This window comes from Gymnoscopelus braueri (genome assembly GCF_963280865.1).
Source record: "Gymnoscopelus braueri genome assembly, chromosome: 12".
NCBI classification, from domain to species: domain Eukaryota; kingdom Metazoa; phylum Chordata; class Actinopteri; order Myctophiformes; family Myctophidae; genus Gymnoscopelus; species Gymnoscopelus braueri.
Genome location: NC_137614.1, coordinates 52,948,343 through 53,020,431, shown reverse-complemented (window position 1 = coordinate 53,020,431; position 72,089 = coordinate 52,948,343). Strand labels below are relative to the sequence as shown.

Here is a 72,089-nt window from a genome sequence, read left to right as displayed (position 1 = left end):
CAAGAGGTGTGTTTTTTTTTTAATGGGGGGCAACGATGGCATTTGGGAACTTGTGATTTATTTGCTGCTTTTTGTCTACCCCAAGGCTTAAACGTGTGGTGGAAGAGGATGAGGACGCACGCCGTAGGGCCAGTCGTGTGCAGAGCCTCAAAGACCAGAGCAGTAATGCATTGCTTTAACTTTTTTTTTTGTCTGAAGACTATTTCAATCAGCTTGTTAAACACTTGACTTACTAATTACTTTATCTGTCTTTAGGAAATCTACCAGTACAAGCAGCAAGGACATTTTCCAGTCCTAGTGGTGGTAGGTAGTTTGTGACATTTTTTTTTTTTGTACATTTGTGCTTAACCATTATTGCAGTGTTTGAGATGTATATATTCATGAAAGGCCAATTCATTCTGTGTCTTAACATCCTTTTTGCGGGTATTCTGTGTTTTAGTAGCCCTGGAAAGCCCTGGAATGTCCCAGCCAACAAAACGCCAGCTATTGCTCAGCAGTAGCGATGGTTAGTATTTTTGTGACCGCTTCGATTCCCATTTTTGCTTTTCAATCATCAGTGATTTAATTGTATATTTTTAAATGTGTTATAGACTGTCCATCACCCCATCAAGCCCGGCGATGTCTCACCCCATTAAGCCCTGCGATGTCACAGCCTGGGTGGCACTCACAGCACGTACGGCCTCAGTCACAACGCACTCTCTTCGGCAGCCCCATTTCATCTTCTGCAGGCAGAGATGACAGTTCTGACATTGGTTAGTTCTGACCAGATTTGTATCTACCACACTGTGGGCGGAAGTGTGCAGTTTCTATTATATTGAAAAAGTCACTGAAACCTCATTTCCTTGCCACATGTAGGTGCCATCCTGAAGAAGGTACTGAGGCAGAATGAGCAGTTGTCCAGGCAGAATGAGCGCTTGTCTAAGCAGAACGATGACCTATTTCGGGAGGTGCAGAGGCTAACTAGGACTGTGGAGAGACTGGAGACTATGCAAGAGGAGGTGTGCAGGGACATTAAGACACTGGGCGGCCAATTGGCGATACCTGGTAAGTAAATCCCCTGAAAACTAGGAAGTTGCCTCGCCTAACCTTAAGTCCAGCTTCATAGTACATGCTCAAGATGTTTGTGTTTGTACCAAAACAACCCATGAAACTGTATTCATTTACCCCCCCTCTTTTTTTTGCTTCCCGTAGTTCAACACCTGACCTCCATCAAGGAGGACATCAAACATCTGAAGGCACATACTGTCTCTGCAGCCACCCATTTGGCCCCACCAGAGAACATCGGGCTCCCATTGTCCAGCCTGAGTGCGCTAATCCACCTAGAGAGCCAGCTAGCTGAAGACAGCAGCATTGGAGAGGGCATTGTAAGTTTTAATTTGCAAACTACCGCAATGTAAATCTTCTCATTGTATTTCCATGGTGTTGGCTGTTTGTCTTAAAGATCTTTACTTTCATTCTAGGCCTTGCATCTAGCCACAAAGGGTGGGAAGGATGTGAAGGATGCCTTGTACAGAATGATGCCCTTGCTGATGACCAACGCTGTGGCAAAACAACTCAACTGGACTGGGTTCAAGAAGACGGCATTCAGCTCATTGAAAATTAAGGACATTGTGCATAGTAAGTACTGAATGATGGGTGCGTGGCGCTGTTCCGACGCCTCGCAGCTCCGACAGCCCGCCAGTCCGACAGCCGTCCCTGGGAGGCCTCGACCCGGCCCAGGGAGCCTCAAAGCTGGGTACTCGCTCCAGTCCGGGGGACCCACGCCTCCGGGGGACACCCGGCTCTCCAGGCGGTCCCGTGGACCCACTCTTAAGCACCCCTCGGCGGGCGTTAAGTGAAGTGGCAGGCCGCGGCCAAAGCACCGCGTGGACCTGGTGGTACAAACGGCGACGAGCGCCCATGGGACTATTATGGACTTAGCGCGTTGGACCCGGCTCACCGGCCGGTCCCGCGGACCTACTCTTAAGCACCCCTCGATGGGCGATAAGTCGGGGGGTCCCGCGGCCTATGGACCGCAGGCACCTGGTGGTACAAGCGCTGCCGCAAGAGTTTTCATGCCCATTAGCAGGGTCTTATTTCCTCGCTGACGACTGTCTTCTTCACTCTACGGCTTGAGCCGATGTCATTTCTCTTGGCTAAAGGTTTCGCTTAGGTAGAGGACAGTGGGAATCTCGTTCGAATTAACCCGGGCGCAGCCACTGCCGAGATACGGGACAACCGGGCCGCAGGGCAGCACGACCAGCATAGATACGTAGCTGCTCGCAGGTTCATGTCAGGCTCCCCCACCGCCGACACCATCAAGGTAACTTGACTTGCGGGTCGGGGGCTCTGGTTTACTCGACTCCTGCGTGCCCCACACACTATGTGGTCTGCACCCATTCAAGGTACTGTCCCGGCGTGGACACTTGGCAGTGCCTGCACGCCCAACTCACACAAGTCTGCTGCGCCCTTTAAGACAAGCATATGCTACTGGCAGGATCAACCAGGTAGGCCTCCTGTTCCGCCGCGGACGTCGCGCCCAGCTGAGGCGCGCGCCGTGGGGTTGCCGGTCCGCGGAGACCGCCCAGGCCCCCCGTGAGGAGGGCGGCGGTGTGGTGTCTCCCGGAGGCGCGCACTGCGTCGGTCACCACTTCTTCCGTTGCCCCTCAGCCGGTCGAAAGCATGTTACAGGGGATTGGCGCCCGTGGCCCGTTACGCAGCTGTTTGGTCGGTCGCCGGAGTACGCGACGCAAGCAGGGTTTGAGAAACGGAGTCTCCGGAGCGCGCCTTTGCGCCCCCGCGGCGTGCGGATCTCCTCGCCGAGCCCCGTGACGGGGCTCGAGGCGAGGCCGGCAGCGGGGGCCCTCAGGCGGTCCGTGGCAAGGCAACTAGGGCAGACGGTGCGTCTCGGTCTCGCTCGGCCGGGGTCGGCGGCGGAGGAGTGCGGAGGACAGGCCACCGAGGCCTCTCCGCACGTGGTCCCTCCGCGCCTGGTCGGGCCCGCAGGCTGCAAGCAGCGTCCACCGAAGCACACGAGGTGACGGCGGGGCCCTTGCAAGAGGCGGGCTACGAGTGCCTATCGGTCAGGGAAAAGCAGCGGGTTCCACGGCCCTTGCGGGCGGCACGGTTCCCGTGAGTGGCCACCGTGGCCGACGGCGGGCCCTGCATTCGGGCAGGCCTGCCGTCCGTGGTCCCAGCGTCCGCACGCTGGTCCTTACATCCGGTCTGGGAAAAGTTGGCGATACTCCCGGGAGAGAATTTCAAAGGAGGGGGCCAGGGCAGAGCCCAGATACTCGTGGGCTCCGCCAGGACCTCCAGGGCGACCGTCCGCCCGGCCGTGCCCGAGCGGAGGCCTCTGTCTTCCCATAAGCCCGCTGGCAAGAGGCCTCCGATTTCATGGTTCTCTCCCCCCTCGCGGGGAGGGGGGAGAGGGACCCACGGCCACCACCACCCGGGCGCCCCGCTCGGGCACCCGGGCCGCCCCGAGACGGAGCCTCGCCCCGGGCTTCGGGACGGCCGAGCTCCATAGGTACGTTCTGGAACAAGTCGGCACTCTCCACCCATTCGAAATTTCCAGCAGGGGACAGGCCTGCAGCCCAGAGCTTGCTGGGAGCTCTGGACTCTGAAAAAAAACCATGGCTTTTTTCCGAAACCTCCAGGATTTGGGGGTTTTTCGGCCGCAGTTTCCCCGGGCGGCATCCATGGGTACCGGGGGGGGGCACCGACGCGTGCGCACCCCCGCCCCGGATCCAACGAGCCCCCGGGCGACCCAGGGACAGGGAGGTACCGGCCGTTTTGGCCCGAAAAGCCGAAAAAGAGCAGATCGACAAGCTCATAAAAAAGCCCGAAAAAAGTTGATATTTTCGGCCGGGGGTCCTCCAGGGGGTCCCTGGGGACCTCTGGAGCCCATGCAGGCACTTAGAAACATTTTCGATTTTTTTTTTGTTGGGAGAACCAGGATTTTGGGCGGTCCGTGTCGCCGTCTCGGCCCCAGGCAGGTGCCTCCGTGCTGGGCATAACTACCCGATGGCACGAGTCGGCCTTTCAGGCACCTCCAGGAAAATTCCTTGAGGCAGGAAGGCAGGGGCCCACCTCCTCCAGGGGATCCTGGACTTAGAAACATTTTCGAAATTTTTTTGAGAACCAGGATTTTGGGCGCTCCGTGGCCCATCGCTTCCCCCAGGAGGAGGCCTCTTCCCTACCTACGAGATGGCACCAGTCGGCCCTTCTCCCTGGCTCTCCCTTCCACACAGGCCAGGGGCCAGGGAGCCCAGTCCCTCACGGCACAGTGCCGGGTGCACACTCGCCCGCTCTACCCGCCCCGGGAGCCACCGTCCCTGGGTAGGAGGTGGTCCATGGACCCCCGATGGGGACCAGGGACCGGGGACGGCGCCGCCTTGTGGACGCCGGCGGTATTGCGCCCCAAGACAACAGCCTTTTACAGGCTTGTGGATCTGCTCTTTTTTCAGCCGTTTTGAGCCCAGATTCCGGCTGTCGGACCCGCGGGGCGTCGGAACAGCGCCACGCAGCCCTGAATGATGTGGACTAAAATATATAGTAAATGTACAGTAAGTAATTTGTTCAATTTCTGACTTTGTTCTTTGTTATTCCAGGGGCCATGAGGTGCATTGAGAGCTGTAAGGGGGTGACCGAGGCAGCGTTCCAGGAGCAGATGATACGGTACCTCAAAGGAGCTTCGGATCGCGATGGGGGAAGGACTAAAGAGCCAGCCTCCTCCTCCCTCCTTCCCCCGCCTTGATCAAGCTCTGCAAGTGGGTTTGTGTCCCATTGGTACAATCGTAATTAACCCTGTACGGATTCACGCTCTAGTAAGGCCTGCCACTAATTCTACAACCGGGGACCTGCTCCCCGGAGTTTCTTTTATTTCGCAGGTCCATGGACCCCCAGCTGCGGCTCAAAACTGTGACTGCGGACCGGGCCTCTCCATGGAGCACGACCGTGGATTTCTACTACACTACATACACTATACCACTACACTATACTGTATATTATCTTAACATTCTTTTATTATACCATTATATACTGCATACACACTATTGTTGTACTATATTATATTATCATATACTATCTTACACTATTATATTTGCTGCTATTGTTATTGTTACTACTTGCACTGTATCTCTTTCTGTCTCTCCTCTGTCTGTCTCTCCCTCTCTCTCTTCTTTCCCCCGACACGGTCGAGGCAGAAGGCCGCCACCCTAGAGCCTAGGGTCTGCCTGACGTTTCTTCCAGTTAAGAGGGAGTTTTTCGTTGCCACTGTCGCAAAATTGCTTGCTCAGGGTGGGATGTCGGGTCTCTTCTCTACATGTAAAGTGTCTTGAGACAACTTGTTGTGATTTGACACTTTAATAAAATTGAATTGAATTGAATTGAATTGGAATGAAATGAAAGAGTGATGATTGAGCACAGCTACATGATAGGAAAGTCACATTGGCACCCAGGAACCAGCTGGCCCTGTGGCAGAGCTATAACTAGACCTGACATCACTCCAGCACATCTCACTTACACTGAGCCTATGGATTCAGTTTTCACGGAATCGCACAGGATTTCACAGAATTAACACATCAATGGAATTTGCACTTCCAGTTTCACTGCTCTCCTTTCTTTGGCATATTAATTGTATAACCATTTTTCACACATCTGTTGAAGCACATCACTTAGTGTGGGAGAAATGTACAGCTTGTATATCTGCTACTTTTGAACATTTAAAAAATATGTATCTTGAAAGTAATGGAAAGCTTTTTTGACACAACTCTTCTCTTCTGGGGGTCCTTGCATGGCCGCGGGGTACCATACCCTGTCATTTCAAGGACCCCCGGCCCTCCCTCCCCAGCTTGATATGAGTTTTACCTCTGGGGACCCCAATCTACACTATAACATTGTCAGTGTTAATTTAGGGAGCATCCCCGGACCCCCAATTTCAGAACCGCTGAACTAAGGGTAACTCATGGCAGTAGAACTTGCAGTAACACTGTGTATAGAGCCAAGTCACTTTGCCAAGCTCCATTTTGGAGAGCCTAGACCAGGTCAAAGTTTTGACCCCCATAACTCTGTCTCATAGTCTCTGAGAGTGTGCAAATGGAACCAAATTGACCCATTTGTATGCTCTCGGAGTTGCAGACCTGTAATGGTCCATTTTGAATGCCTTGAGAACCACTATCCTGGACTACCGATATATAAAAACAGTGTTTTATGATGACATTAAATTCCACGATACGGAGTCCCTTTGGTAAACAACAACATAGCATTTGTGTATATATGAAAATATATTTTAAATTAATAAAGTTTGTTTCATTATGGATATGTATTGCTTAATTTGTGTACCTTTTCTAATAAAACGAAAACAACAAAGTTAACATCTGTGCTGCATTATTACATTGGGCTAGGGGTCTTCAGCAGGGATTTGGAGGGCTGTGTGCCAATCTTTGTTAGGTACTGTATTTATTATACATAACCACTTGAACCCTTGCCTCTCTATTGGGGGAATAGCAGATCTACACGCTCACAACGCCTTGCAGACATGTTGTGAGCTTGTAGATCAGCTATTTTTGGCAAAGAGGTTTGCTGGACAGGGATAAAGGAGCACCTTACAAAGTATGGGTTAAATGTCTGAACTATACACACTTAATATGAATACAATATCTAGGCTATATTAAAAAATAATCGCCCACCCAGGGGGGAGGGGGGTCATATACAACAGCGCCACGCTACTCGGCCGCTGGCGCGTCCGCCCGTCCCGCCAACGCTATGCTGGGTGGACGCTCGGCGTTGCGCACGGTAAACGCTGATCAAGGACGCCACGTGGAGACGTCGGGTCCCGACGAGCGGACGCTCCGGTCGGCGGGGCGTGGAGACGTCGTCACACTAGAAATCTGACATGATTTGCTACCTGGGGATGTCGATATAATCTATTGTCATGAAACCGCCTCCACACTCAAGCCTCTGGACTCTGTTTACCACTCAGCTCTGAGGTTTATTATTAGTGACAGCTACAACACTCATCACTGTGCCCTGTATGATAAGGTGGGCTGGTTTTCGCTGACTGAGAGGCGCAATAATCATTGGCACCTCTTTATTTATAGAGCCCTGGTAGGAACATTACCACCTTATATCTCATCCATGCTACGTCAGAAACCTAATCACATTCTAACTCGCTCCAGCTATTGGCTAGTCCTTCTGGTTCCTTTTGCCAGTTTAGAACTGGGAAAGACTGCTTTCAGCTTTGGTGCACCTGATTCTTGGAACCTCTTGCAACAAGAGCTTAAACTGAATACCCTATTATCTATTGGCCATTTTAGGAATTTATACAATAACCGTGCATTACCTGTATGCAACTGTTTTAACTGATTGCGGTCAACATGCAACTGTTTTAACTGTTTCTTGTCAACATTATCGTTTTTCTTTTGTTCTTATGTTATTTATATGTGTGTAATCTCTGCATCATTGTAAATGAGAGTCTCCCTTAATGATCTCTCAGATAATCTTAAATAAAGGTTAAATGAATGAGCTAAGCTAATAGCTTAACTACACTTGATGTATTGATTGAATACTTTATTGGCAGTTTGAAAATAAAAGCACAGGAAAGTACAGTTCTATACAAGGTCTGCTAAGAGGATTTTAAACCTAAGAAAGCCTATGGCTTGTTTCCATTGGGGTCCTTTGTAGCCTACTCAATTCATCGAAACATTTAATGAGACAAATATACCATACTATGCAAAACATCATATAAACAGAGTAGGGATTTACACTCCTTTACGACTGTTCGTAGGGCGTTCCACATTTGTGTGGCATAGTAGGAGAAACATGTAACCCCTTGTTTGAGCCAAATCTGGGTTGAATGTGATTAGTGGAGCTCCCTCTGGTGTTGTGATAGTGGACGTCATTGACGTTTGTGAAGTAGTTTGACAGGTACATGGGTGTCTTTGTGGTGTAGTGTATCTTGTAGACCAGGCCCATTGCAAGTTGCTGTACTCTGTCCTCTACCCTGAGCCATCCCACCCTAGCAAAATGAGCAGGGGTTAAATGAGTTGTAGATGTGAGGCCAAGAAGTAGTCTGACCAGTTTGTTTTAGGGTGTCTGGAGCCTTGTTTTTAAGGCCTTTTGTGGTGCTATGGTACCATGAGGTGCATGCATAGTTGAAGTGACTTTGGATGAGTGCTCCTGTTAGAGTCCTCAATGTATTCTTACTGACCAGTGAGGAGATCCTGTACAAAAGTCTTGTTCTTTGGTTAACTTTTTTGATTGCTTTAGTTGCCATTTTATCACTGGAAAGATTTGCCTCTAAAATGGAACCCAGGTAACCCACTTTGAGTTGTGGTGCTGATTCTACCTCTTCTGTCCTCCTTCTGTCTGTGTGTAAAGAGGTTTCATGTGGGGGCACGGTGGCACAGTCGGTAGTGCTGTCGCCTCACAGCTAGAAGGTCCTGGGTTCGATTCCCGCAGGGGACGCTGTGGGCGCTGGGGGTGTGTTCTCTCCTCCGCGTCATCAGTGCCCATACCCTAGGTGGGGTTGGCGAAAGGGCCTTTCTGTGTGGAGTTTGCATGTTCTCCCCGTGTCTCCTAGGGTAGGTACCCTCACAAAAACATGCAGTAATCCTGGTCACTATACTGCCTCCCCCTGGCCAGCCGGGGCGCCTGATGGAGGGGAAGGGAACTGGTTGGAATAACGTGTTCCTTCCACGCGCTACGTCCAACCAGGGAAACTCTCCCCTGTCAGGTGACAAGAAGGTCAGTTGGCTCTCATGCATTGAAGGAGGCATGAGCTCGGCCCTGGCCTCCCTAGGTTGGCAGAGGGAAGGTAGTGCCCAGGATTACATAGACAATTGGCACTGGGTGTAAAAAATAGGGTTACAAAATCGTGGGATAAACATTATAAGCGAGAAAAAAGAGGTTTCATGTGAACATGAGGAGAAGAGGAGCCCCAGTCTGGTCCAGGAGGAAACACTACCTCCACAGATTAAACAGGAACAGGAAGAGGCTGATGTGTCAACATGGACATTACTACATAGGAAGACCAGGTGCAACACTCTCTCAGGTATATTAAAAAACAAGCTTTATAAGTGCTAATCTAATAAGGCTAAAAGCTCTACGATCAGCCCTTAGAGGCTGCTAGATCAGATGGGTGTAGATTCAGAAACAAAGTAAAGTTTGAATTTCAAGATGGTTGGTGGCTAGTCTCAGGTCAGGTGGTGGCTAGTCTCACATAATGATCAGAGATCTCTGCTTACTAGGACTGAACAATTAATCAAAAATACATCAAAACCAACATGCTGTGTTCACACTGGCAGATACAAAGCTACAGTCCACCATTCATTTCAATAGAATCCAGTGACATGAAGTTACAAAGCTACACCTGATGTTTGTTGCTGCTACAAAAGGTTGTGTAACCATTTACACTCACCTTAGCTCACAAGTTGTACAATGGTGGTGTGCAAAAATAGTGAAAATAGTTGATCTACAAGCTTAGCTCATAGATCTGCTAATTTTCACTATACATGTTTTTGGCAATTATTCATCGTACTTCTTTAAGTTTTAAATATTCATGATATTGATTAGAAGTCATATGGCCCAGCCCTACTGCCTACCGATACATCTGGTGAAATCTAAATATATGTGTAAACACAACACATGTTTAACCTCTTGAACCCTAGCATCCCTATTCTTTTTCTTTTTTTGAGACCCCATGGAGGAATTCAGTTTCAGCTTTACCCAGCTGAGTGCTGCCCACAGAGGAGCGCGGAGGGGGGAGCAGTTAGGGGTTAAGTGTCTTGCTCAGGGACACTTCGACACATGGCTGAGGGCTGGAATCGAACTACGGTTCAGCTACGGTCAGGGAACGTTCCCAGAAATTAGCCAAAGTACAAGCTCAGACTGTGCCACTTGTTGTGAAGTTATTTAAAAAGCCATGCATTTATTAAACCTTGTACATACCTTGTACATAGCAGGGTGTTGAGTGAACATAAACGTGAGCTTGGGAGAATGTTTAGCTGAACTGTGGTGGGAATCATTTAACACACAAACAGACAAAACAAGTAAAACATTAATAAATGATGATTTTTGCAAAGATAGATACGTATGTCGATAGGTGGCCGTCAATCTCATGATTATGAAACATCGGCCCGGCCCTACTGATCATCTATTATGATAGACAGCTGTAGTGTACACATAGATTCAAACATTTGATTACGGTACAAAACTGTTCAATTTCCACCACAAAGTGTATTGGTGGAATGGAATGGTTGCAGCCGATATACAAATATCTTAGATAAATGAGGATAGATCTATGGTTTAGGAGCATTTATTTACAGCGGAAGTTACTCCAACTATCACACCTATGAAAAAGAGATAACACTTAATGAAAAAATAAAATAAAAAATGTGTTAAAAATATTTAATGTTTGCTTTGATTGTATCTTTTCCCCAGACGTCCTGCACCTCCCTGTGTGTAAAGAGGAGGTTTCCTCTGAAGAGGAGAGGAGCCCCAGTCTGATCCAGGAGGAACCAGAGCCTCCACACATTAAAGAGGAGCAGGAGGAGCTACTTCAAAGACCAGAAGAGGTTGATAGGCCGATGCTGACATTACTAGCAGTAAAAAGTGAAGGTGATGATGGTGAAAACAGAGACACAGAGCCTGTAGCCAGCACCTCAACTGAACACATGAAAACACAAGCTGATGTAGAGGACTGTGGAACATCACATCCAACTAGTGATGACCAGCTCCTCTCTTCACACTGTTCTGAATCTGACATCACTGAAGACAGTGATGAGTGGGAGCCCAGTGTAGATCAGTCACCTTTAAACACACTGAAGTCACACAAGACACAACATGTGGAAGGACAGAGATTGTCTTTGAGCAACAAGATGTCCCAGGACCTGAAATCATCGAAAGAAACTCACTCCATGCTGAGTCACACAGGGAAGAAAAGTTTTAGTTGTACAGTGTGTTGCAAAATATTTAATATTAAGGGACATCTAAAATCACACATGATGACTCATACAGGGGAAAAGCCATTTACTTGTATAGTTTGTGGCCAAGGCTGTATTCATAAGGGTAATCTAAACATGCACATGAGGACTCATACAGGAGAAAAGCCATTCACTTGTACAGTTTGTAACAAAGGCTTTTGTGACAACGGTAATCTAAAAAAACACGTGAGGACTCATACAGGGGAAAAACCATTTACTTGTAATTTTTGTAGCAAAGGATTTATACAATTGATTAATCTAAAAACACACATGAGGACTCATACAGCGGAAAAGCCATTTACTTGTACAGTTTGTAACAAAGGATTTTGTCAGAACAGTGATCTAAAAAGACACATGATGATCCATACAGGGGAAAAGCCATTCACTTGTACAGTTTGTAACAAAGGCTTTAGTCACAACAGTGATCTAAAAAGACACATGAGGACTCATACAGGGGGGGAAACCTTTAGCTGCTGTTTTTGATAAACACTTAGCTCCAAATGCACATAGATTCATACGCAGAGGAGCTGTTAGTTAAACGGAAACAAGGATCAATCTGAGTTGATAAATGACATCAGACAAACGTATGATCTATGGCTGGGTCTTATGACATCAAATCAATATCACCATTATTTAGTATTTGCCTCAATTATTTACGATTAATGAACAGTGATAATGCACTGCATAATTATTATAATGTATTACAACTATGAGAACTAGAAATATTGTTCCTGAAGAAACAATGTGGGCTCGCTTTAAAGCCAAAAAACTGTAGTTATAAAAAGTACAAATTCAGTTTCACTTGGTCTCTGTCTTTGTGTCGTGTGTGGGCGCAGACTTGCCTCCGGTTGATCAGATCGAGAGCACCGGTTATCATTCTCCTAATTGTCATCAGTTAAACACCTGCTTGAATAGCTGATGGTAGTAAGGGGATGGAGGGGTATAGGGGGCGGGAGTGATGGGTGCGGGGTGCTTCCCCCTGGCTCCAGCGAGCTTATACATTAGTTATTTACTATGGTTTAAAGTGTGTGTGTGTGTGTGTGTGTGTGTGTGTGTGTGTGTGTGTGTGTGTGTGTGTGTGTGTGTGTGTGTGTGTGTGTGTGTGTGTGTGTGTGTGTGTGTGTGTGTGTGTTTGACACAAACACGCCTTTTTTTTTACCGCATGAGAGAAATGTAGTGAGCAAATAAGAGAAAGTAAAGGAAAGTATTTCATATTTTTATTTAAATATGCTTATCTACAATATAACAGGTTGAAGTGCTATGGAAACGGTAGACTATCTAGCTTTTCTCCCAATGTTTGCCTCTTTCTTATTTGACAATTTGGCCAATTTGGTATTAAAAAGGACTTAAAACTCATTCAATTGTAACTTTAGAAATAAATGTTGGTTTGTTAACTGTTGAGTGAGAAAACAATGTTGCACATTAAGCAAATTATCCCGACCCCCAGTTTGGGAACCTCTGCAGTATGTGACTAGCATTACATGTTATGTAGGCTACATGCTAGTCACATACTGCAGAGGTTCACTCTGCAGGTATACTCACATACTTACAGCTTGGAAGGATCGGGCATTCGTGGAATGAGCAACACAGCTAAATGCAAAGAATTGCCAAAATCCCCCAATATGCTTCTGTTGATAATCGCTCTTGTTTTGAGCGACCTGCCAGCACACACATGCTGAGAGGTGTGTCACAGGTGTGTGACTGGCACACACCTGTGACTGGTACAATGGGCCTTGCATCTTTGTTGAGTTTGTGTTGATGCTCCAAGCAGCAACACTGCCCCCATGGAAAGATGTCACATTTGTCCCTTCAGGATAAGGCCTGTGCAACAGGGCAAGTGAAGCTGGTGTTCCGTTACGCAGATTACGCATTATTTGGTGTCAGCCCTGGTACCATATGCAGGCAGGTGTGTGACTGGCACCTGAGCATGGGTCCTTCAACTTTGACATCTGTCTTTGGTACCGTCCGTTGTGCAAATTTTGCCTTTAAATCTCTGGAAGAAAACCTACAGTATGGTTCCTCAGTGAAGCAAGGGTGAGGAACCGGTCTTCTTGAGTCGTTGTCTTCAATTGACTTCTTCAGTCTCACAGAACTTTGTCCTAAGTTAGTAAATGGTACCAGGGCTGACACTAAATAATGCTGCCACTCTGCATAACGGAACACCACTTGCCCTGTTTTATGGGCCTTATCCTGAAGGGACAAACGTGGCATCTCTCCATGGGGGGGCAGTGTTGCTGCTTGGAGCATCAACACAAACTCAACAAAGTTGCAGAACCCATGCTCAGGTGCCAGTCACTCACCTGTGACTGGCACACACCCTGCCAGCAGGTGTGTGCTGGCAGGTCGCTCAAAACAAGAGCGATTACCAACAGAAGCATAGCCTATTGGGGGATTTTGGCACATTTTTGGGGGGACTACCCATACGTTTAACTGTGTTGCTCATGCCACGAATGCCCAATCCTTACAAGCTGTAACTCGTAAAGGTGACTAATCAACGATAAAAATGATATAAACACAATACCAATTGGTATTATTAAAGGGGAGAAATTATCGACCGAATATACGTTTCCAAAGTTTTTGTGGGCAGTTTAGATAGATAGATAGTGTTGTTGTTGTTTTTCTTTTTTTCTGCATGTGACAACTTGCTACAAGGAGGAGTGCAAATTATAGGTAAATATACAGAAACAACACAATCATAAAGTGGAGTATAGCACTATCTGCTGGACCATGATTGTATTTCCCATGAGTCCTCAATGTTGGTTTTCATTGGTGTCATGTATTGGTTAGCCAGGTCACATGACCAGGAAACGGGTAACTGAAATGTATAGGACACACAATATGACGTAACCTGTTATGATTGGGACCGGTGTTTGAGGAGCGGTCATTAATAAACGAACTAAAAGACACAAAGCTTTCTTTGTATATCTATGATACAATTCAGGTTGCACTAACTATAAGGAGTAAGTTAGGCACACAACAATGGCGACGAGGATTATTGTGAATGTTTGAAGACTACGTTGAACGTTAAAAGGAGTTAAACGAGCAACATGGAGAAGTCGGGAATTCAACCGTTTGCATGCTACACGGATCCAGCAACACTCGGACCAAGATGGGCACGATGGCTCACTTCGTTTGAATTATTTGCAGATGGAAAAGGACTAATAATTGATGCTGATGCCACGGCTGTGGTGAAGCAGAGGAGAAGAGCTCTACTGTTACACCTGGCAGGACCAGACGTCCAGGATGTATTTTCAACTCTACCGGACACCGGGGAGGCGAAGGACTACGCAAAGGCAGTCACAGCGCTGAACAAGTACTTTGTGCCCCAAGTCAACGCAGCGTTTGCCCGCCAGACGTTTCACAAATTGTGCCAGGAACCAGGTGAGACTGTGCAACAGTTTGCTACACGCCTGAGACGGACTGCGAGGGACTGTGCTTTTCAAGCCGACAATGACAATCAGATAAGGGACGCTATCCTGAATAAGTGTACATCAATATATGTGCGCAGAAAATTACTGGAGGAAGGGCATACGTTGACACTTGCCCGCACATTGGAATTATCCTCACAATGTGAGAGAATTGAGGAACAGATGGCAGCCATGTCTCTGACTGAAAACAGGGGGGACACTGAGTCTGTGCATCGCGTCATGCAAAAAGGAGGGAAATACTCAGCATCGAGAGGGAAACCACCGGAAAGAGAAGAAGGCGCCACATCGGAGAGGAAATGTTTCAGGTGTGGATATGCTGAACACATGGCAAAGGATCCTAAATGCCCCGCACGAGGACAGACATGTCACAAATGCAATGGGAAGGATCACTACTCCAAGATGTGCCGCACGAGAGGATCAAATAAGCAAAATGTGAACACTGTGGAGGTAGAACATGATGACAGAGTTTGCATTTAATGTAAAAGAGGATGACATGTCAGACAAACTTACATTTTGTGTGGGGGGAGTAAATGTAGAAATGTTGGTTGACTCAGGTGCTAAGAGCAATGTGATGGGAGCAAATGTATGGGAAAAACTGAAAGCAGAAAAGATAAAATGTTATTCTTATGTGCCAAAAGAGCAGAGGAATTTGTACCCATACTCATCCAGTGAACCACTACCAATTAAGGGAATATTTGAATGTGAAATCACCATTGGTAACAGGTCTGAACAGGCATAATTCATTGTAATTAAGGGTAATGGTGAACCACTACTAGGGAAAAAGACAGCCACGAAATTAGGAGTGTTGAAAATAGGTGAAAATGTCTCTGTGATTACAGACATCAAAGACACACTCAGGCAGCAGTATCCAGATGTGTTCAAGGGTGTAGGAAAATTAAACACCAAACTGGTTAGCCTGTACATAGACCCACAGGTCAAGCCTGTGGCACAGCCACTTAGACGCATACCATATAACCTCAGGGAGGCTGTAGAGAATAAAATAAAGGAATTAATTGATCTAGACATAGTGGAAAGTGTCGAAAAAGTGGTGATAATTCCAAAACCTGACAAAGATATCAGGATGTGTCTAGATATGAGAAGGGCCAATGAAGCAATTGTAAGGGAACGGTACCCTATTCCTACAGTGGATGAAATTTTGCAAGGCATGAATGGCTCAGCTATATTTAGCAAGCTAGACCTTAAATGGGGCTACCATCAGTTGGAATTGACCCCAGAGTCAAGAGAAATAACCACTTTTGCAGTGCATAATGGAGTGTACAGGTACAAAAGGTTGATTTTTGGTGTCTCATCAGCCAGTGAGCAATACCAGCATGAGATAGCCAATGCATTAGCTGGCATTGAAGGTGTTGAGAACATCTCAGATGATGTGATAGTGCACGCACGAGACCAGGAGACACATGACAGGAGTTTACATGCTGTAATGAAGAGGCTCTCAGACTGTGGGTTAACACTAAACCCAGAAAAGTGTCAATTTAACATGGACAGGTTGATTTTCATGGGGATACTTTTGTCACAGAAAGGCATAGGACCAACAGAGGAGAGGGTTAGGGCTATAGTAGAGGCCAGAGAACCCGAGAATGCCTCAGAGGTCAGAAGTTTTTTGGGTCTCGTCGGATTCAGTTCCAGATTTATTTCAGGTTTTGCAACACTGTCAGAGCCGTTACGACACCTGACCAGAAAGGATGTGCCATTTGAGTTTGGGCCAGAACAGAAAAAAGCATTTCAAGTTTTAAAAGATGAGCTAGCCAAAACTGTTACACTAGCCTACTTTGACAAGGAAGCACCAACCAAGGTGATAGCAGATGCCAGTCCTGTAGGTGTAGGGGCAGTGCTAGTGCAAAAACAGCAGGGGGAGATGGTACCTGTGTGCTATGTGAGTCGCAGCTTGACAGACTGTGAGCGTAGGTACTCTCAGACAGAGCGTGAAGCTTTAGCTCTAGTATGGGCTTGTGAGAGACTGCATCCTTATGTGTATGGTAGGAGGTTTGATTTAGTCACTTACCATAAGCCATTAGAGGTCATATATGGTCCTCGTTCCAAACCATGTGCACGCATAGAGAGATGGGTTCTCAGATTACAGCCCTATGATTTCAGAGTTGTATATGTACCTGGGAAACGAAACATAGCAGACCCATTGTCACGGCTGCTGGGGAGCACAGCAAAAAGGGAGGTACACAAACATGACTCAGAAGAGTATGTTAATTTGTAGCAGTGAGTGCTACACCCAAAGCACTTACTACACGAGAGATAGAAGAAGCCTCTGCTACTGACCCAGAATTAATTGAGGTACGCAATGCAATAACAAGTGGATGTTTTGATAATTGTAAACCATATGCACCGATTGTTAATGAGTTGTGTGTAATAGGATACATAGTGCTACGAGGAACACGCATAGTGCTACCACAGAGGCTGCGAGCACGAGCACTCACACTAGCCCATGAAGGACATTTTGGAATAGTGGGAACCAAACAGCATCTCGGAACCAAGGTTTGGTGGCCTGGCATGGAGAAGGCAGCCGAAAAATACTGTAAGGCATGTCATGGATGTCAAATTGTAGCCAGACATGACCCACCAGAACCGTTGAGATCTACAAGCCTGCCAGATGGTCCCTGGCAAGATGTTGCCATAGATCTGCTAGGACCACTGCCAACTAATCACTCCATACTTGTGGTGGTAGATTACTACAGTCGCTACTATGAGTATGACGACATGACTTCCACAACTGCAGAGAAGGTCATTGACAGTCTGGAGTCTATTTTTAGCAGGCATGGGCTTCCGGTTTCCTGCAGATCGGACCAGGGACCCCAGTTTAAGTCTGAATTATTCAAGGAGTACTGTGAAACAAATGGAATCACACACGTGAAGACAACACCGAAATGGGCTCAAGCAAATGGAGAAGTTGAGCGTCAGAATTCATCACTGATGAAAAGAATAAGGATTGCTCAAGCAGAAGGACTGGACTGGAAACGTGAACTGAGAAAGTATGTGACTGTGTACCGGAGCATAGAACATGCTACTACTGGAAAGAGCCCTGCTGAGCTACTCTTTAACAGGAAGATGAGGGGAAAGTTGCCAGATCTCTGTGGATCATACACAGCATCACTGGAAGTACGTGATAGAGATGCAGAGCAAAAGGGAAAAGCAAAGCTATATGCTGATGAACGACGGGGAGCTCAGTACTCGAAGGTGGACATTGGAGACACCGTGCTCATACAGCAGGACAAGGTGGACAAGTTCACCACACCATTCAACGCAACACCACACAAAGTTGTGAGCAAGACAGGGAATCAGGTTGTGGTTGAATCACCAACAGGAGCAAGATACCAGAGAAACACCACACATGTGAAAAGATATGTGACCAACAGGCCTACGGGGGCACACGACACACCGGAGGAGACACAGTGGACTGAGGACAGTGCACTTGACGTAGACACACATGCACAGACTAATGTCACTCACACACCACAACACACTCAGATGTCAGAGGTGCCAAAGGCCAGTATTGGTTAGCCAGGTCACATGACCAGGAAACAGGTAACTGAAATGTATAGGACACACAATATGACGTAACCTGTTGTTATGATTGGGACCGGTGTTTGAGGAGCGGTCATTAATAAACGAACTAAAAGACACGAAGCTTTCTTTGTATATCTATGATTCAATTCAGGTTGCACTAACTATAAGGAGTAAGTTAGGCACACAACAATTGGTTCATTAATACTGAATCACACTGACCTGATGTGGTTTGGATGGATCTAATCTAATCTAATCTAATCTAATCTAATCTAATCTAATCTATTTATTCAGTAACAGTTACACACCTCCTCCACCAGGTGGCGAAAGCCAACAGTGCCTGGACTGCTCACGCTTTCAACAAGTTGACCCGGAAGTAAATGCATGTTTGTTTTCAGTAGCCGTGAGGCGTAATGGTGGAATTGTTGACCTTTGTGCCTTTTAGACATTATAAAAGTATATTACTGGAGGAACAGAGAGCTTTATACTTTATATAAATAAGTAGGAACTGAGAATGTCTCATAAAGATAAAGGAGGTAAAATGAGTCAAATGGAGTCTGTACGGCTGAAGATAAATGAACACATGACGTCGGTGGGAGAGGAGATATCGTGTGTTTTGGAAAAACAGCGTGGTGTTGATGTTTGTAGTGTGAAGCTTAATGTCAGAGTGTTTGTGTTGGAGCGCCTCAGTGCGGCTGCAGAGTTCATGTGCAACCTCTTCCAGAGAGAGATAGAGACACTAGAAACTCTGCTGGAGACACAAAACAAACTGCTGGACGTGATGCTACAGCCACACATCAAACTACACAGAGCAGGTTGGTCAACACTGATGATACGTCCCAGTTGCATCGTGTGATGTTTTTCTTTATTTATAAGAGCCCTACAATCAGCCCATAGAGGCTGCTAGGTCAGATGGGTGTAGATTCAGAAACAAAGTAAAGTTTGAATTTCAAGAAGTTTCTTGGATGCAAACGTGTGTGCCTGTGCCTATAACAGGGACCTAATTTAAGGAGATGTTAATGAATGTCTGTATGAACTCCTCTGAATCTTGCATTTAATGAAACTACTTGTTGACGCTTGAGTTGTGCTCATATTTTCTTATGTTGCCGAGCCAAGTTCAGCCACCTGGTGGCGCTCTGTTCATACAGTCAGACAGACAGGTGGTGGCTGGTCTCACATATGATCAGAGATCTCTGCCTACTAGGACTGAATAATTAATCAAAAATACATCAAAACCAACATGTATGCTCTGTTCACACTGGCAGATACAAAGCTACAGTCCACCATTCATTTCAATAGAATCCAGCGACATGAAGTTACAAAGCTACACCTGATGTTTGTTGCTGCTACAAAATCTACAAAGCTACAATCCAAGTTGAGCTGAGCTTCAACTGCAGATACAAAGCTATAAAACGACAACAGCTACATAAATGTTGTGTTGCCATGGCTCTCCACACCGTCCTCTCGCACATGGACAACAAGCTGCTGAAGGACAAATATGTACGTATGCTGTTCGTGGACTACAGCTCAGCATTCAACACCATTGTCCCAGCAATACTTGACAAAAAGCTCAGACACCTAGGGCTACACCCAAGCATGTGCGACTGGATACAGGACTTCTTGTCCAACCGACATCAGGTGGTGAGAATGGGCAGCATCACATCCGACCCCCTGACCCTCAACACCGGAGCACCCCAGGGATGCGTGCTGAGCCCTCTCCTCTACTCCCTGTACACGTATGACTGCATAGCCACACACGTCTCCAACACCATCATAAAGTACGCGGACGACACGACAGTGATAGGCCGAATCGTCAACAACGACGAGTCTGACTACAGAGAGGAGATCAAATCACTGGCACACTGGTGCCGTGAGAACAACCTCTCTCTTAACGTCGACAAGACCAAAGAACTGATCGTGGACTTCAGGAGGCCGCGGAGAGACCATGCGCCCATCCTCATCGACGGTGCTGCAGTGGAAAGGGTCAGCGAGTTCAAGTTCCTCGGAGTACACATCGAGGAGGACCTCAAATGGGAGACGCACTCCACACACGTGAGGAAAAAGGCTCAGCAGCGACTGTACTGGCTCCGCCGCCTGAAGAAGCTCGGAGTAGGACGTCGCATCCTCAGGCTGTACTACAACAGTTCTGTTGAAGGCATCCTAACAGGCTGTGTCACGGCCTGGTACGGGAACTGCACTGCCCGAGAAAAGGTCAGCCTACAACGAGTAGTGCGATCGGCAGAGCGGATAATGGGAATCGAGCTCCCAGCGCTCCAGGAACTGTACAAAAAGCGGTGCGTGGTCAAAGCCAAGCGCATCATCAAGGACAAGCACCACCCAAGTCACAGACTGTTCAACCCCCTACAACGACTGCGACCGGGCAAGGGGCTCTACCGCAGTATCAAGAGTTCCACCACCAGATTTTGGTGTAGTTTCAATCCAGCTGCTGTCAGAATGCTGAATGGGGCATAAGCCTGGATGAGTTCAGCAGCCTGACAGCAGGCGGCGCAGACTTTTCTGGCTCTTCCTGAACACACCTGTGGATTATACCAGGGACAATGACTTGGACTTTAGCCCCCCCTCGGACACACCTGTGGACTACACCAGGTACAAATGACTTTTTGTTGCACTCCCTCATGGAGCTACATGCGGATTATACTAGGGTCAGTCCACTCTAGGTGGACACGCACTGACCTTTTGCACCTTAATCCCTTGTATAACGCACTGACTTTTTTTGGGTCTTTTTATTGTGCTCCTTATCCTCTAAGCACCTTAACGTCCTTTGTCTATCATGCACAGTATAAGTATAACATGCACAGTATACAATACATTGCTGCTATGCTCAGGCACCTTAGTTTAGTTTTTTAGTTTTTTTTATTATCTCAGGTAATTTGTAAATATGTAGATAACTTGTCTGGCCTTCTGTTGCTCTCTTGTTTTTGATCTCCTTCCCACCTGCCCCCCACCCTCTTCTTCTCCCCCCCCCCCCCCTCTTCTTTCTATGGAAACTAACGTTGCGATGGGAACGATGTACAAAAAAGAATTTCACCCACTTTTTTACCTTGTAAACCTGTGATGTGACAATAAAACTGATTCTGATTCTGATTCTGATTCTAACCATTTCCACTCACCTTCGCTCACAGGTTGTACAATGGTGGTGTGCAAAACTAGTGAAAATAGCTGATCTACTAGCTCAGCTTATAGATCTGCTAATTTTCACTATAAATGTTTTGGGGGAATTATTCATCGTAATTGAGCGAGAACGTTTTAAATATTCATGATATTGATTAGAAGTCATATGGCCCAGCCCTACTGCCTACTGATACAACTGGTGAAATCTAAATATATGTGTAAACACAACACATGTTTAACCTCTTGAACCCTAGCATCCTTATTCTTTTTTTGAGACCTTTTTCATCCCATGGGGTAATTCCAAAACGTGAGCTTGGGAGAATGTTTAGGTGAACTGTGGTCGGAATCACTTATGGCCACCTATCGACATATCAAGATAGATATTAAGATAGGTGGCCGTCAATCGCATGGTTATGAAATATTGGCCCGGCCCTACTGATCATTATGATAGACAGCTGTAGTATACACAAAGATTACGGTACAAAACTGTTCAATTTCCACCACAAAGTGTATTGGTGGAATGGAATGGTTGCAGCCGATATACAAATATCTTAGATAAATGAGGATAGATTATGGTTTAGGAGCATTTATTTACAGCGGAAGTTACTCCAACTATCACACCTATGAAACAGAGGTAACACTTAACGAAAAAGGAAAAGAAAAAATGTGTTAAAAATATTTAATGTTCTCTTTCATTGTATATTTTCCCCAGAAGTCCTGCACCTCCCTGTGTGTAAAGAGGAGGTTTCCCCTGAAGAGGAGAGGAGCTCCAGTCTGGTCCAGGAGGAACCAGAGCCTCCACACATTAAAGAGGAGCAGGAGGAGCTACTTCAAAGACCAGAAGAGGTTGATGGGCCAATGCTGACATTACCAGCAGTGAAAAGTGAAGGTGACGATGGTGAAAACAGAGACACAGAGCCTGTAGCCAGCACCTCAACTGAACACATGAAAACACAAGCTGATGTAGAGGACTGTGGAACATCACAACCAACTAGTGATGACCAGCTCCTCTCTTCACACTGTTCTGAATCTGACATCACTGAAGACAGTGATGAGTGGGAGCCCAGTGTAGATCAGTCACCTTTAAACACACTGAAGTCACACAAGACACAACATGTGGAAGGACAGAGATTGTCTTTGAGGAACAAGATGTCCCAGGACCTGAAATCATCGAAAGAAACTCACTCCATGCTGAGTCACACAGGGAAGAAAATATTTAGTTGTAGAGTGTGTTGCAAAATGTTTAATCATAAGGGACATCTTAATACGCACATGATCACTCATACAGGGGAAAAGCCATTTACTTGTATAGTTTGTGGCCAAGGCTGTATTCATAAGGGTCATCTAAAAATACACATGAGGACTCATACAGGGGAAAAGCCATTTACTTGTTCAGTTTGTAACAAAGGCTTTCGTGACAACGGTAATCTAAAAGTACACATGAGAAGTCATACAGGGGAAAAGCCATTTACTTGCACAGTTTGTAACAAAGGCTTTAGTCGCAACGGTAATCTAAAAACACATATGAGGACTCATACAGGGGGGAAAACCTTTAGCTGCAGTTTGTGACAAACGGTAACACTTTCTAAGAAGGTCGCCTCTATAACGCTTTATAAGCTCATTTATAATGCATTATAATGCCCTCATAAGGCATTATAATGCTCGTTATAAATGTTTATAATCATGTATAACGACTTATAACCACGTTTATAACGTATTATAACTGCTGGTCATAATGCATTATTATGCTCAGTGGAACAGCACATTATAACTACCCTAACTTAGTCAGTTGTAAAGGCTCATAGAGAAGTGCTGTAATGTGTCATAACACATTATAACCAAATGTTTATTAAATGGAATAATGTATTATAAACATCAATAATATGCTAAAACATGACTTTGAGACCTTTAAGTAAAGTGGCCACATATTCATGTGTTATTAGACATTGTATCATACTATAATACCCTATAGCACGACACAGTGACCTTTAAGTAAAGTGGAAACATTCTTTAATGGTCATTAGCACTTGAATCATACTATAATACCCTATAGCATGACGTAGTGACCTTTAAGTAAAGTGACAACATTCTTTATAAGTCATTAGCATTTGTATCACATTATAATACTCTATAGCTTGATGTAGAGAGAAGGAATGAGTCCATATCAGTGTGTTTTGAGTTTGTTCATTTTACTGGACATTATGGAACTGCAACAAGACAGTTAAACACATAAACAATGAATTTAAGGCACGTTTCTTCATCACATTATCATAACAGGATGCATTGGCTTTCTTTTTGATTGATAGCCATACTGTAACTGGACATAAACAGAATAATACATAACAGAAATAACATCACATTTAAACAAAACAAATGTTTTACAAAAATATAACATAAATACATGACACCAAATAGTTCTGTTGTTTCCAAAATAGTATTACTATTACAGTGGGGTAGAATTCATTAATTAATCACAACACAGTCACACAGTAGCAGCTTGGGGCCTCTGCAGTCACTACTTCAGTGCAAGTTAGCTTTAGCTGCTAAGTTAAGATGCTAAGCTAAGATGCTAAGCTAAGCTGCTCAGCATGGAGGACAATTGTAGTTACAATCATTGTAGAGACAAATGGCCAACTTTCCCACCATCAAAATACTCCCTGGTCATATGCCACTTTATGTGTCTAAGTTTACCCACTTTATGATATCCCACCTGCAACAAGATAGTTAAACACATAATTAAACAATGAATTAAGGCACGTTTCTGTCCAGTCTTCATCACATTGCATAACAGGATGTTATGTTATTGTCCTCTTTGACTGACAGAATCCTGTAGCACTCACTGGAGTGTAATGCCCCCTTGTGGCGTGGTGGAGCTATTGCTCTGTATGTGTTGTTGCTATTCAAGTTCATAGTAGATGTCATGGTATTACAAGTTAAATAGTTTCAAAGAGAGAGTTCACGCATATGTGTATTTCTTTTCTGTCATATTGTTGTAATGTTAGTCTATTTACTTAATAGTGACTGTGTTCCATTCCTGCAAAAGACAACACATACAGAGCAATATCTCCACCGCGCCACAAGTATGTTTAGTATTGGTTCTTGCCCATGTTGTTTCAAACATACCAGTGTTTCTAAGTTCATATTGGGTGTTTTTGGTCTCGAACAGCCTCTGAAGACAGTCTGGAAGTAAGTTATTGTAAGCTTTGAACATAATTAACAGGGTTTGGAGAACAACCATATCCCAAAATTTTAACGTGTGTAAATTTATGAATAAGGCGTTGGTAGGCTCACGGTACTCAGTCCTCTTAATTATTCGTATAACTCTTTTCTGTAGAATAAAAATTGGTTTAACGTTGGTTTTGTAAGTATTTTGCCATACCTCCACACAGTATGTCATGTAGGGAACTATAAGGGAACAATACAGTAAGTATAATGAGTTTTGGTTTAACATTTCTTTTGATCTATATAATATAGCAATGGTTTTTGACATTTTCCTTTTGACATGATTTATATGAGATTTCCAACTTAATTTATGATCAATTAACACACCAATAAATGTATATTCATAAACTCTTTCTATAGTAATATCATTAATCCTCAATGCGATTTTTTTGTTTCCAAATATCATAAGTTTTGTTTTACTTACATTCAAGGATAACTTGTTTATATCAAACCAGGTTTTTAGTATGTTTAGTTCCCTTTCCATCGTCTTCAGAAGCTCTTCCAGATTTTTCCCCTGGCAGAATAAATTTGTGTCATCCGCGAACAGAACATAATTCAGAAGGTTAGACACATTACAAATATCATTAATAAATAAAATGAAGAGTTTGGGACCCAAAACGGATCCTTGTGGAACTCCGCATTTTACTTTCTGCATAATAGATTTATCATTATTGATTTGTACATATTGGTGTCTATCTACAAGGTAGCTTTTTAACGATGAATGTGCAACCCATCTAATACCATAATGTTCCAATTTCATAAGTAATAGTTCATGGTCAATTGTGTCAAAAGCTTTATTAAGGTCAATAAACACACCTGCTGTGAATTCCTTGTTGTCAATGGCAGTGGAAATCTGCTCTGTAAGATTCAACACTGCCATTGAGATGGACCGATTTTCTCTGAAGCCATACTGCTGTTCACACAAGAGGTTATGTTTCTCAATAAAATTATCTAGTCGGTGCACAAATAATTTTTCTACGATTTTTGAAAACTGCGGAAGCAGGGAAATTTTTAAAAATTGGAATAACTTTGGCTGTTTTCATGCTATCGGGGAATATACCTGTTTGGAAGGATTGATTACATATGAAAGTCAGTGGTTTCACAATACATTGTATGATATCTTTTACAAATGTCATGTCAATACCCATCCAATCTTTGGACTTTTTGTTTTTCCATTTTTTCACAATGTCAAGTATTTCTTTTTCCTCTACACTCCTGATGAAAATGGAGTGGAGATTGTTCTGCATGGTATCTCCAATACCATGCATATTATAGTATGATACAAGTGCTAATGACCATTAAAGGATCTACACCATGAATTTAAAAAAAATATTTGATATTTAATATCATATGGTGTAAGTCCCTCAAACCTTTTTCAAAAGGTTTGAGCCTAAATCATCACTCAGATATACTCATCCCAAGTCAATTGTCTCTGGCTTATACAGCACTTTCAGCTGCAATACCAAAAAAACATGCAAGTGATGTCACTTGCATTGCCATTCTGAAATGGCCTGTTCAGACACGGCCATTCTGAAAATCTCTGAAATGAGAATGAATGACTGAATGTTAAAAAAATATATTTTTTGGGGTACAAGAGACACTGGGGAGCCCAGAAAATACCCCCCCCCCCCAAAAAAAAATGAAATTCATGGTGTGGCCCCTTTAAATAATGTTTCCACTTTACTTAAAGGTCACTACGTCGTGCTATAGGGTATTATAGTATGATACAAGTGCTAATAACCATTAAAGAATGTTTCCACTTTACTTAAAGGTCACTGTGTCGTGCTATAGGGTATTATAGTATGATACAATGTCTAATAATGCATGAATATGTGACCACTTCACTTAAAGGTCTCAAAGTCATGTTATAGCATATTATTGATGTTTATAAGACATTATTCCATTTAATAAACATTTGGTTATAATGCGTTATGACACATTACAGCACTTCTCTATGAGCCTTTACAACTGACTAAGTTAGGGTAGTTATAATGTGCTGTTCCACTGAGCATAATAATGCATTATGACCAGCAGTTATAATACGTTATAAATGTTGTTATAAGTCGTTATACATGATTATAAACATTTATAACAAGCATTATAATGCCTTATGAGGGCATTATAATGCATTATAAATGAGCTTATAAAGCATTATAGAGGCGACCTTCATAGAAAGTGTTACCCAACATTTGAATTAAGAATATAATAACCACACTTTGCGTCTATATGTAAATTATATATTAATTTCATTTTTTTTATAACATTCATGTTATTCAAAAGAAAGTGGAAGGCAGTCCCTCCACCCATCTGTCCTTTACTCAGTTACATACCTCCTCCACCAGGTGGCGAAAGGCAACAGTGCCTGGATCCTTTGCTGCTCGTGCTTGTGAAACGTTGACCCGGAAGTAAATGCTTGTTGTTTATTTTCAGGAGCCCGGCTATTGTTATCGTTTCATTTGTTTGGGATCCTCAGCGTAGGAATAGACTTATAGAGAGCTTGGTGGAAATGTCTCATAAAGATAAAGGAGGTAAAATGAGTCAAATGGAGTCTGTACGGCTGAAGATAAATGAACACATGACGTCGGTGGGAGAGGAGATATCGTGTGTTTTGGAAAAACAGCGTGGTGTTGATGTTTGTAGTGTGAAGCTTAATGTCAGAGTGTTTGTGTTGGAGCGCCTCAGTGCGGCTGCAGAGTTCATGTGCAACCTCTTCCAGAGAGAGATAGAGACACTAGAAACTCTGCTGGAGACACAAAACAAACTGCTGGACGTTGACTTTGATATGGACATCCATCCTTACACTGCAGGTTGGTAAACACATTCTATTCAACACGAGCTGTGTGTGTGTGTGTGTGTGTGTGTGTGTGTGTGTGTGTGTGTGTGTGTGTGTGTGTGTGTGTGTGTGTGTGTGTGTGTGTGTGTGTGTGTGTGTGTGTGTGTGTGTGTGTGTGTGTGTCAGGCCCGGTGCCAGGAAATGACTAAGGGTGCGGTTGAAAATTAGGTTATTATCCTGTTATGCCATATTATGTTTGCAGGGTGCTCCGCCAGCCACTAGGGGGCTCCATTACATTGGGTTGACTGTTTGGCTGAGTTAGTAGGCAGCCATAGAGCACCGAAGTCCTGACGTCACTCGTTCATCCCCAGGTTTGCGGAAGTAATTTCTCTATGGAGAATAACATTGGGTCATCTTAGAATCGTCTCATATAAGAATTGTGGTCCAAAAATAAACACCGCGTGTCGGCGTTATTGTCAGGGAGGAGGTTCTGTATCGTTTATGATAGTCAGTCACTCATATTTGATACAGTCTGTTTCTGGCGAAAATGTAACTAATTCGGCGGAAGTAACATTATCGTTTTCTCACCGTCAGTTGATGCTTCATATCCATAAGAGTCAACACGCCGGGGTCATGTGTTTATTTTTGGAACACAGTTCTTATTTGACGCGATATTCAATACGTCTATGGGATTCAGAACGGGGGTGGAAAACTGCAAACCAGGTAGACAAACAAAGGATGTGTAAATGACGTCAGACTTCGGCGGTCTATTATTGTTTATGTTAGCGTCATGAAAAGACAGACATGTCATGTTACTGTGCTTGGAAGCTGTTCACTTTATTATTGTAAGTTTGCCTTCTCTATACTTACATATGAGGCTGTACACTGTATTATTGCAAGTTTGTCTTCCTTAGCTACATATGAAACTATTTCGTTTTTGTTACTTTATTTAGTTTGCCTTTTCTTTAGAAATAGCCTACTTACTTTTGCATTTGGTAATTAGCCTATGTCTTTATCTGCTTGTTTGTTACTGCAGGGCTTCTTCATCTCTGTCATTAAAAACTGATTATTGACATTGAGGAGTGTATTTCTTCATGAAGAAGCCCCAAGATCCTTGTGTGGAAGGGGATTCAGTTTTAGCCTGGAAATAGATGCAGCCCCCGATGATCTGCACAGAACCTGTTCCTTCAGACGGGGGGGTAATGTTTAGGTTTTTGACAGCAAAGACATGAAGCTTCTTCCGGAATGTGTTGTTTCATCAAAGTCTCGGGCCGGCCACGTGTGTGGGGTGTGTTTGTTTTCACTGCCAGGGGATTTCGGCGATGGAGCAGTGCGCCCGTGCCATCGTCTACTGGCCTGGGATGTCAGAGGCCATCCGGGCCACTAGGTACGGGTGTGCGGACTGTAACCGCAATGCACCATCACAGGCTGCCACGCCCCCTTTGCCGTCCTCGCCACCGTCCACCCCGTTTGAGGCTGTGTTTGCTGACTTCTTTGACTACGGGGGCCGCCATTATCTGGTTGTCGGGGATCGTCTTTCGGGCTGGGTGGAGGTCCTGTGCTCCACAGCGGGCAGTGATATGGGAGGCTCAGCTGGCCTGGTTTGCCACCTCCGTTCGTTCTTCGGCTCCTTTGGTGTACCGGAAGAGCTTTCTAGCGATGGTGGCCCGGAGTTCATGGCAGGCCAGACACAAGACTTCCTCCGCTTGTGGGACGTCAGGCATCGTGTGTCCTCTGTCGCTTTCCCGCAGTCAAACGGGAGAGCGGAGGTTGCCGTGAAGACTGCGAAGCGTCTCCTGATGTCCAACACTGGCCCGACTGGCAGTCTCGATCATGATCGCTTTCTGCGTGCAATGCTACAGTTGCGCAACACACCTGACCCTGACTGCAACCTCTCGCCAGCACAGATCATCTATGGTCGCCCGCTTCGAGGTTCGCTTTCCTTCGTCAACAAGCTTGAGAAGTTCTCGGACTCTCGTGTCCGTCCACTCTGGCGTCAGGCGTGGGCGGCGAAGGAGGATGCCCTCCGGACTCGGATGTCCCGTACCACCGACTCGCTGAGGACTCACTCGAGGCCACTCCGCCCGTTGGCACCTGGTGCGAGGGTATTTCTCCAGAATCAACAGGGCCCCAGCCCTACCAAGTGGGACAGGTCAGGAGTGGTTGTGGAGTCGCTTGGTCATGACCAGTATCGGGTTAAGGTGGATGGCTCAGGCCGCCTGACTCTGCGCAACCGGCGATTCCTCCGTGGCTACACGCCGGCCACGCCCTATGCCCCGCAGCAACCGGTGGCGCCGTTGCCTCCGCCCCCTGTCTGCCAGCCTCTGCCTGTCCGCCCAGACCCGATGGTGCCCCGTGGGCTCCTTCTGCAGTCAGGGGATAGGCCTGATGATGCAGGTTTGGGCTCCTCCCCTCCGCTGCTGTCTGATGAGCCGGCCTCCGACCTCGGGTCCCAGGGCGACCCCATTCCCTCCGGTGTCCCGGCCGCATCTCCCCGGGTGGCACGTTCGCCGCCGTCTCCGCCCCCATCTGCGCGGCCAGGCCGCATTAGGAGGCCGCCTAAGCATTACGAGCCTGAGACTGGCTGCTGGACACTGGACTGAGTCCTTTATTCTATTATGGTTTATAGCTTTACGGACTGGGGGGGATGCAGGGTGCTCCGCCAGCCACTAGGGGGCTCCATTACATTGGGTTGACTGTTTGGCTGAGTTAGTAGGCAGCCATTATTGTTTATGTTAGCGTCATGAAAAGACAGACATGTCATGTTACTGTGCTTGGAAGCTGTTCACTTTATTATTGTAAGTTTGCCTTCTTTATACTTACATATGAGGCTGTACACTGTATTATTGCAAGTTTGTCTTCCTTAGCTACATATGAAACTATTTCGTTTTTGTTACTTTATTTAGTTTGCCTTTTCTTTAGAAATAGCCTACTTACTTTTGCATTTGGTAATTAGCCTATGTCTTTATCTGCTTGTTTGTTACTGCAGGGCTTCTTCATCTCTGTCATTAAAAACTGATTATTGACATTGAGGAGTGTATTTCTTCAATGTTAATTGTTTAACAACAATTTGCAATAGCTGATATAAAATAATACTGCCGCTAAATAACATTTATTTAACTTAAGTGTATCAATAAATCATAAACCTGATTGTCTGAACTGCACCCACTCTGTGCAGCATTTATTTCTGATTGATTGAAACCTTTATTTATTCTCGAAAAGATCATTGAGGTTCATCCTCATATGCAATGCTGTCGAGATTACAGAACAAGATTAAGATTACACACACGAGAGAAATCAACAGTACATTCTACCGTTCAACAATACAACATATAAAAACACACAGAAACAACAAGATAAGACCTAATAGTAAATGTGTAATTTAAAAACAATCACACATTGAGGTAGGTAGATGTAAGAGTTAGTTATTAAATTGTCCTTAGGAAATTGGGGTGTTAATTTTTAGCTCGAGTTGTAAGGTATTCCATGAAATAGGAGCTTAAAGTGTACAATCTGTAAACTTAAAGTAAACAATCAATCAAAAAACCTGAGTGTCTGAACTGCAGGACACAATATGTTCTAAACCAACATAAATCATTCAACATTATAACATCCTGTATCTGGGTTCATTTGGCTAAAGCCAGGCAAAACATAAACAACATAGTTTAGATCACTGTTGTCTTGAAGTATCTCCCAGACAGTCATATATGAAAACTAAGATATAAAACATTACAGGCCTGCTAATCTCTGCTATCTCTCCTTATGTGAGATAGCAACCTTACAGGCCTTTTGGCCTGGAAGGTTGTCAACAGCTACATAGTGGGGGTTTGGGAAAGCACAGATAAAACACCTTGATTTGATTAACCAAAGAAGCGTGTGTTTACCTATAAGAAGGTGAGCTTTTGTCCTATTGTATTCAGTCTGTTTGAAGCTTGGCCCCATGGGGGACAGAGTATCAGGCATGGATCTATTTAACATACCTGTTGAGACATTGACTCCACAACCCCCTCTCTAAGACAGCTGCAAAACAGGTTTGACTGTAGCTGTGTAAACTTTCCACGGATACAAGCTTATTTAAATCATTGGGTTAAAACACAAAGTTACTTTTAAAGATGGTATTATCTTTTGGTAAAAACGTATGTTGTAGTTAAAATGAACAAAGTCTTGATAACTAAAGTAAAAGCCATGTGAGGAAAAAGTATTCACTCTAAACTGATTTCAGTGTCATTAAAAGACTCATTGGATTAACTATTGTTGCTGGCAACAATAGTTCATCCGCACCAGGGGGTCGGCCTAGATAGTTAGGGAATTTTAGCAAGATGTTTGGACCATCTGTGAAAAAATGTACTACCAATAGCTTTCTTCACCAATGTGTTCTTATAGGTGTGTAGAATCACCTCTCAATTAATGCAAACCCAAATCCTTGTGGAAAATCCTGGAGAGCCAATCAAAGTTAAGGAGCCCAGAGGGCTTGGTTGAAAAATATGAAAAAAACATAAAGGTCTCAAATTAACTTAAGAGGTGTCTAACTAGGGGTTTTAAGGGTGCTGAATCCATTCCAACCATTATTTTTGAGTAAAAATGTCTCCCTGGCCATCTAATATTGGTATATTGGTTATTGTTAAGCTGTAATGTAAAGCACAGTGTGTGGTCCTGAGACTGAGATTCAAAAGCTCTCAAAAGTCACTCAAAAAGGCTATGCACAGATTTTGTCTTATTCTGCGAGTGTGGATGTTGCAGCATTAATCAGAAGACTACATGAGGACTGGAAAAACGGAGATGACCCCAAACTAAGATACCATTTGGAATGCAAAACCGAGCTGTGTATGTGGAGCTGCTAGCACTTGAACTACTTGACCCAGACAATGTCCTGCATATTTTCTTCCTGTCTGGCCGTTGGTCTTGCTCATCTCGCTCTAAAGAATAGATTATGTTTAAAGTTTTTATTAAATTATGATGTCACTCACAACCTAGAATAGGATTGAAATCTGCGGCAACGGGGTCTTGTTCACGAGTGAGGGGAGGACGGAGCAAGAGATCAGCCGGAGAATCGGAGCAGCAGGAGCGTACCGCACTGTTGTGACGAAAACAGAGTTGAGCCAGAAGGCAAAGCTCTCGATATACAGAGCAATCTTCGTTCCTACTCTCACCTATATGGTCATGAAGTGTGGGGTCATGACCAAAAGAATAAGATCGCGGATACAAGCGGCCGAAATGAGTTTTCTCAGACGTGTGGCCGGCCTCTCCCTTAGAGATAGGGTGAGAAGTTCGGTCATCTGCGAGAGACTCGGAGTAAAACCGCTGCTCCTTGACTTGGAAAGGAGCCAGCTTAGGTGGTTCGGGCATCTAGTACGGATGCCTCCCGAGCATCTCCCAAAGGGCATTCTCATGGCAAGTCCCACTGGGAAAAGACCCCGTGGCAGACCGAGGACCAGATGGGGGATTATATCTCCACACTGGCCTGGGAACGCTTCGGGATCCCTCAGGAGGAAGTTGCTAATGTTGTTCTGGTAAGGTAAGTCTGGAAATCTCTGTTGGAACTGTTACCCCCGCGACCCGGTTCTGGATAAGCGGTTGAAGATGGATGGATGGATGGACGTGGCAACTTTCATCACAATGAAAAAAAAGATTTCCAGTGGATATACTTTGCGCACGACTGTATAGCTCGGTTTTGCATTCCAAATGGTATCTTAGTTTGGGGTCATCTCCGTTTTTCCAGTCCTCATGTAGTCTTCTGATTAATGCTGCATCATCCACACTCGCAGAATAAGACAAAATCTGTGCATAGCCTTTTTTGGTGACTTTTGAGAGCTTTTGAATCTCAGTCTCAGGACCACCACAGATGAAGCACCTTAAGCCACAAGCTACAGAATCCTCTTCCATGTTGTTGCCTACTAAAAGACAAGTGTCATGATTGTTTAACTAATGGTTGTTCAATGTAAGCAATTATAGGCTAGAGAAAATTGATATTCTAAATTCACAGTAATCAAAAGTTTTGCCAGCAGAGGAAAATAAATGCCAAAAAGTAGATAAAGTACCACACCTTAAAATCGTCCAGAAATATTTTCCAGGATGCAGCACTCCCGCTCCTTCCCCACATGCAGATAGTGTATCCCACTGAGCATGTGCACAGTAGGTGTACACTCTTATCAAGTGTTTAGCAATATTTTCTTATTTTATTTTTCAGAATAGAATCAATTCAACAACACCCCAATCCCCTACCATTGATTATACACTGATTATACACTAACAATAACCAATATACCAATATTAGATGGCCAGGGAGACATTTCTACTCAAAAATAATGGTTGGAATGGATTCAGCACCCCTGAAAACCCCTAGTTAGACGCCTCACAAGTTAGTTTGAGACTTTTATTTGTTTTCCCATATTTTTCACCCAAGCCCTCTGGGCTCTTTAACTTTGATTGGCTCTCCAGGATTTTCCACAAGGATTTGGGTTTGCATTAATTGAGAGGTGATTCTAGACACCTATAAGAACACATTGGTGAAGAAAGCTATTGGTAGTAAATTTTTTCACAGATGGTCCAAACATCTTGCTAAAATTCCCTAACTAAGAGGAGGCTTTGTCTGTCGGTCGGTCGGTCTGTCGGTCCCTCTTTTCCTCCCCAGCCGTTCAGGAACGTTTCAGATTTCAACCACCAGGGGCACAGAGCAGGTCTGGACTTGCTACCAATAGGCTCTATGCACAGCAGCCATATTGTGAAGACATTCACAGGTGTTACTAATGATACTAATGAAGTCAGGGTGCTGATATTGTACATGTTGGCTCACTGGAAACACTCTGCTACACCAAGTGGCTCTAAAACTTGGGTCCAGGGACCCTCATGGTTCCTTAAGGGGTTTCCAAATGGCCCCTTACGAGTGTGTAACTCTTAGAGAGTACAAATGGATTTGGTTCCATTTGTACTCTCTCAGAGTTATGGGGGTCGTGGAAATTGAAAAATCTGAGAACCACTGTGCTACACTAAATGGAACAGAGCCTTCATTAGTATCATTGGTAACACCTGTGAATGTCTTCACAATATGGCTGCTGTGCATAGAGCCTATTCTGTGCACTGACTGACCAGGGACAGGTGAATGTAATCAGACTGGAAGGTTTGCTGTTCTAGCCTATACACAAATCTACAACCAAATACCCCTATACACAAAATGCTACACACACACAAAATGCATAAAATGATTTATACTTTTTTTTATACTTTTCACTTATAAAGTGTTTTTTTTAGGTGTGTTGCCTACTAGGAATGTGTTCCTTCTGGGTCTGGCAGAACCAGGTCTCCTGGTCTTGTTTACAGATGAATGAGGATGTGATTTTTGGTATCATTCTAAAGTGTATAATGTGCAAAGTAATAATCTCATAACAAAACTTCATTGTGAAACATGGTTTGGTACTGAACACAGATGTTATTGTCAGAGTTATTCCCATGCAAATGTGTTTTCTATATAGAACAGGACACGCTGTCCGCTCGGGCCACGACGGATCAGCTCGTCCAGTTTAGTAGACCTTGTATTGTGAATTTGTACTTCCATGTACTGTTGTTCTCATGTCTTACTAAATAAAGTACATCAATCAATCAATCAATCAATCAACAAGCTGGCAGTTCCGTTCCCTAAATCATGTTTTCATCTCATAACAAGTAACACTGTCTAATGTGCCGCTTGCACTCCGCCTCACTTCTTCTGTCCTGCTGCTCTTGGCCTACAGTGGTCTCCACCACATACTGCTGCAGGTGTGCAGGGACTTGACGCACTCTCTTTGGCAGTGGAGGCGCTGCTGTATCTGTTGTTTGCTGTGCGTCCTGTGCGCCCATGGCACGCTTTGTGGCCTGTGCCCAAATGGCTTGGAACTCCAAGTCACTCCGGAGCTTTTCCACGCAAGCCAACGTCCACTCCCGTATAGTGGCCTGTTGTTTTATCCTGTAGCACTTTGTTAGGAGGATCAAGGAGTGCAAGAATTCTGTTCACCATCACTGCAGTGAACATGAAGTGGCTATCACTGATAGCTTTTAGGAGCCCGGCTGCCTCTATTTTCAGTTCCGTGGGCACAAGGCCACTGCTGCTGTCACTCTGGGCAAAGAACTGTATAATAGCGTCATAACTTTTAACGATGACTGACACGGTAGCCTGGTGACCGGTCCATCTTTGGTCGAATAGCCTTTTCAGACGTTCTCCCTTGTACGCTACGGCCACAGTTTTTTTTTTTCAGGAAACGGTAAAGCATGTCACACACGTCAAAAAAGGTTTGTAGTGCATTTTCAGCTGACATGGAGTGGTGTAGTTGATGGTTGAAACAATGCACACATGGGATATGTCGTTGAATTTTCTCCTGCAATATCTTCTGCACGTCCCCTCTTTTCCCAGACATTACGCTTGCACCCTCATAGCATTGACTGAGGATCTTATCTGTGCCCAGGCCTGCTTTATTCAGCTCCGAAAGGACCAGGTTTGTCAGACTTAACGCATCACGGTGCTTTGTAGTGGCCATTACCAACAGCCTCTCACGCACCTCATTATTCACGTTTAGAAAACAATAGACGTGTACCAGCTATTCCCTATTTCTTCCACTCTTTCACTGGCCACCTTGTTACTCATGAGAGCTATTATTTCGTTCTGAATTTCGTGTGAAGTGTAGGTGGCATTTTGGGTGATGGTGGTAATAGTAGGGGGTACTAAGCACAAAAAATGGCCAAATCGTTACGCGGCGGATAAAAGCACCAAATTTGGTACACGCACTCTTTAGGATGTATCTCATCATCTCAGAAGGGGTGCCCAAAAATTTGGACCCATTAAAGGGTTTTTTAAAGGAAAAATCAAAAATGGCCGCCAGAAATGACCCATGATTCCTAAAAGTTGATATAATTCTGACATTTTGGCTGATTGTGCTAAATATAACTTTTACATTTATAGTAAATAGACTGATATTAAAGGATTTGGCAAAAATAACCCATGAAAAATGTCTTAAATATCTTTTAAACAACTCTAAATGCCCAAAATTGTCTTAAAAACCACTCTGAATAAGATGACCTTCCACATTAATCCTTTTCTAAGTGATATATTGTCAATGCCAAATATACTTAATTGTTTTCTAAAACTTTTAAAAGACCCTATGAATGATTACCAATACATAATATATTGTACAAATCTTCATATGACCAGAGATCAAGCCCTCTATTGGGGCACAACTCCATAGCGTTTTAATGCCCCAAAAATGTAGGAGAGTGTGGGAGCAGACAGGTTCTCGTGCTTGGAGTGTGGGAGCAGACAGGTTCTCGTGCTTGAAATTAAACAAAGTTGCAACCTTGTGCGGGAAAGCAGAAGATCAAAGACACACACACCAGCACCCCCCCCCCCCCTTAAAAACGGTCTGGGGGGCTCACAAAAGCCTGAGTAGACGATAAAATTACCCAAAGTTTTTTTGAAAGTGAAATATCCCTTTAACATGTTGTCCCTGCTACCTGCATGTCACACAGTTAACATGTTGTCCCTGCTACCTTCATGTCACACAACAGTTAACATGTTGTCCCTGCTACCTGCATGTCACACAACAGTTAAGATGTTGTCCCTGTTACCTGCATGTCACACAACAGTTAAGATGTTGTCCCTGTTACCTGCATGTCACACAACAGTTAACATGTTGTCCCTGCTACCTGCATGTCACACAACAGTTAAGATGTTGTCCCTGCTACCTGTATGTCACACAACAGTTAAGATGTTGTCCCTGCTACCTGCATGTCACACAACAGTTAACATGTTGTCCCTGCTACCTGTATGTCACACAACAGTTAAGATGTTGTCCCTGCTACCACTAAGTGACTGTCACTTCCTGTCACTTCCTGTTTCAGATTATTTTGGGCACCCCTTCTAGGATGTGTTAGGATGACCCAAGGGACATATGTGCCAAATGTTATGCTTTTTGGAGATTCTATAGGCTTTTTGAGTCAATCGCCAGCACTGTAGGCGGCCATTTTCAATTTAGTCAATAACTCACTTCCTGTTGAAGACTTTTTTGGGCACCCCTTCTAGGATGTCTTAGGATGACCCAAGGGACATGTGTGACACATTTTATACTTTTTGGAGATTCTTTAGTTGTCTTTTGAGTCAATCGACAACACTAGGCGGCCATTTTCAATTTGGTCAATAACTCACTTCCTGTTTCAGAATTTTTTGGGCACCCCTTCTAGGATGTCATAGGATGACCCAAGGGACATGTGTGCCACATTTTATGCTTTTTGGAGATTATTTTGGTGTCTTTTGAGTCAACGGTCAACAGTTTAGGTGGCCATTTTGGATTTTGTCCATAACTCACTTCCTGTTTAAGATTTTTTTGGGCACCCCTTCTAGGATGTTTTAGGATGACCCAAGGGACATCTGTATCAAATTTCATGCTTTTATCCGCCGCGTAACGATTTTTCACTTAGTACCCCCTACTATAAATACCTTCGCTAGTTCTGTGTCTTTCCTTATCGTGTAATCCATCATAGACAAAAACCTCCGCACGGGTAGTCACAGTGTGTTCTTTATTTTTTTACTACCAAACCACTTTCTGATGTCCATTCTACAAGCTATGGCACATGATAACGCTAGGAATGGAGCAAACTTTGCTTTGTTTTGTTTTGTTTTGTTTTGTGCCCTTTTCCACTTCCCTCGCGGGAACAGGAAGAGTTTAGGGTCAAATCACTAAACGGCTGCTCTGTCCATGGTGCTGAAATAACAGCACTACTGCGCTCGGTGCGCTCTGCGCTGGGTGGGCAGGTGATTGTAAATTAGACTCACTGGAGCAAGCTTCAGATAATTATATTATAGGCCCTATAGGGGGAAATTGTGTGTTTCAATACTGTTATTGTAATCTCTATGATAGTTATAATATTCAGCCAATATTTTTGCTGTTTTTGATATTTTCATAAGACTTTATAGAACATAAACTGAGGGGGTACAATTTGCAACTGAATGGATGAGGGACAGCCAGCCAGGACGCTACATGTTAAATCCTGGCCCCACATTATCGCATAAAGCCCCAGTGGAAGCCTACCATGTGTTTGTAAGGCTACTTTCACCATTGTATGTTACTTATAAACTGTGCTGTTATATTGTTGTTGTTGGCTTTTAATTAATGAATTAAAAGTTTGATTACATATCGGTGCTCCTGTACTTGTGCTGGTGCACATGACCGACAATTTTACATTTGGAGTAGAGACGGGACGTTCATGAATGATTCGTTCAGAAGGATTCCAGTGGCGTCAATTCAGCAGAAGCTGAATTGCACATACACACATACACCCTCACACAGAGAGACAGACCCTCTTCTAGACGGCGTGCTCCTTCTAGGACCCTTGTCATACAAGAGGGACACCATATAAAAACACTGAAAAACGATAAATAGGAGAATAAATCTCATCCAAGAAAAAAAAAAACAGTTTTCACAGAGTTGCTGTGCTGATGCTAACTCTTCTGTCCTCCTTCTGTCTCCGTGTAAAGAGGTTTCATCTGGACATGAGGAGAAGAGGAGCCCCAGTCTGGTCCAGGAGGAACCACTACCTCCACAACATGAGGAGAGGAGCCCCAGTCTGGTCCAGGAGGAACCACAACCTCCACAGATTAAACAGGAACGAACCAATGGTAGAAGTCCGGTCCTGACAGTTCGCTGCCTGTAGATGTCGCACTCGCTGTAATAGCTAGTTCTCTCACAGTGATTCAGTGAGGACTCTTCATCATGGCGGCGAAAGACAACAATAGCATTATATTACACTACACTACACTATATTATGTGATGTGATGTTATATTAGAGAAGCGCCTTCAGCTTACAAAGCTGATGTTTGGGTGCACTTTGGTTTTAAAGAGAAAGAAGGAAGCAAGGACTTGGATAAAACAAACGTGGTCTGCAAGCTTTGTCATGTTACGATTAAATATTCAGGAAACACAACCAACTTGCGGTCTCACTTAAAACGACACCACGCTAATACTTTAGCACAGCCACTGCCAACGAAACGTGTGGACCCAAAGCTGACACGAGTCCTGCACGGCCGGTCCAACTTTGACAACCCGCGTCTGCCCCGTCAATAATCAGATCCGTAGACCGACCCGGCCGCCACCCGTGATTATATCAAAATACAAACCAGACCCGCCCCCGCCCGTCAAATAATGGACCTGTCTCCGCCCCGTTACCCGTTCGTATTCACCGCTCGCTATCTTTGACTTTATTTCATCCAACACCACATGTGGAGGGGGTGTGTGTCGCAGTGGTGTAAAGTAACTGTGTAAGTTCTCTTTCAGTGCCAAGAGTATTTTCATAAAGTACTCCCCCAGTGCCAGCAATTTGCGTTTTTTTTAATTTTTTAATTTTGTAATTTTTCATTCAAATAAATGATCTGATTGGGGTTTTAAACCCATAATACAGTTCTACCAGTAGAGAGCAACAAATCGACACATTGATGATCTCGCTGGCTCACTCGACAATCGTTGATCGGGCTAAATTACGATGTGATACACGACTACGATGACTGATCGTCACCCAGACCAAAGAGTGGACCTCTCCGTTTGTTTTTTATACCGCGTGAAAAAACGTGACTTTCCCTATTCTGGCCAAAAATGATCGCGGGAAAAAAATTAGAACCGGAAACGGAATCTGCGTCATGAAACCGGAACCCAATGAGTCTGAAGGAGTCAGGAAGCGAAAGTGATCATGAAAAATAAACAGAATAGCAGTCAAAAGTAAAAACTCGGGATTTCTCGTGCTGGCACTGAGGGTACTCGGGGAAAAACTCGGGATATCTCGGGGCGTGGCACTGAGAGAGTTAAGTTACTTTGTAAATTTAGATTATTATTGCAAAACATGCATTAACCACTTCAGCCCTATTTAAACGTTCACTATTTGAAAATAGCCGATCTACAAGCTCTATTTTCAAAGGATTTTTTTACATTTTATAACAGCCACATATAGAGACTAGAGACACTAGATATTTGTCTATAAACACTTGAACAGAGCGCACTCTCTCCCACACACGCACACGCATACACACACACACACACGCACGCACTGACACACACGCATGCGCACACGCGCACACACACACAGAGCGTGCAGTGGCAAATGGAACGATAAACTGCGTAGTCCTAGATGGATGCTGCTCCGTATGCCCTGCATGTAGGGCTATAGGCTTGAAGGCAGCCAGTCATAATCATTCTTTCATGTTTCAAGTGTTTAGCTTTAGCTTCGATTTCAGCTCATTCAAGCCTTCTTTCCCCGTGAGTCACATAGAAAAAACCTCTGTGACTATTTAACTCTACAGGTGTGTATGACATGAGCACAGCTGCATCCCACCGGCGATAATGTTTGCCCGCTAGAGATGCGCGGATGGCCTCTGACGTCACCCGAATCCGCATGTACAAATTAATTATCCGCCTGTTATCCAACCGCAATAATTAGATTATCCAATTTAAATATCCGCACCAACCGTTTTTCCCGTATGTCAAAATATTATTATTTTCTGGTATTCCCCGTTAGTTTTAGTATTAGTTAGTTGTGCGATGCCTCTGTGCGATGCGATCACAAAATGCATTGATTTAGCCTATGGAATGTCGGTGCGTCTTTTTTTCTTTTTTTTAAACCGGTGCTGCGCTGAACATACAGAGCGCACTGCTCTGCTGCGCTGAACATACAGAGCGCACTGCTCTGCTGCGCTGAACATACAGAGCACACTGCTCTGCTGCTCTGAACATACAGAGCACACTGCTCTGCTGCGCTGAACATACAGACTCTGTGCGGCATCCAACATACAGGCATCCAACATACATGCGGCATCCAACATACAGAGCACACTGCTCTGCTGCGCTGAACATACAGACTCTGTATGTTCAGCGCAGCACCGGTTTAAAAAAAAGAAAAAAGACGCACCGACATTCCATAGGCTAAATCAATGCATTTTGTGATCGCATCGCACAGAGGCTGCTCTACACACTCACACAGACACAAGCACGCAGAGATGTAGCTATTTTATGGATATATATATTAGATGTCATTAATTTATTTACCGCAATATTTCACCCGCGGTTTATCCGATATTAATTAATTATATTTGATTGACCCGAATCCACCCAAACTGCGGTTAACTGCGGCAACCGCGGCTAAAACCGCGATCCGCATCTCTATTGCCCGCACATCTTGTGAAAATACAAGAATGCATCCGGAACCTTTTAAAACCCTTGACTTCAGGTCGGTGGACTTCAAAATAAGAGCGCTTTTGTCAAGTTATAGGCAAGTAAGTGACTTCTGGTCTGTGGAATTTAAAATAATGCTATTTTTGAAGAATGACGAGTTTGCACTGTTGCTACACTTAAAAATATAAAATAGCAAGTGTGAACCATAGTCATATTGTATAGCTATTGAGATGTTTGGCATAAATATTGAAATATGACATTTTGTTGTATATCATGCAGGTCAGGTTTTTAAACGGTCAAGTGTTGACAGTTTAAAATTCACAATAACATGAATCCAACATCATAGTGCAACATTTATGAAATCTATGCAAAAGTTTAACCTGCAACACAATTTCATACAATATGTAGTGGGGGTCCCTGCTTCATCTCTCAGCTAGGGGGTCCTTGGCCTTGAAAACGTTGAAGACCCCTGTTTTAATCATGTATGCTAAAAAACATTTTCCAAATATTAAACTTTTTTACATTTTGGACAAAATAGCCAATTTTACATCGAGGTGCCCAGATGACCCTAGTGCCCTCCTATCCTGTTACCTTGCAACCTTGCAAGACCCTACAGTAGTTTAATGGGTGTCTATTTATCGACATCGGCGTGGTGGGGAGCTTTATGCTCCTCAGTGCTCGGATCCGGTGCCTACTGTATCCTTTCATCACGTTACCGCTTCTGGTCTTATGGCTAGCGAGCTAACAAGCTAACGAGGCCACAACGAGGCGGTCTACTGCATAATTCAACAAGCCTGCGCTTGAAATGCTCCCGCATTACATTGTGGACTTAATCCCATGCCAAGCAAGTGCACAGTAATCCTTTTCTTTACGACGTGGATGAAACGCTCTCTGTTAATTGCACAGGGGCCGTCCAGGGCCGCCAGTTGTTTTCATTATTCTTCGTGGTCGTTATTGCGCATGCGTCAGATTGTAAGGGAGACGAAAAGGTTCATTCCATAGCTTTAGCTACGGCTAGTGCTTTTACAAAACGGTATTAAACTGGAAAAACAGCCGCTGTTGGTATAAAAGAAAACAGTGATTTGTTGCCAATTAAAATCGATGATCAAATTTGTTGGCAACATATTAGTAATCGATTTTAAATTGATTCATTAATTTGTTGTTGCAGCCTTAGCACTTTGACCTCTTTATTGATAATAAACATGTGTAAAATACATACATTGTCACACCATTATCAAAAACGCAAAAAAGCCAGCGGCTTATTTCCGTTGCAGTCCTTTCGTGTGTGTGTGTGTGTGTGTGCGCACGCGCGTGCAGGTGTGTGTGTTTGCGCGCGCGTGCAGGTGTGTACTTGCACTGAAGTGCACGCTTGTGCATGTCAGTCCAAGCACCCATAGGTGCAAGAAAATGCCCTTGTGGGAAAAGCGTTGGTGTGCCTTCCACACTAGGAGGTAGGGGGTAGTTACCTGAGGAATACACGTGAGGGGAGGACTGTACAAAACAATTCAAAAACAATATAAATATAAATACCTACAACTATTAAGAAATGAAAATAAAACACCAGGCTTGACAAAGATAAACTGTCACTCTTAAAGTTCAAATCTTTACCGGTCTCTCATTGTATCTTTTCCCCAGACGTCCTGCACCTCCCTGTGTGTAAAGAGGAGGTTTCCCCTGAAGATGAGAGGAGCCCCAGTCTGGTGCAGGAGGAACCAGAGCCTCCACACATTAAAGAGGAGCAGGAGGAGCTACTTCAAAGACCAGAAGAGGTTGTTAGGCCAATGCTGACATTACTAGCAGTGAAAAGTGAAGGTGATGATGGTGAAAACAGAGACACAGAGCCTGTAGCCAGCACCTCAACTGAACACATGAAAACACAAGCTGATGTAGAGGACTGTGGAACATCACATCCAACTAGTGATGACCAGCTCCTCTCTTCACACTGTTCGGAATCTGACATCACTGAAGACAGTGATGAGTGGGAGCCCAGTGTAGATCAGTCACCTTTAAACACACTGAAGTCACACAAGACGCAACATGTGGAAGGACAGAGATTGTCTTTGAGCAACAAGATGTCCCAGGACCTGAAATCATCGAAAGAAACTCCCTCCATGCAGAGTCACACAGGGAAGAAAAGATTTAGTTGTAGAGTGTGTTGCAAAATGTTTAATCATAAGGGACTTCTTAAGACGCACATGAGGACTCATACAGAGGAAAAGCCCTTTAGTTGTCACATTTGTAGCAAAGGCTTTAGTCAATTGAGAAGTTTAAAAACACACATGATGACTCATACAGGGCAAAAGCCCTTTAGTTGCCAAATTTGTAGCAAAGGCTTTTGTCAAAAATGTGATCTAAAAAGACACATTAGCACTCATACAGATGAAAAGCCATTTACATGTTCAGTTTGCAGCAAAGACTTTAACGTAAAACGTAATCTAAAAGCACACATGATGATTCATACAGGGGAATGGCCATTCTCTTGTTCAGTTTGTAGCAAAGGCTTTAGTGTAAAACGTAGTCTAGACAATCACACAAGGACTCATGCAGGGGAAAAGCCATTCTCTTGTTCAGTTTGTAGCAAACGCTTTAGTGTAAAAGGTAGTCTAAAAAAACATGTGATGACTCATACAGGTGAAAAGCCATTTACTTGTTCAGTTTGTAGCAAAGGCTTTAATGTAAAAAGTAGTCTAAAAAAACATATGAGGACACATACAGGTGAAAAGCCATTTACTTGTTCAGTTTGTAGCAAAGGCTTTAGTCACATGGGAAGCCTAAAAATACACATGAGGACTCATACAGGGGGAAAAACATTTACTTGTTCCTTTTGTACCAAAGGTTTTGGTGAAACAAGTAATCTAAAAAGACACATGAGGACTCATACAGGGGAAAAGACAGTTACTTGTTCAGTTTGTAGCAAAGACTTTAGTGTAAAAAGTAGTCTAAAAAGACACATGAGGACTCATACAGGGGAAAAGGAAGTTACTTGTTCAGTTTGTAGCAAAGGCTTTAGTCAAATGGGAAGCCTAAAAATACACCTGAGGACTCATACAGGGGAAAAGACAGTTACTTGTTCAGTTTGTAGCAAAGGCTTTAATGTAAAAAGTAGGCTAAAAAAACATATGAGGACTCATACAGGTGAAAAGCCATTTACTTGTTCAGTTTGTAGCAAAGGCTTTAGTCACATGGGAAGCCTAAAAATACACATGAGGACTCATACAGGGGAAAAGACAGTTACTTGTTCAGTTTGTAGCAAAGGCTTTAGTGTAAAAAGTAGTCTAAAAAGACACATGAGGACTCATACAGGGGAAAAGAAAGTTACTTGTTCAGTGTAACGGACCATGGTACGGCCAAACCTTTATTTTGAAGGCTCTAGCCGGAACACGGAAGTCAGGGCGGCTGGCTTCCTGAAAGGGGGCTATTTAAACCAGCTCAGTGACAGCATGGGGAGAGAAATGTTTGTTACGGACGGCATGGAAGGAAAGACTGCACATAGACTGCATGTCTAATAATGGACCTGAAAGTATGGTCAAGGAAAGGACTGAACAGAAAATGTTTGTCTAATATTAATGGACCTGAAAGTATGGTCAAGGACGGAAGGTTACAGAACTCTGCCATTAGCGCCTAGCTGGAAGGGGAAAAAGGTATTATTATTTTTGTGTAACAGTTTTCTTGGTACTGTTGTCACTGTGGATGCTTTGAGTTTTATTGGTTTCTTATGGTTGTTTATGTATGCTCTATCTAATGTTTATTTGACTTGTGATTTATGTATTGTATGTTTTTTCTGTTCCTAGTTTTCACGTTGGGAATACAAATAAAATGGTAAACTCATCAGTCGAGCTCCAACTCCTTTTATGTCCAGCTGGGTCCGCTACATTCAGTTTGTAGCAAAGGCTTTAGTCAAATGGGAAGCCTAAAAATACACCTGAGGACTCATACAGGGGAAAAGACAGTTACTTGTTCAGTTTGTAGCAAAGGCTTTAATGTAAAAAGTAGGCTAAAAAAACATATGAGGACTCATACAGGTGAAAAGCCATTTACTTGTTCAATTTGTAGCAAAGGCTTTAGTATAAAAAGTAATCTGAAAAGACACATGAGGACTCATACAGGCGAAAGGCCATAAAGCCATTTTCTTGTAAAGTTTGTGGCAAATACATTGGTCACAGGACTAGTCTAAAAACCCACATGAGGATTCTTTGTTTATCACAATTAAGTGGCCGGTGGGTAGGAGCCAATATGGGTACTACCGTTACATAAACCACCTTCGTTCTACTCCTCCCGCCCAACACTCCCCTCTGACAGATGCCGCCCCAGCCCGTAGGAGTACGTGCAATGACCAATATCACCACCACCCTCCTCCTCCTCCTCCTCCTCCTCCTCCTCCTAAAAATATTCCACATTTTGCACTTTTTCCCCCTCAAGATTTTTTTGTAAATAGCAGATCTACAAGCTCACAATGGGTCACGAAGCGTTGTGAGCTTGTAGATCGGCAATTTTTTAATATATAATATCCCATGTCTAGGTAAAGTGCTCTTGGCCTAGTTATCTTCTTTTGGGCTTGTTTTCACAGACCTGGTTGCTTATTTCTCTCACAATATCTGGCAACACTGGAAGTTAGAAGAGCTGAAGAACGTGTACCTCGCACACGTTCATCTAGTTACATATATGTCCAAGGATTCGTTAGTGATGTCAACACTGACAAATCCTTGGTGTCTTCAAGGAAATTAGAAAACAAGGAAGGGACAGCCTAGGGGGCTGGCCGACGCCATTGCTTGCATAGCAGATGCCATTGATGCTCATGGGAGCCAAAACTGGAACAGGAAGTTTGGTGAAATACTATGAAGTCTATGGCAGCCATCTGGATCAGCTTGTGAACAAACACTATTTCTGAACGATTGTGTCCTTTGTCAGATAATCGGTTCAGGAATATAAAAGAAGACATATCACAGGTTTTTATCCAATCAATTCGGATTTTTTTAGCACACTGTATAATTTTATTGAGGCATCTAAACAGCGGCAAGTATCGTCCAGTGAGTAGGTGGGCCGCACTGCCATTAATAAACATACCTTATTAACCGAGAACAACAATCTGTCAATTGCACAATAATCATGTATACAAGCTATTCAAAATGGACAGAATCATTTATAGATATCATTTATTTAATACATAAATGTGGAAAATGTTTTAAAAAAATATATGAAGACAAATGGATATTTAAAAACATATATATATATATATATATATATATATATATATATATATATATATATATATATATATATATATATACATATTTGTATATATATATGTCACAGGGTGAATGGAGAACCAGGTAGATTGAAGACAGAGCGCTCGTTTTTAGGCACGGGGCTTCGGGGCGAGGCGGGGCTTTTCGAGATAGGGTTTATTAGCGAGGCTCGCGAGGAGGAGGAGGAGAAGGAGGACGCGGCACTGCGAGGCGGGGGTTTATTACGTGATAAACCGTCCTCCTTCTGAGAAGGAGGACGGTTTATTTCGCGAGGAGGAGCTCCTCCTCGCGAAATAAACCGTCCTCCTCCTCCGAGGAGGAGAAGGAGAACGCGGAGAGGCGGGGCTTTGATGTGCCGACGGGGACCTGTCTTTTGTTGTTCCCCCCCACATAGCAACCAGGAAGCTACGCTAGGGGAACGCTGAACACGCGTGCACACGCACACGCTTGTCCACGACGGAGGCGCGCCGACAAGTGGAGCTTGAGGCCGAGGAAGCGCGCCCTCGCGCCTCCAGGCGCGAGTGCCCGCGCTGACCGGCCGATGCTCCACTTGTCGACTCAGCGCCGTTTGAGTTGTAAACCGATAGGGACAGAATAGTTCTTTTCATGGATCACTGTGTGTGTGTGTGTGTGTGTGTGTGTGTGTGTGTGTGTGTGTGTGTGTGTGTGTGTGTGTGTGTGTGTGTGTGTGTGTCAGGGAGAAAGTAAAACAAAAGCCAGAACACAATAAAAGTATCTTAACAGTCCTGCTTTCAATAAACCAAAAAAAGCATGAGCGCGTGTGTGTGCGCTTGTGTGTGTGTGTGTGTGTGTGTGTGTGTGTGTGTGTGACTGTGTGTGTGTGGTCGCAGCCATATGTTTGTGCACAAGCCTGGCTTGTGGCTCCCTCTAGTGTTGCTTCTACAGAATTGCTGGGTGGGTGGTAAAAACGAACGCGCCTTCTTCAATCTACCTGGTTCTCCATTCACCCTGTAACATATATATCTATATATAATTTATTTTTATTTTTATTGTCTAATCAAGCAACAATTTCGCGGACCCCCTGCAGTACCTCGTGGACCCCCTAGGCGTTGCGCGGACCCCTGTTGAAGACTTGCACTAGGCCATTATGAGCACTTTAAACCTTTACTGTATACATTGAAAATAGCCGATCTACAAGCTCACAACACGCTGTGAGCTTGTAGATCTGCTATTTAAAATAAATCTAAAATGTGAAATATTGAGGGTTTTTGAAACACTAACAACACAAATCTGGCACAAAACATTTCAGATGGGGGGTTAGGACAAATAGCCTACATATTAATTTGAGGGTCCATGACATAAACATAATTAAGAACCACTGGTTAAAATAATTTTTAAATTGTGAATCCCAAGTCCAAATAATCAACTACACTTTAGAAAAAAGCCCATAAAACCGCAACCCGCAACTACCAATATTTACAAGCAACTTCACAGAAAAATAAGCCCAAAGTCGCTTATAATAAGTGGACATGGCAACACTGGTTTCTGTCTTGGCAGTATCGCCTACTTTGTGCTCTTTAGATAGCTCAATAAACGTATGCAGTGGACACATCGAAAAGCAACACAACAGAAAACAATGTGTGATATGTCTTCTTTTATTTTCCAGAAGCAATTACTTTACAAAGGTCTCAGTCATTCAGAAATATATTTTGTTCATGAGCTGATCCACCGGGCTCTCATTAACTCCAATGTATTCCACTGAACTCACAATGTATTCCACTGAACTCACGGTTGCAGTCTGGCTCCCATGGTGCGACGAATCTGCCGGCTGGAATTGCATGATAGCGAAAATGACGTAGATGACCCTACCTTCTTTAAATATATCTTGGGTGTCTTTATGCAGTTCTACTTCCGTGTCGCATAGTAGTGACATCACTGTCGAATCCTTGGTATCGTGATCCTAGCCTTTTGCGACGGTGTTTGTTTACCAGCGCCGCCACTCCACGCTGTATTTTGTTTGTTTTTCACGCTTGCGCTTATGAAACACTAAACAGGATTATTATTTCATGTCAACATTCTGGGTCAATAAATATTTGAATATCTAACTATGTTATATACTATATTTAATTTAAAAAAGCCTGGATAGCTTGGTTCCAGGCTTAAAATCTCTATGGGAAAAATTAATGGGGTTTCTATTTGCGGAACCACAAAATGGCCGCCACTGCTATGCCCTTTATTCTCTGTCTGTCTGTCTGTCTGTCTTACACTAGGTAGTCATCGCTGCCAGTTCCCGCCTGACGTCATGTAGGAGGTCAGACTGCTCCAGATCATACTGAATTAAGGTCCTTACACACCGAGGGCGTTGTTTTTCATGCAAATAATGTTTTTTTAAAAAACCTTATAAAGTCAATGCAAGCTTCCACATCAGTTTCGCGGAGCGAAAAGACGTCTTTTATTTATTCGGACCGAGTCAGAATTTTGCATATATTCGCATAATCGCCGGTGTGTAATGACCTTAACTGCCAATCGCAATTGGGAGGGGCTTGCGGATCCCGAGAAATTCAAGAAAAACAGGACTGAGGGGGAGGCACAGGATTCAAAACGCAGGTCTGGGAGGAGGCAGGCACCGGTCACATCTTGAGTGATAGGCAGGGCTGCGCATGATTTTAGGGAACAGGCCTAATTTGAAGATGGAAAAGGTCCTAATGTATATGTGGTTGGCAACACGTGTGTGCCGTGGGTTCATTATTAGCTGAGCTAAGCTTATAGGGCATAGCAGTGGCGGCCATTTTCTGGTTCCACTTCAAAATAGTCAATGCATTTTTCCCATTGACATTTCCAAAAATATTTATATCAATTATTTTAAGCCTAGAATCAAGCCATCCAGGGTCCTGGTGAATCATGACCATAAAACGTTTGATTCAGTCAAAAAACTTTTTTGAAAACGGCAAAACAAAGGGTATTTATTAAATATAGTATATCATATAATTAAATATAAAATAAAAATAAAAAATCACAGAAAAAAATGTTTAATGGTCATGATTCACCAGGACCCTGGATGGCTTGATTCTAGGCTTAAATTAATTGATATAAATATTTTTGGAAATGTCAATGGGAAAAATGCCTATTTTGAAGTGGAACCAGAAAATGGCCGCCACTGCTATGCCCTATTGGCTGGATCACAGATATGGCTAATATACATAAATGGCCCGGGGCCACTGTGAGTCTTAATCCATCTCTGTTGATAGTGAATCGATGGTCAGAGCAAATCCCAGTCCAAGCAAATAGAGCTAATTCTCCTCCAGCACTTTTGAAACATTTATTTGAGCACATGACTTTCACTCACAGCTATTTCAAATACAATTATTTTACATTTGACTACATTTCTAGGAAGGGACTCTTAGGACCCAAACTTACTTAGTTTGTACATTGTGCTATTGTGCTATTTTCACTATTTTTTACAATTTCAGAATTTTAATTTTTTTTTACCTTTACCTGTTTATTGTCTTCATAAACATTGAGTTAATGTTTACCCTGCATATGCCAATCCATGTTTACTCTGCTTACGCCAATCTCTCACTTAAGTAAGTCGTTCTATAGTGTCTGCTAAATGCATGCATTGTAATTGTAAATGCAATAAAATGCACTAAAATAAATCCTCTCCTCTCCTCTCCTCTCCTCCCCTCTCCTCTCCTCTCCTCCAAGGAGAACATGATCGCACCGTTGACGAGCGCACAGAGAACACCAGTCTGGTTTCCACAGTGTTCGTCCATCCGTCGTACAACGTCTCCACGTCCGACGGCGACCTGGCCCTCCTGAGGCTCGGCCGCGCCGTGCCGCTAGGCCCCTACGTGGTGCCTGTCTGTCTGCCCTCCTCCAACGGCACCTTCGCCCGCACGCTGGCCGCCATGCGCCTGTCCACGGTGAGCGGGTGGGGTCGCCTGGCGCAGGTGGGACCCCCCGCCAACATCCTCCAACGCCTGGAGATCCCCAGGGTCCCCATGCAGGTAGGGATGGGGGATCGAACCCCGGGTTTTCTGCCCATGGTTTAGTTTCAAACGGAATTCAGGGAACTCACAGTTCTAACTGTCACACTATACTAATCCCGTCTGTGTCCCCCAAAAATCTTCTCAAACATGGGTAAAATGCATTCTACTATGCTGCCACCAACATGTGGAACGACCAAGCCCCCATAACCCAGGGGTTGCATTGAAGCGCATTTGATTGATTGATGTACTTTATTTAGTAAGACATGAGAACAACAGTACATGGAAGTACAAATTCACAATACAAGGTCTACTAAACTGGAAATCTCATTAAGCACTGAGCTTGTTTAAGATGAGATCCCCATGCACACAAATCATGATGACATATAAGAGACAGACAGACTTGGACAGGGGCCATTTTAGAATTGCAGCCTCCTGAAGGTGTATCTTTAGGGCAGTTTTGAAAGTGAGTAGGGTTTTACACTCCTTTACTCCTTTTGGTAGGGCATTCCACATTTTTGATGAATAGCATGAGAACGAGTTCATTCCCTTTGTTGAGCCAAATCTGGGTTGAACATGATTCGTGGAGCTGCCTCTGGTGTTATGATCGTGGACTTCATTAACATTTTGGAAGTATTTTGACAAATACAGGGGGATCGCAATGTTGTGGTGTATCTTGAAGACCAGGCCCATAGCAAGTTGCTGTACTCTGTCCTCAACCCTAAGCCATCCAATCCTAGCAAAATGAGCAGGCGGGTTAGATGGGTTTTGTGATTGAGGCCAAGCATTGGACATGCTGGCCATTCATAGGTACTGCAGCTCAAAACCACTGGGGCCACTCTACATGAACGGGCCAAAACGGTTTCGACCCAATGGGCTCGACTCACGAGCTTTGCGCACAAGCTTGTGCACCGAAGTGACGCAAAACACGTCAGTGATGTGACGCAAAACATGTCACAGGGGCCCTAAATATAGGCCTCGCCGCCCGTCACACTTCACAACCCGGAAGAAGGGTGGAATTTGCCTCATGTGCTGGGTGAGCAACTCAATGCAAAGTGGATGGGAGGCCATATCCGGTGCCCTCTCTATTATTCTTTAACTCTATGGCAGGGGGTCTTCTACGTTTTCAGCCCAAGGACCCCCTCTCTGAGTGAGTGATGAAGCAGGGACCCCCATGTAATGCATAACCTTGTGTTGCAGATTAAAGCTTTTCATAGATGTTGGTTTCATGTTAATGTGTATTTTCAGACATTTAACCACTTAAACCCTCAATACTAAATCAACTTTCACTCTGTACTTAGTCTGCTCTTTTTCCCCCTCTCTTTGCCAAAAATAGCAGATCAACAAGCTCACAACGCCTCGCAGCGCGAGGCGTTGTGAGCTTGTAGATCGGCTATTTTCGGCTAAAGTTCCCCTCAGAATAGGGATGCGAGGGTTCAAGTGGTTAATGTAAAAACAAATATTCTATCACAAAAAGATTTGGTGGCCCCCCTGTAGTAACTCTGAGGACCCCGTAGGGGTCCCGGACCCCCTGTTGAAGACCTCTGCTCTATGGGAATGAGCTACCAAAAGACATAAAGGTTCTCGACTCCTATACCCAAACTCAAAACTGATCTTAACTCCTTGAACATCTTATTTTTTTGCCAGACCCAGAGGGTCGGCCTACATGAGGCTTTGCCCCCTTTCGTCCATACATGGACCGTCTGTATAAAAGGGACCTCGGTCTGTCCCTTTCTTCTCCATACATGGGCATAAAAGGGACACAGGCTGACACGTCATGCGAAGTCCGGCGTGACGTAGTGCTCTGATCCGGTCCGGGCACTCCTTGAACATCTTGATAATAGAATCCTCAGAACCCCCCACCTCTCCTTTCTCTGTAAAAAATAACTTATTAGAGGTCTAGAGTTCGGACGGGCCTCACACCTAAACCTCACGCCCATATATGGATATGTCTGTTTCTGTCAGTCCTTGTCCCTTTTATGCCCATATATGGAGATCCCTGATGTCATCAGTATATGCCCATATATTGGAATGCCCATATATGTCCATATTGGTCGGCTCGGCGGTTCTGGACTACTGGATATCCTGAACTATGCGACGGCGAGCACTGCACTCCCTCGAGTTCTTTTGTACTTTTACTCCACTATTATTTGAAAACGTTTAGTTACAAGTTACTTATAGATTTGGATTATTATTACAAAACATACATTAACCACTTCAGCCCTATATACATTTCGGCCATTTGAAAATAGCAGATCTACAAGCTCACAATGCGTCGCATCGCGACACATTGTGAGCTTGTAGATTTTCAAAAGATTGTTATACATTTTATACATTTGAAAACTTGTGAAACGAGACATTCTGTATAATGAGTGCTTTCTACTTTTGGTGCTTTAAGTACATTTTGATACCAATACTTTTGTTGTGAAATGGGACATTCAATTCAATTAAATTTTATTAAAGTGTCAAATCACAACAAGTTGTCTCAAGACACTTAACATGTAGAGCAGAGACCCGACAGTCCCACCCTGAGCAACAAGACACTTTACATGTAGAGCAGAGACCCCACAGTCCCATCCTGAGCAACAAGACACTTTACATGTAGAGCAGAGACCCCACAGTCCATCCTGAACAACAAGACACTTTACATGTAGAGCAGAGACCCCACAGTCCCATCCTGAGCAACAAGACACTTTACATGTAGAGCAGAGACCCCACAGTCCCATCCTAAGCAACAAGACACTTTACATGTAGAGCAGAGACCCCACAGTCCCATCCTAAGCAACAAAACACTTTACATGTAGAGCAGAGACCCCACAGTCCATCCTGAACAACAAGACACTTTACATGTAGAGCAGAGACCCCACAGTCCATCCTGAACAACAAGACACTTTACATGTAGAGCAGAGACCCCTCAGTCCCACCCTGAGCAAGCAATTTTGCGACAGTGGCAACGAAAAACTCCCTCTTAACTGGAAGAAACGTCAGGCATACCCTAGGCTCTAGGGTGGGAGGGGCCAGGTTCTAGGGTGGGCGGCCTTCTGCCTCGACCATGTGGGGGGGAAAGAAGAGAGAGAGAGAGGGAGAGACAGACAGAGGAGAGACAGAAAGAGATGCAAGTAGTAACAATAACAATAGTAGCAAATATAATAATGTAAGATAGTATATGATAATATAATATAGTACAGCGATAATGTGTATGCAGTATATAATGGTATAATATAAGAATGTTAAGATAATATACATTATAGTGTAGTGGTATAGTGTAATGTAGTAGAAATCCACGGTCATGCTCCATGGAGAGGCCCGGTCTGCAGTCACAGTCTTGAGCCGCAGCTGGGGGTCCGTAGTGACAGTCCATGGACCTGCGACGTGGGAGATAAAAGAAACTCCGGGGAGCGGGTCCCCGGGTGTAGAATTAGTGGCAGGCCTTACTAGAGCGTGAATCCGTACAGGGTTAATTACGATTGTACCAATGGGACACAAACCCACACAACCAAAAGGGAGGACGAGAGGAGAGAGGAGAGAGGGGGGAGGGGGGGAGGGGGAGGGGAGAGGAGAGAGGATGACTATAGGGTGACTGAGTCTATACACTTCGGCTATAGGCTTTATCATAGAGAAAGGTTTTTAAGCTAGTCTTAAATATAGTCATGGTTATGCTTACATTTTGATTTCCAGACTTTTACTTGTAACAGAGTATTTCTACATAGCAGTATTGATACTTTTACTTAAGTAAAAAAAAGTGAGTACTTTTTCCACCACATAACCTTTGACTGTACTACTTGTACCGCTGATAACCGGACCGTGTCAGTAAAGTATCCTCCCTCCCTGTAGGAGTGCAGGGCCCACACCCACCTGCCCATGACCAGGAACATGATGTGCGCCAGGGGGGCGGGACTCCTGCCAGGGTGACAGCGGGGGTCCCCTGGTCACCCGCAACAAGAAGACCTGGTTCCTGACACAGCGCTGTATTCACCTGTTTCCTAGGCTGTGTATTTTCCACTTCCTGTCGATTTGATCCAATGAAATCCAATGAAACTGGTCAGATGACCAATGATATCCAATGAAATCGACAGGAAGTGGAAAACACAGCCTAGGAAACAGGTGAATACCCTGTATACTATATTTAAACCCATTAAAACCCGGGAACGCATATCTGTGTAACCACTTTAACCATTATTTTATACTTTGGCTATTAAAAAATAGCAGATCTACAAGCCCATAGCGCGGCACCGAGTGCCGCGCTACGAGCTTGTAGATCTGCTTTTTTTTTATCGTGAATATTTCTGTACATCATTGAATATATGTATATATATTTGCCAGACCCAGGGGGTCGGCCTACATGAGGCTTTGTCGGTCGGTCGGTAGGTCGGTCGGTCGGTCTGTCCCTCTTTTCCTCTGCACACACGTCATGCGAAGTCCGGACATTCAGATTTCAACCACTAGGGGTCTGGCAGTACCAGGTCTCCTGGTTCCCTTGTTTTTTAAAGCGAATATTTTTAACAAAGATTTTAGTTAAAAATGTTCGCTTAAAAAAATACGTATATTCAAAGATTTGCAAAATGTCCATGATTTAAAAAGAAAAATCAAGCTCATGAGCTTGTATATCTGCTATTTTTGTATAGCCAAATACATCTAAAATGACAGAGATGCGTTCCCGGATGGAATGGGTTAAGAAAGAAAAAGTTATTAGTCGATGGAATAATGGCAGAGAGAAATGATCAACAGTTGCAGCCATAAATGCTGTTTATGTCGTTGTCATGTTGAGTGCGTTTACATGACACACAAATGTAACCAAACTATATGCATCTGCTTTTCTTTCTTGGATTTCTTTGGGGTTTCTTGAAGCTACAATCCAGGACATATTTTAAAATAAATAAAATGTTATTTTAACCAATGTGTAGAAACATTTTATTTTTGAGCGGTGTAGCTGCTCCTATAAGTGGGTTTGAAAAGTTTTCAAACCCTCCGTGGTGGAAGTTCGCTGTACTGTGTACTTTCGCTGTACTGTGATTGGCTCATTGGAATTCAGACCCTTTGCTCAGTACTGTGATTGGCTAGCGAGACGCGTGATGACATTAATTGCAAACGCGGAAGGAGGCCTCCGACCAAGTGGAGCTTACTATGTAACTGTGCTTGGGTTGTGTGTGTGTGTCTCCATCTGTGTCTCCATCTGTGTCTCTGTGTTCACGCTCTCATTGGCTCGCGCCCCCATGTGACTCACGCTGTCATTGCCTCGCGCCCCCATGTGACTCACGTGCGTACACTGCCTATTTGCAGCCGGCAGAGTGCGCCAGAATGCAGGAATTTAGACAATGCTCTGCACACACACACACACACACACACACACACACACACACACACACACACACACACACACACACACACACACAATGTCAATGTTCTCTCCCCATCACGGTGAAATAACACGGATTACAAGTCTGTAAATACACAATATTTTCGAGCTGCGTTCGCTTCCAGCGTTCGCACGTCTTACTTGTAACCTATAAATAGCACCACTCACTCTGATGTGACATTCCCATGAAACCTACCACTTCACACTGGGTGTGATTTTTTAAAAAGCAGTTGGAACTACTTGTCCTTATTAACTTTAGTTACAGTGCTTTAGTTTAGTCAGTTAGTCCTATATTGAGCTGATCAGAGCAATTATCACCGAGTTATGGCCATTTGAAGTGTTAAACACTGCAGTAACACTATTGTTGTCTATATATGGTTATGTCTATTGCTCATATATGGTAATGTCCATTGTCTATATATATATATGTATATATATATATATGGTTATTTCTACTGTCTATATATGGCTTTGTCTTTTCTATAATGGTTTATAGTTTGCGAGATTTCGCTGCAGTCAGACGAAACAGACTGAAGCAATAAGACATTTTCTGAAGAAACGGATAGCAACAAAAGCGACGCGGTGGACCCGAGAATCCAGGCAGAGCTGGAGAAACTCAACCAGTCTTCTGCCGACATCAACAGACGCGAGACACAGCTGCGGGACGCCCGGCAGAGCTTTCGCCGGGCGCTGGAGGATGCCACGGCCGAGCTGGTGGAGCTGAGGAAGAAGGCCGGCGGCAAGGCCATGGAGAAGTCCAAGCCCTACTGGGAGGCCTGCAGTGCGGCCACGCAGGCTCAGCTGGAAGCCCACAACGCCACGCAGGACTTCGAGAAGGCCACGGACGTTCTGCAGGCGGTGAGGGACATGATCTCCTCCGCGCTGCAGCTGAGGGACGACAACCGGCAAGAGCTCGACTCGGCCGCCTGGCAGGAGAGGCTGGACCACGCCACCCGGAGGCTGACGGAGGCGGAGCGGACCAAGGCGAGCAGCGAGCTGGTCCACCAGGAGATGGTGGCCAAGTCCACGTCGGCCGTGAGCCGTGCGAAACATCTGGAGAAGAAGCTCAGACGCGCCGTCAAGAAGTCCAAGCCTTACTTTGAGCTGAAGGCAAAGTACTACGTGCGGCTGGACGCCCTGGAGAGGAACAAGGACGAGCTCCAGGCCAGGCTGTCCCGGGACAAAGACGAGTACAGGACGGCCCTTGGGAACCTGGAGACGATCTCGGAGCAGATCCACGAGCAGCGTCGCCGCAGTTCCGCCGTCAGCCCTCACGTGGCTGCTCTGTTCTACTACAAGAACAATTAACATAAATACATGTCACAATCGTTATATGTATACAGAGTAGACCAAACAAATCATATATATATACGTTTGTGCGAGCGTTTTATTTATAAATGATTTATTTTATAATCATTTCTCCATTTTTCCTGCACTGGTCGTCACTCAGCACCCAATCTGGGAACCCATATCCAACTGAAAATGAAAAACAGCGCCCTCTGCTGTTTGTTCTATGTCTGTTGGCTCTGGGCGGAAGAAAACGTAACACCAGTGCGCAAGGAAACCGGGGTTTAGGTCTGCCTTCAGCTTTCACTTCCGGTGGGTGCCACTATGTTTTCATTCCCACTAACAATATTTCTACACGGAACACTAACACCACTTCTCCCAGAGAACATGGATGGTTTTGGTTATAAGCCCACTTGTTTCTATGATGAAAGAGTAAGTTAAAATGTGAATATCTTTCTGTGGTTTTGTCTGCTCCGCGGACGCTATTGTTAAATGAGTTTGGGTTTGTTTCGAGGGGGAAAGATCGACGGACATGTGAATCCCGCCCACTACATTTGATTGGGTAAAGCGCGGCCTGCTTCCTGATCTGAATGCACACACGTTATGACGAACCTCCCCGACAGATTCCAACGCAGTGCAGAATCTGTTCTTGAGAGATTACTCAGCACCTGCCCAATTTATTATATACAATTCATTTAAATTGAACCCGAAAAAATAAAAATAATTAAAAGTGTGTGTTTACACACACACACACACACACACACACACAGTACGTATTATACTAAGTCAATGAGGTTATTTTACGTAACGTATCAATAGCACAGGCATATAGCAGTAGTAAGGTTGATTGAAAGAATATATTGATTAATCACAAGTTCACAAGTGTTTTTATTTTACCACCATCTTGGTGGTAAAATGAAATAAAATAAGGTGTGCACTGCTGTGCAGACTATTGTTCTCTTATTGTTCTCTTCTCATCTAGTATTCTATTTGTCCAGCACCAGGCAGTTTATATTTTCAATGTGTGTGCTTTGTTCACTTTGACTTAACCACTTAAATCCCATACATTGTTGAGCGGAGTACCTCAGGGCTGTATGTGTGTGTGTGTGTGTGTGTGTGTGTGTGTGTGTGTGTGTGTGTGTGTGTGTGCGGGCAAGTGTGTGCGTGCGGGCGTGTGTCACTGCAGAGCAAAAAATATACACGTTTTTTTCACTTTTCAACGAGGCAGAGTTGATAAGAATCATAGAAGAGCTGGTGGCTGCATGGTGTCAACATGGCTGCAGAGTATTGCAACAATTTGGAATACAGAATTACATTGAAAAGATTGCATGCATGGACCCCCCTCCCTCTGATTAGATGCACGGACCCCCCTCCCTCTGGCTACATGCACTGACCCCCTCCCTCCCTCTGTATACCCCCCACAGATCTACCCCTCCCAAGTACATTTAACTAAAGACATTGCACATAGTCATATTTCAGTCAGACAACTCTCTGATTTAATTTAGAATAGATATATAGATATATATTGTTGACTATGTCTTAAAAATGGACAATCCATGTCAAAACCTACATAGGTCCGATTAACATTAAGATGGCATTAAGCCAAATATTCCTGTGAAATTCAGGGGTGGGGCCTCGAGGAAGTTTGATACAAGGTAACAGGAAGAGATGTACAATGTACAAAAGTAGTAAGGCAAGAGGCCCTGTTAGGAGGGTAATTTTGCTGACCTCTGGGAAGCTCTTCTAGAGGTTGGTTAGAAGGCCTCCGCACAAAACTAGTAACTAATGAGATAAAATGCTAAAAATCGATAAAAGAAAAAATAGGAGAAATCCTTAAAGCAAGCACCGACAATGTATTTGTCTGAGTTAAGTATACTGTTCGCGGGAAAATGATTTAATCTTTTAATTTTAAGTGAATCATTGAAAATCCTTAATCAGAAGGATAAGCCAATCTGGCCTAAAAGTGATTCAGGGGAATGGATCTTATAGTGATCTTTCAATAAAAAGAAAGGTGATATATTTAAAGATGGTAGATCATCTATCTTTAACAATTATCAAGAAAGGTTGGGTTTGAGCTTGTAGATCGGCTGTTTTTCGCCAAAATGAATCATTTGTATTTGTGGAGTTTAGGCTTGTGGATCTATTGTTTTCTACTGGGCTGAGTTCCATAGTCTTTATAATCGTAGAATTGTTACATTTAACCTTGTCGATCTGCAATGTTTATGTAAAATAGAACCTGGTTTGCTAGGTGTCTTAAAAGTCTAGGTTACGGGGAACCGTTTATAGTGATGCTTTGTGCTATTGTTCCCTGAGTAGGCAGAATTATATGACTTCTGCATACGTTGGCAGATTTATACAATGTTTGCATGCAACCATATATATGCTTTTGCTGACTTCTTCTTTTCTGTATGCACGAGCTACTGACCACATGTAAGGTGATAGATGTACCGGAACATTTGTATGTGAGCCAAGAGGCCCCTATTTCCTGTCATGGTTGTAGTAGCTCAGCCACCTATGCTTTGCATGATGGTGAGGTGCGTGCAAGGCAACACTCTAAGGAGATGCGTTTGACCAGACATGGCTGACTGAGAGTCACGTGATGTCTAGAGTGTTTGCATGGTCCTTTAGTCAGTCATGCTAAGTTAATCGGGGAGTTTCAGAAGTAGGAAGAGGAAGTTGATTTATAATGACATTTTTTGCTGTGTTTGCTAAAAAGCTTCACAGATGACCTTGTATGGGTAATAACATTAGTGTATGAACGATGAAGAGGAGGATCAAACGGGGTGCCTATGAAGTAGTGTCTGGCACATGTCTGGGTTTTAGGGTATAAAGGGACCAGCCCGACCAAAGGATCGGCTCTCTTGCTGGACCTTTGCGGGCTGGACTCTTGCTGGACACTCTAGGCTTGATTATTATTTACAGATAAAAACTTAGAATCTGAACGGTAAGGAGATGAATTTCTATAGTGCTTAAAGGGGGGGACAACCTGCTTTTCAACATAGCCAGTCTTAGACTGTGCAGGTAGTATTAAATACTTGGGTTTTCCAAATTTAGTTGTAAGGAGGGATGAACAGAAAATTCAAAATTAATCTTTTTGTCAGAGATCCTCCACTTTACCTTATTTTATATTTTTTATATTTCAAAATGTTTACAGGTTTTGAGTTTGTGTACTTCAATTTTGTGGAAATGATAGGAGTATAACAGATATTTTTCTGAGTATGTGCCTTCTTTAAATTTCCTTTGCTTTCTTTGATCAAACATGACATGAGGTAAATCTTGTTGTTAATTTGCAACTTTAAGTTAAACTTTTTGTTACTGAAATCTGATTAAGCCCTATATTGGTGAATAAATAAGAAGCGTGTAAAAGTCCATTCCAGTCTGCCTCTCCTTTCTTCTTAGTTAGTAAAACAAACGATCCCAGGTTAGGTTTTCTTCAAGAGAGGTCGTGAAGCCCCTGTTGGTAAGTTGACTGAGCCTGCACCACGGCAACATACACACACATTCAATACACACCCCATACAGGTAGAGATTTGTAACTGATGCAAAGTTTGATGCCAACGTTTTGATGCAGAGCTGTGGGGAGTAATGTGTTAAGGAATGCTTTTGGTAGTGCAATGTTTGGTATGCAATGAATTGTGAGCATTGAGTTGTTTTGCAAATGATGGTGTGCTATGATGTTGTGCTGAGGGTTGGCATGGTGGCGTAAAGAGTGATATGGTTTGCATGTGTCGGCTCATTAACCCTATGTGACTAGACTTAAGAGTAACGATAATTTCTCTGGGTGGTAGGCATGGGGATGTAGTGGGCTGGTATAACATATGAGCTTCAGTGCATTTCTCTAGTCAGAGGAGTAAGATAGGTTGTTTCAGTGGGGACGCTTGACTGAGTGAAGGTCAAGTTGATGTTTTCCGTTGAAGCTGGCCAGTAAGTTTAGGGGGCCCCTCTGAATAGAATAGAATAGAATAGACTTTATTTGCCATTTGCACAAGTGCATAGGAAATTTTGGAGCTCAGCTCCCAGGGTCAGCATTTTAAAAAGAAGACAAATACAAATACAGAGAAAACATACAGTGCATCCTATAATCCTACATATATCCTACCACATTACCTAAGACAAATATCAAATATAATAAATAAGCACATCATAGTCTAAAAACAGTGCAAATAGTGGTGCAATTCATCTTATCATGATCTGTCCTAATTTAGTTCATCTGCTCTGATTCAGTTCATCTGTCATATTGACTACCGTCCCTAATGTCCTCGGCTACTAAGCGCACAGTGGCAGGAAAAAAGCTCTTAAAAAAGCGTGTTGTGTGGGTGGAGATGCTCTCTGGCCTGTGGTGTCTCAGGTTGTGTCCTGAGTCCCTCCACACGAACAGAGGGTGAGCAGGATGATGTTGATCCTCAAGGATGCTCTTTGCTCTCCTCCTACAGCGTTGTGTGTAGATTATGTCCATGGCAGGGAGATCTGCTCCAATAATCCTCTCTGCAGTTTTGATGACTCGTTGGAGTGATTTCCTCTCAGCTTGGGTAGTGTTTCCATACCACACCGTGATACCGCTGGTGAGGATGCTTTCAACGAGTCCTCTGTAGGCCAGAGTGAGGGGCCGGGGACTGAGTCCGGCCTTCTTCAGCATCCTAATGAAGTACAGCCGCTGCTGGGCTTTTTTCACTGTAGCAACAGTGTTTTCAGTCCAGGTCAGATTTTTTGACACATGAAGGCCGAGAAACTTAAAGCTGTCTGCCTGCTCCACCTCTGTCCCCTTGATGGTGAGGGGTCGCAGTGTGGGAGGTCCCCTCCTAAAGTCCAGAATTACTTCCTTCGTTTTGTCCACATTGAGGACAAGGTCATTGTCCTCTCCGTAGCTGATGATGTTGTTCACCTGTTCCCTGTACCCTGACTCGTTTCCTCCTCTAATAAGGCCCAGGATGGTTGTGTCGTCGGCATACTTTATTATGATGTTACTCTTATGGGTGGAAACGCAGTCATGTGTGTACAAGGAATAGAGTTTGGGACTTAGGCAGCAGCCCTGAGGAGTTCCAGTACTAACCGTGAGCTGGGCTGAGGTCTTATTTCCCATCCTCACCACCTGTGGCCTATCTATCAGAAAGTCCAATATCCAGTTGCAGGTGGGTGTAGATACACCGAGGTTTGCCAGTTTCACAGTTAGCTTCATAGGCTTAATTGTGTTGAAAGCCGAGCTGTAATCCAAAAAGAGCATACGTGCATATGTTTTACTTTTCTCTAGATGTTCCAATGTAGAATGAAGTGCCAGTGCCACCGCATCATCCACAGATCTATTTTTGCGATAGGCAAACTGTAGGGGGTCCAATGAGTCAGGAATAACATCGTTCATAGACTGAAGAACCAGCTTTTCCATGCACTTCATTGCCACTGAAGTCAGTGCCACTGGTCTAAAATCATTCATTTTGCTTGTATTGGCTTTTTTAGGGACTGGTATTATGACAGAAGATTTGAAAGGCCGGGGGACTATTTCCTGTGCAAGGGAGCTGTTAAAGATGTCTGTGTACACCCCTGCCAACTGCCCAGCACAGGCCTTCAGGACTCTTGGCGACACTCCATCAGGGCCAGCTGCCTTTCTTGGGTTGACCTGCCCAAACGCTCGCAGGACCTGTGTGTGTGTCACCTGAAGTGCCGTCTCCCCAGGGCTGTGGGGAGATTTTGAGGGGGTGTCTCCATTCAGTCTGTCAAATCTAGCATAGAAACTGTTAAGGTTATCTGGCATGTTGTTATCTCGAATCTCTGTCCCGTTCGTGCCTCTCTTATAGTTAGTGACGGCTTGGATACCCTGCCACATACTATGTGTGTTGTTATCCAAATAATAGCTTTCAAGTTTCTGTGAGTATAGTTTTTTTGCGGTTTTGATGGACTTTCGTAGCTCGTAACGAGCCCGCTTATACTCCATGGTGTCCCCCGACTTGAAAGCTGCACACCGGTTCCTGATTTTCATGCGTACATCCGCATTGAACCAGGGCTTTTGGTTAGGGAAGACTCGAATAGTACGAGAGGGGATGCAGATGGAAGTGCACCATTCAATATAACCACTGATGGGAAAATATGGCACATATTTTATCAGCATCCATTTTAAAGACTGAACATCACTTTACATTTTCTGGGCCTCTACATTTTTAAGTGTCACGACAAGTGGAAATTTCCACTTCACCTTATGAACATAACATTGACTAAAACTACCTAGAATTGGTTAAAAACAGGATACGAGGCGTAGGCTGAAAAGTAAATGTCAAACTGTCTGAACTTTAACTGAACTTTCCCACCTGTCCACATCCTGTCTGCACCGTATGCATAGTGGTGGTTTTTGCTAGAAAGTGACATGCACCTCTTAACCCTTGTTGTCTTGGCTCCACGTGTGCCCTAACAGACTTGAGAACACCACGGCAACCACTTAGCACACCTTATGACACTGACGTGCATTTCTAAACTATCCAATCCAAACTCCCTTTTGGGGATGGCCCCTCACTGGTTTCCTGTAGTATATAGTAGCATTACACATCCTGTTACATTAGAATTCTCCGCGATCTTACAGACTTTGGTTTTACTGACTCTGTTGTTCGTGCATGCGAGGCGCCTCCCGATCCTTTCCCTGTGTGGACTAATCGCTCTAGAGCCTTTACGAAGCAAAACTCACTGATACGTTAAGTATTTGATTTCTATCTGTCTTGCATTATTGGTTCACATATCACACAGTGTTGTTCCTGTGTATTGCTGTAATGAAGATAATAAATATGCTGAGTTTGAGCTGATTTGATCCCTGTTTAATGTCGTGCATGTACCCTCTGGACAATAGGATAATTGAACAAAGGGCACACTCCCCTCTTGGAGTGTGGCCTCTGACGCATCAGCTGGTGACCTCCGACGCGGTATCCTGTCCAGAGGTTAGCGACAACCTCCTGTCCGTTCCGGACCACCACGTGGTATTTTTGAAATCCTTGATGGTACAATCAAGGGTACCCTACAAACAAGAAAAGCATACTTCCATGCTTTTAGCATAGCGATTGTACCATTCAAAGTATTTCAAACCTATTGCATTTTGGCCAAAACTGTATTTTCCAAATTTTTGTGTTTTAGTGAGGCGGATTAGCGAATTTATTTTCGCTCAATTCTTTTCACACTAAAACCACTCTGTAAACCTCCTGACCATTGTCACTAGTTGAACCAATATATGCCCGCTATCCCACTGCGTATTTGCCCCCTATAAGAGGCACGGACCGTGGACGTGTGACTCTTGGGAAATACCGTGGTTCTTATCGAGTGGCCCGTCGAAATAGACAAACCGGGCACGGAGTCCAAGTCATCCGGTATACTGCAGACTTGTGAATTTGGTTTGTGTGTTTGTGTGGTATTGGTTCCCTGACCGGGAATTAGCGCATGGCATTTTGGTGTTTACCAATCTCCCCAGCGTACTGTGGTATTGGTTCCCTGACCGGGAATTAGCGCATGGCATTTTGGTGTTTACCAATCTCCCCAGCGTACTGTGGTATTGGTTCCCTGACCGGGAATTAGCGCATGGCATTTTGGTGTTTACCAATCTCCCCAGCGTACTGTGGTATTGGTTCCCTGACCGGGAATTAGCGCATGGCATTTTGGTGTTTACTAATCTCCCCAGCGTACTGTGGTATTGGTTCCCTGACCGGGAATTAGCGCATGGCATTTTGGTGTTTACCAATTTCCCCAGCGTACTGCTATAATAATTTTGTGTAATTTGTGCAAGGTCGGGAGCGCATGGCATTTTGGTGTTTACCGATCCCCCCAGCGTTCTTGATCTAATAACTTTGTGTTTTATGTCATATCTGTCCTCAGAGGTTGCAGTGTTGCATTCTCAGATTGTATTCATCCCAGACGTTCAGGTTTGAACAGGGCTGAATTTGTGCATGGTTGATATAGCATTGATATATTGTGTCATATATATATATAATATATTATATTATATTGTATTATAATATGTATAATTATGTTATGTATTATATGTATATAATATATGGTTGATGCAATGTGTGCGTTGTAACACGCTATTATTCTATAACGATATAGATATGTTTAATGATCCATTTCCAATCTACATTGGATCTGGGACACCTGGTTGAAATATTAAAAAAATGGGAAATTGATTTTAATACAAAAAAAATATTTGTGTTGTAGCCCCATATTCCTCTCTTCCCGTGCAAGAGGGTGTGTGTGGGTTTTTAGAATTTGTAGGAATTGAATGAACGTTTGAGGCACATGACACGTTCTCCATTTATCGTGTGCTCACAATAGATCACCGGCCAACGTTTGTGTCCCTAAACCGGACAGTCTGTTGGTTCAAAGGTCATTTATTGGGACTTTACACACTCCACTTAACTGATGGGGGAGGTATATTTTATTAAGTTTTGGATTTTGCATTGAATAATTAAACTCACTGTAGTCTCCACTGGGGGTTTCTCTGGAAGATGTTTATATATTTTAAAATCACAAGGAAATAAAAAGATTTACAGATTTCGTTAACCACATGTAAAGCAATAGTTTTTTTCCTTTGATCATAAAGCCCAGTAGGATTACAATAGACACAGCTACTTTGATAGATAATATATTTACAAATTACATTGACAGCAAAATAACAAGTGGATTACTCATAAACGATATTACTGACCATCTTCCTATTTGGTATAAATAAATGATCCCTGAATTTAAGTAAAACTAAATGTATGATATTTGTATAATAATAATGTAATAAGGAAAATAAATTGTAAACTAAAAATTAAAATTAATGATGTTGAGATAGAAAGAGTGCATGAAAATAAATGTTTGGGAGATAGTAAATTAAACTGGAAATCTCTTATAGATAATGTAAAAATAAAAATGTCTAAAATGATTGCAATATTACATAAAACCAATCATATTCTAAATCAGAAGACACTGTATATATTATATTGTTCTCTTAATAGTCCCATATATTACGTATTGTTTGGAAATATGGGGGAACACATATAAAACTAACACAAACCCAATATTCATATTACAGAAGAGAGCTATAAGAATAATAACTAGAACAGATTACTATGAACCAACTAATACACTTTTTATCAAATTAAATACCTTAAAATTCGATGATCTGGTTCACTTAAAAACTGTGCTAATAGCATACAAGGCGCACAATAATCAACTCCCGATCTGCATTCAGAGGCTGTTTGAAGCTAAAGGGACCAGGTATTGGTTGAGGGGAGCTAATATTATTAATATTATTAAGATAACTAAGACCAGAACAAATATTAAAAAACATGTGTTTCTGCAAAAGCAATACAAATATGGGATGACTGTAAAAAATATTTAAAAATTATGTAGTTCTATTGGCAAATTTAAGAAAATGTCTAAAATGAATATGGTAATGAAATATATTAATAATATAATATGATATGATAATTATATACGTTGCTATAGGAAATATAGTGATTAAGTGTTAATTATGCAATTATTTAAAGTATAGAAATATTATCAATGATTGATTATGCAATTAATTTTCTGTTTTATATAGCTTAGAAATATTATATATATATATATATATTCATATTTATATAGCATAGACAAAAATATTTTTCAATGAATGAGTAGTATACAATTGATTTTATGTTTTAAATAGATTATTTAATGCAAGAAGGGTAGGCACTATAAGCTAATAGCTTCAGCCTATGCCTTTTTGGTCAAGCAGTTATGAGTTATGAGTTAGTTATGAGTGAGTTATAATAATAATAAACTTTAACTAACTAACTAACTAAAGAAACAAGGGCAGCTGTACTTGACTCCCATCCAACACTCCAAGGGCGAATATTGGCCCATTACGATCAAACAAATAGCCAGTCTACAAGCTTATGAAGATGGTCTCCTGGACCAGGCCAAGAAAATTCTCACAGTTCTCAGCTTTGGCTAGCTCCTCTAGCCAAGGCTGAGAGTAGACACCACATAGCCTCTAGGTTCTTTCAGAGCCTATTGCTCTCAGCACCACGGTGAGGTCTCTCTTGTAGCTGAGGCGAATTGATTTCATATTTTGTGTTTGAGACTGAGGTCTATCTTTTGTTTTGTTTTTATTTCATTTTTTGACACGTTTTAGTCTGTTTTTGGTGCAGCACAGTCCTCGTTTAAGTGAATTGCTTTCAACTGTTGCACTGCTGTGCGGAGTGTGCGCAACAGGGCAAATCTTCGCCAAGCCAGGGTGACCTACCCAGGCCCATGAAATTCATATGCAGGCATAGTAGCCAATTAGAAAGAAATCTGCTAAAGCTGACTCATATACTGATATGGAACCATATTTTGGATATATATTATCGCTGTCGGGTGGAAATCTTATATATATTTTTATTATTTAAAAACAATTTATAAATGGTGAAAATAGCCAATCCACAAGCTGTAATTATTAATAATTACGAAATACTATATTTTTAAAGAGTGAAAAATCAACTAAATCATTATTAGTGCAAGTTCAGTCACATTTCATTTGAATGAAAATAACTTTTGGGGGAAATGCATAAAGTCTCTAATCTGTGAGTCTAATGTGATTAAAGTGACCCCTACTTCAGTCTAATGTGATTAAAGTGACCCCTACTTCAGTCAGTGAAGTCCAGGGCTGAATGTGACACGTTAAGACCTATATAACTCAATATTGGTCATTTGCCAACACATTATTTTGTGAAATAAAGGGGTTATATTTCACCGATAGTTATACTATTCTTATACTATAATAAAATAAAATCATCCTTAACCTTCAAGTTAAATTCATTATTTCCGTGGACTTAAAATATATTATATATTTTTTGACGGTCTTCCTGGCCTGGCATTAGGCTTTTGTGCCCTTCAATAAATTACAACACCAAAGGCCATGTGGCCTTGCCCCTAAAATGACTAAATTCCAGGCCTGCCTGGAACGCATTTTTATTTTATTTTTTTTAAAGAAAAAGTCATTATTATCATTATTTTTTACTTTCAATAAATCATATCCACTTACAAAAAACACAGTGAGTGCTGGTATTGAGGCGGTACTACCGTGTTTGCGCTGATTAGAAATTATTATTAATCGTGGCCCCTTAAGAAATGTTAGAAACTGCTGAATAGTAGTGCCGCATACGGTATGCGTGCAATTTAGGTTTATTTAGTTACCTTAAAGTATTTTTTTATGCTTTTATGAACTTTTAAGTAGTTATACTTATATTTGTTACCTTTTTACTTACCTTAATTACCATTAAATAATTTTATTCCATATAGTCAATTAATATTCTTCCGTTTGTTACCTTTAAGTATTTGTACTCATTTTAGTGACTTTTAAGTACTATTACTTAATCAGTCCATTTTTTTCCCTGACTTTTGATATTTTCACTAATTTTAATTGCTTTTGAGTACTTTTCACTTTTCATAATAACTTTTAAGTATTTTCACTCATTTTATTTACCTTTAAGTGATTTCTTACTTATTTTCGCAACCTTTAAGTATTGTTACTCTTTTTATCAACTCTTAAGTATCTTCACCCACTTTATTTACATTGAAGTATATACAGTATATGCTACCTACAACTTCTATATATATTTTTTTTTTACTCATTCGAACAACTTTTATGTATCATTTTAACTAAGTTTAAGTATTCTTACTCATTTGAAGTACAACTTCAGTGTGTTTCTACTCAATGTGTGTTTCTACTCAAATTTTACTGAAGTTTTGTTGCTCAATTTATTTACTTTAAAAGTATGTTTACTGACTTTATTTACTTTGAAGTATCTTTTACTGACTTTATTTACTTTGAAGTATCTTTTACTCATTTTTACAACCTTTTAAGTATTAAAGTATTAAGTATTTTTACTCACGTATTTACTTTTAAATATTTGTTCTCATTTTTTACTTTTAATAATTTTTACTCACATTGAAGATCGGTCGTTTTAGTGTGTGTGTGTGTGTGTGTGTGTGTGTGTGTGTGTGTGTGTGTGTGTGTGTGTGTGTGTGCATGTCTTTAAGAATAGTTGCTAGAACATTTTATAAATATACAACTTCCATAGTTTACATTTTTTTTTCCCCAGTTGTTTTCTGTTTATACATTTTTTGTTTCTTTTCTTGCACACATCATAAGCAAACTCTTTCAATCAGCTTGTGATTTCATCTTGTGGTATTTCTCTCTAACCGCAGCGAGGGCAATGGAAGAGGGAGCCCCCGGTTTTTGACCAAATCTAGATTAGTCCACCCCACGTAAACATTTGCCTTAATAATGTTTCACTTTCCTTTCAATATTTTTAAATTGAATTTAATATCATACAATATTGAAACCACTCAGGATGAAATCTCTTTTACTCCAAAATGAGTTATTATTTTTTATTATTATTTTTTTTTTTTTAAATATATGTATGTTCTGTCATCATGTCTGTGTGTCCACAATCCCTTGTGGAGATTTCCGTTTCCTTAAGTTCTGTAACTGCCACGTAACTATGGCAACGTAATCCTCACGGCGGGGAGCTGCTTAGCCTCCATTGAATTCATTCTATAACACAACTCAGTTAAATTATCCCTAATACGATTCAATATATTATAATACTATTTAGAAACATTAACTATAATATTATAAGAATTAAAAGTCATTTTGACTTTTTTGAACAAGTTTTTAATATTTTATCATTTTAACTTAAAATATATTTTTTGTTGAGCTTGTCGATCTGCAATTTTTTTTTGCATTATTATCTCTAGGTACTGTTGTGTACTCTCTCATTTTTAATGTACTCCTCAGTAGAAAGGTGTTTATACCTCGTTTCCCATTGTTGTATTCTAATTTTAATTTCTTAAAAAAAAAAAAAAAAAATCTTAATATTTTTTCTTTGGTTCTGCCTTATTTTAGTTTTTCTTTTACATCGGCAAATGTATTCTTTGTGAGTGTCAAGAGGAGGGAGTTGGTGAATATTTGATTTAACTGTCCAAATCAGGTCACAACACCTGCTAAATGTGATACAGGGCGAAAACTTTAATTTTATATTTTGTTCCAAACTGTTTTAAACTCTATGTTTCATACTGCAGTCAACTGTAGGCCTACTACCATGCCGAACAGTAAATTTGATTTCCATTATTTTACGGATTTCTACTTATGTCCTGGATACTGTAAGAGTCCCCCTAACTATGTACAATAAGGAAGTATTTCTTGATTTTAGGACTCATATCACGTAAGTTTTCCCAGTATAAAGTGTAAATTTATCTATTATGTTCAGACGTGTATCGTTCCATAAAAAAACCTTGGACCTTTGTAGGTCTGCTTGATAAAGTTCACAGGATCGCAGCTTCACATGAGGTCATGAGAGCATCCACACCCAACGGGCACGTGACCCGGGCTTCGGCCGAACTGAAATGCACAGAATCCTCATTGACCCGAAATGAAGGGTAATGTATTCTGGTCAATTATCGCTCTGTAAAACTGGTACACTGGTCAGTTTTCTTTCCTGAGACTCCGGTCCTCGGTGTGATGTCACACGGCTCACACCGCTGCCAGGTCACTGTGAGGTCATTTGGACCCAGACAAGATTTTGAAAGTAAGGTTGTAAGATGGGACGAAACAACTCTGATATTTTTGATAATTATAATTAAGTTATTGCAAGATGCAGGGTACCCATTCTGTTTCTTTTCAATACATTTTGGGGACTTGGTGAGGTGTGTCCTTACTGTCATTAAATATAACAACCATTTTATTCTTTCAATAAAAACAGCACTGTCTCAGTGCAGAAGTGAACTTTTATATCTTATCTGAATAACTACACATTTATTTACTTAATATTATAATGTTTTCTCCTCTTTATACATTCCTTTACAAATCCCGAGAAATTCAGTCTACATATCTGGACATGTCTGCCTTTACATTATTACATTTTTATTTTTATTTTCATTATTTTTATTTTTATTTTTGATGTCATATACCGTTCAAAAACCATATAACCAACACCACCTCTGCAGGTGTTACATGGATCTGTGATAGCACCGGTTACCACTATTTGCCCGAAAACTGGAATGAGTGCTGCTATCTTGGCATACCCCCCACCCACACGCCCCGCACTGGCTACGTGCCAGACAATTCTTATACAGGTCACACGTACAGACCCTAAAGGTTATATAATGTAATGGACACCTATAGAATGTCCATTCCAAGGAGGGAATATAAATACATACATATATAATAAATACTCTAAATGCCAATTTCTTTCGCCAATTCTTAATTCTTAAAAAATAATTATTTTCTCCTCCCTCAGACATTACCGCACTACTCTAGTCCTTCACCTTACCCTGCAAGCAAATCCACCCTCATCCTCCACTTACTGTTCGCCACACACCACCCACACACCACGCACACCCCACCCCTTGACACGACCCTTGCTGAAAACAAACACACCACTCTAGTAATGAATATGAGCATCCTTACAACCCTACTACTCGCATATCTGGCCTGGCACACATACCTACTGATCCAAAAGCTAACCCTTATCACCAACTGCCGCCAAGACCCCCACAAGAGATGAAACAATACTCCCAGTGTAGCATCTCGAGGCAGGGTTAGGAGAAAGGAGGGACGGCTCTGAACTGGGCACCATGGGAAAGGGCCTCTGTGGCAATCAGGTACGGATCTATCCCACCAGAGAGATACCTCCTCCCTATCCAAACCCCTGACCAAAGAGGCTCCCACATGCCTGCCCTGGAACTCCATGATGCATCTTTAGACTAGGCACACTCCTTTAGACTGTACGAGTCCCCTCCTCTGGAACCGCCCCAGGGAGGCCTCAGGTTTTAGTATAATGCATCTTTCTATTAGGCCCTAGGCCAAGGAGGGTGCATATGTTTAGTATGATACATTTTTCTGTTAGGCCTCATGCCAGGAAAAGTGCATAAAAAATCTCTATTCTTTTTTTTTTAAGTCTTAAAGGTACTCGCCTACTGTGAACTTACACCTCTTCGAACAAATTGTATTTTATTTTTATTTATTTTGTCGCTTCGCACCCATCCCA

At 43.0% G+C, this 72,089-nt stretch overlaps 1 pseudogene across 1 annotated transcript; it reads left to right on the top strand.

Moving 5' to 3' along the window:
• Nucleotides 1-32,488: 32,488 nt before the first annotated feature.
• LOC308096666 (SH3 domain-binding protein 5-like) lies at nt 32,489-57,092 on the top strand (annotated as a pseudogene). The gene is made up of 6 exons: nt 32,489-32,568; nt 35,437-35,518; nt 37,732-37,819; nt 50,143-50,444; nt 54,258-54,331; nt 56,346-57,092. The product of its transcript is annotated as an SH3 domain-binding protein 5-like (transcript).
• Nucleotides 57,093-72,089: the final 14,997 nt, after the last annotated feature.